At 44.7% G+C, this 60,948-nt stretch overlaps 3 protein-coding genes and 1 pseudogene across 3 annotated transcripts; all 4 read right to left on the minus strand.

Moving 5' to 3' along the window:
- Positions 1 to 19,772: 19,772 nt before the first annotated feature.
- LOC126542621 (U2 spliceosomal RNA) lies at positions 19,773 to 19,952 on the minus strand (annotated as a pseudogene).
- Positions 19,953 to 20,880: 928 nt separating this feature from the next.
- Positions 20,881 to 24,572, minus strand: LOC140216520 (uncharacterized). Its single transcript, XM_072286862.1, has 3 exons — positions 24,552 to 24,572; positions 21,396 to 22,209; positions 20,881 to 20,991 (listed from the first exon to the last, which is right to left on the minus strand). Coding segments are annotated over exons 1-3 (837 nt in total). The 3' UTR covers positions 20,881 to 20,989.
- A 13,627-nt stretch (positions 24,573 to 38,199) lies between these two features.
- On the minus strand, positions 38,200 to 55,163 carry LOC126541174 (uncharacterized). Its single transcript, XM_055075743.2, has 2 exons — positions 54,996 to 55,163; positions 38,200 to 38,913 (listed from the first exon to the last, which is right to left on the minus strand). Exons 1-2 carry the CDS (start codon positions 55,161 to 55,163, stop codon positions 38,200 to 38,202), a joined length of 882 nt encoding a protein of 293 aa, XP_054931718.2.
- A 964-nt stretch (positions 55,164 to 56,127) lies between these two features.
- Positions 56,128 to 57,819, minus strand: LOC129387049 (uncharacterized). The gene is made up of 3 exons (XM_055075734.1): positions 57,814 to 57,819; positions 56,685 to 57,363; positions 56,128 to 56,252 (listed from the first exon to the last, which is right to left on the minus strand). Coding segments are annotated over exons 1-3 (687 nt in total). The 3' UTR covers positions 56,128 to 56,250.
- Between the last annotated feature and the right edge of the window lie 3,129 nt (positions 57,820 to 60,948).

Below are 60,948 nucleotides of genomic sequence, written 5' to 3' on the forward strand. Positions count from 1 at the left end.
TCGAAATTGAAGGAACATGACGTGCTTATTTAGACTACTCCTTTTTGTGTGTATTATCAGAAGTAGAACACCACAAACGATAAAGTTCTACTTTCTAATGAACAGTCAGCACGATTGTTGCACTAAGTAACAGCTTGAAAGGCAATTTATTTATTTCTTTATTTATTTCAAGATTACTGCCAGCCTCTGATTAGAGACCTTAAGCAGGAGTGGTCATATACATGACGAACAATACATTGAGTACAAGGTGCGAAGCGTGGACAAAATGAAATAGCACTGAATTTGAAAATGTGAACAGCGTGTCATTTTCGAAAACGCAGCATTTAGCGCTAACAATGTAATACCATCCGAGAAGAAGAAAATGCAAACTGCTCCTAGCGCTAAGTTTACGAACACTTAAGAGAGAGAAAAACAAAACTAGAAGAATATCTGTATACAAAGCGTGGCAAACGATTTCATTACATACATCCTATCAGACAAACATAATGCAGCAGTGTGTATAAAAATATTTAGCAACGGCAGACGCATCAGAAAGCACGTGCGTTCAATCACGTGAAAGCACAGGCCGAAAGAAAATGAAAATCAACTTAAATAAACCTAATGTAAACTGAAACACCTTCGTGCGCCCGCGTCACAAAATGTAAGCAGTGACGCAAGCGCCTGCATGAAATCACTCGATGATGCATGCAACGTTACTGGCCACAAAAGCAAAACCGGAAAGCAAGCCTTGGCTTCCGAGAGTTGGCCGCGGGCGTCAGCCATCTCGAAGGTGGCTGTTTCACCGGGTCCGGCAGATGCGCTGAGAGCCAAAGTAGGCCGCAGGTGACTACGGGAGCGTCCACTCCTAATTGTTTACTATTGGGGCGAGCTCCACCTCTGAAAAAGGTGACGCTGCCGCGGGCGTGACGTGATATGAGGGATCGCGTGGACACAGCGGCCTCGTCGGCTGCGTTAGAAGCGCAGAAGCAAGCTGAAAACGAAAGTTTAAAAGTACCAGCTGCGCTAGGGTTCTGATGAAGTGGGGATGTTTTCACCCTTCGGGTGTCTGCTTGAGAACGCTTCAAAGTACTATAATATGTAGTAGCTGCCTTTGAAGGCGTCCAACGTGGCAGGCTACTGCTCGGTGCCGCAGCACAGGAACGGAGTTCGATGTCAGCCTTCCCACGTACCCGTAGGACAAGAAGCTGCGTGAAGCTTGGATCGCGAAACTTAGAAGCATCAAGCAGCCATCCCCCACAACTCGGGTGTGCAGTAAGCACTTCCACGAATAGGATTTCTGCTACGGCGTCGGGCTGCGATGTTCAGTGAGTATAGCAGAAAGCTCGCATTCAGACACTCGCCCGCGCGCGCTGCCCGGCTAATGCCATGAAGCACTGGTGATAACGGGGGGTCTTGCATGTATTTCGGGTGTCACAGGAGGCAACCCTGCAGTGCACAACGATGACGTTGGGCGTAATCTAGAAAATATGTTGCAAAGAGGAGAGCGCTTGCTCCGAGATCCTCCTGCCTGTCAACGGAAGTAACTTCCGTGTCACCGGAATCGCTGTCCTTTGGTAAGTTTCGTGATTGGATTCTTGCTTTTAAATAATGACCCGCGCGCCTCGCGATGAAGTTTTTCTCTAGACCACAGTGAGGAACATATTGAAACAAAAAATATACGGGAAGCAAACTTATTCTGTAATACAACGGCCGAAGGGGTTTGTTATAAAAGAACAGCGGCTCTCCTAACCAAAGACACTTTCTTATCAACCACAACGTCCTGGCTTCGAACGGGCGTGAGATAGAAAATGTACTGCGTTTTCTTTGTTTCTATTATTTTTACAGACCGTACATTTTTTTTGTTTATCAGCCGACTATAAGTGCAGCGAACGCTGGTATTTTCAGAATAGTTGTAAAGCAATTAAGGCGGACACGCTTTGACGCTAATAGCACGATCGGAGGAGTACTAAAAAAAAACTAAATAAAGCTTCGTACAACGATTTTGAGAGCAGTTGCTTATGTAGCAAATTAGGAGACAATCATATTTTAATTCACGGTCATTAAAGAAAAGAACGTTTCGACAGTAGCACCTAATTAGAGATGGTTATCAACGAATTTGAAGACTCAATTTAGGCAATAGCAAATTGGAGCGCGCCGCGAGCGAAGGCGGTCCCGTTCTTTTAAGTCAGACGAAAACGCTGCTTGATGAAGCGGGTAACGAAGTATTATGGGAAGCCGCGCTAAACCGGGATTTGGAAAGTCGCGACTTAAGCGTCCTAGACAAAATGGGCCGTATTATTATCTCTGGTGACATTTAGTTTCAAGCGACGTAAAATTTTTCGTAGTGGATCGTGTCTGCCTGACGTGATAACGGGGCTGTCGGTTCTGCGCTCTCGGCACGTTCGCTTCCCATAATTTCTAGAATGAGCGCAGAAATACCGTGATAAATGTGAATCGAATTAGGTTGCGATATTCGAGATAAAAAATCGCACTTCCGCATGAAAGTAGAGGCATCCATTGTGATATAAATTTAATAGATAGCTATACGAAGTAAAGATAGTAGTTTTATAGGCCGTATAAACTTAGAAACACTCGGTTACTCACTGAACTAACAAACATAGTGTCCCCTCGCACAAGAAAACGCGAATGCATCACACTTGATGAGCGCGGACACTTGCTGCCAAAACGCTGGTGTTAGCAAACGCGGCATCAGCAGCGAGCGAATTGACCTCCGTGCGGTCTATCGGTACAACGAAACAGCGGCGAGAACACAGCGCGAACAAAGGTATCAACCGTCGGCAGATCGCTTTCAAGATGCGGCTCGCTCGACTGGCTCAACCGAGCGCGGCCGTGCAAGTACTCACTGATTGGCGTAGTTGAAGACGGCGCACTTGCTCTCCGCTGTCTTCCTTCGCGCATACCAGATTGAGCCGCGATCATCGGCTTCCTTCGCGTGCTTTCGCTTGGACATAAGACATATGGAAAAATTGCTTTATGCGAAAATGAGCACCCACACCTTACAATGCTCTTTTTCGCATAAAGCAATTTTTTCATATAGTTTTCCTAAAATGATCAAGCACTTGCTATGAACATGGGTGTGATAGCGTAATTGAGACCAAAATTTCGATGTTTGATATCTGGATTATTGCTTGTCCCCAAGAAATGGTACTATATTAGGTTGAGTGCATTGGGCACGCGTAGATTAGCTGTGCACTCGAGAAAGCAAGGGTGCTAAGTATGTCCGTTGGCCTGAGTAATAATAAGGATGATTCTCTACAACGTCTCTCAAACTTATGCCTACGCAGCAAGAACTTACATTGGCAAGTACAGATTACAAGTGTTGCTCTTCTATGTGTCTCCTTTGCTCTTGACTCGGCTCGACTTGTTTGTTCCTTGTGCTCGTACATATGAGTTTTATCACGATGATGGATAATGGTGCACAGAAAATGAATACGACATAAAGTTAAGCTTTGTGACTGTTCTAGTTGAATAAGTTAGCCTGAATACTCATCTCGCTAACTTACTGAAACAAATTACACATATTCCATTTCGATCACTTTTATTTTTCGCAAGCTGTCATTTCTTGACAAAACAGCCAAATGACGTAACACTTCGAATTAGATGCTAATAAAAAAGTAAAAAGGCTACGTGGAGCAAGTCAGGCAGCGACACAAAAATCACATTTAGGTAAGACAAGAAAGGGGAGGCTGTTTCTCTTGAAGTGGGTATGCCGTATCATCACGCATGCAAGTCTAAGGCCCAAACAATGAAACGCTCCTTTCCTTCGAGCGCTTCCTAACATTACGTGAGGCCTCCTTACAGCGAAGGACCGATGGAGGAAGCAAGCGGACTCTGAAAGCTCCCTTCACCCGTCCTCACGTAAGGAGCGGTTGCCGCATGCCTGGGTTCGAGATTATTCATAAAAGCTTTACGCGAACACCATTATTCTATAAAAGATGTTGTCTCGTCGCACAATGTTTAAATTGAAGAGCTAATATAGAGAAGACTGGACGCTTTCTTCTAGTTTTGTTTACTAAAGTGCAAAAAAGTAGCGCATTACAGTGCAAAACTCGATGTGCTCCATCAACGCTGGCACGCCGGCGTCGTGCAACGCCTAGCAACGCCTAGCAACGCCTAGCGACGCTTTCATGCCGCACGCGTGACTGAAACGAACACGCCTGGTAAGACGTACCGTACTCGCGCTTCTCCGCAGGTGGGCGACAGCGCGCATGCGCAACCAAACGTCACGTGGTTAAGCAGTGAGGTGAAGCGCTCGTTGAGGGCCAGGAGCGGCGTAAGGACGCATGAAGGTAGCTTTGGAGCTACCTTATGCTGAGAAAGCACCAAGGAAGCCTTCACCGAGGGCCCCTCAGTAAGGAAGCTTTCAGAGTGACATGAGGTAGCCTCACCGCAATGAAGGCTTCCTTACTGCGGTAGGGAAGATTTTATTGTTTGGCCCTAAAAACACCACCATCCAGAATGACCTTTCATAACCCAGAACCTCTAGCTTTTCTGAGGTATGAATCGGAGCTAGTTGATAAAGCAACCATTTTTAAGGGAACAGTGCAGAAAGCGTGGCAAGCGAGTGGCCAAAAACTCCCCTATGTGTGTAAATCTAAAGTCTAAATATTTTTTTAATTATTGGGTTTTACGTGCCAAAACCACTTTGTGATTATGAGGCACGCCGTAGTGGAGGACTCCGGAAATTTTGACCCCCTGGGGTTCTTTAACGTGCACCTAAATCTAAGTACACGGGTGTTTTCGCATTTCGCCCCCATCGAAATGCGGCCGCCGTGGCCGGGACTTGATCCCGCGACCTCGTGCTCAGCAGCCTAACACCATAGCCACTGAGCAACCACGGCGGGTAAAGTCTAAAATTGACAGTCCCTTAGGTGTCGTTACGTGACTTCACTAAGTTGTCACCAATAGACACTTCCGATGTACTCCAACGTGTTTGCGTCGCGATCTTCGCTTTCCTTTCCCTACGTTCATTCACCACCATACCGCAACCATACAGAACTCATCCCCTAGTAGCTACGAGTTCATGTTGTGCTTGCTCCATTGTATGCTTCATAACGGGAGACGCGACGTGATGTGATACAATCACCATCTCGGAACCAATTTCCCTTTCAGTTATCACGGGGCCATTATACGTGACGTTACCCATTGTCGCGTGTCCTTAACTATTTCCTTAAACCACCTTAAACACACTCGCCCTAAATTGTACGAACCTTAATCCACTTTAATCCATCTTATTCTTCATTGATCCGCTTTACTTCACCTTCAATCACGTTACTCCCACCTTAGGTTACGTTGCTGTAACTAAAGTCACCTTACTCTAACGTGGAAGCGATGTGACGTGCGCAATAACGCGCGCACTGTGGGCACCGCTTTAGTCAGCCAGAACCATGGTGCCGACGTGGCGCCAGGGAAGCCTGCTCGTCTCGCAACCTGGAGGCACGGGCTCGATTCCCACCATGACCCGGATGTACCAAATTTTCTTTTCAAAGCCACTATTTGATCTATCTACATCAACATCCGTGGTATATTTAACGTGAATCCGACAATTTTGACGTTTTTTTTTTTACTCTTTGCGCCGTCGGCTATTTTTGGTACCATCGCATGATCATGCCGGACTCCCGGCCTCTCGGGAAATGTAACGCTTTCGCATTAGTACTGGGGCCGAAAGGTGGACAGACAGTGTGGGCTAAACGTTGTATGAACCGGGGTCTCTTCCTCAGCCTCTCATTGTCATTCGCCACCCGCTTTTCCAATATTTCGGAGTCTCCTTCGTCAGTCCAGCTTCAGAGACCATTCTCCGAGAGCTCATATAGCTTTCTCGTTCAGTAAGATGAAGGTATTTTAAGGTAAAAATAGCATTGCCAACAAAATAGGAAAATGTTTAATTTTATTTCAGCCAATAGTATCTTACAAGTGCGCTGTATAAGCGATAGGTAAACGTGTATTTGTTGGTGAAATCAACGGTAGAAGTTTCGGAGACGCCAGGGGATTCTGCAACAGAAAGAAATAGGCCTTCTATAAAGACAAGGAGATGACCGCCATGTAATTTGTCGTTCCCACGAACAGCAAAACGAGGAAAGAAGACAGTGGTTACGATAACAGAGTCAACAAGCAAGAGCATGATTCAGCAAATTTCCACATAAGAAAGAGAGAGCACCACGGACTACAGGATTGACAGTCGATGCTTGTAAAAATCACATATCGTTTAATCTTCAGGAAATCAAGTAATTCTCAATTTGGACAGTTTTACGTTCTTGGCGTACCACTTATCTTCAGTTTTCAAGAACATATATTAAATTATCCTGATGTATAATGTTTTTCCTCAGTACGCTTATAGTAGTGGACGGAGGAAGTTTGAAAAATACGAGTGCGAGTGCGCAGAAAATTATTTGAGCAGCTGCAAAAAATTCCAGAACTCACACTTCTTCCTGCGGAGGAGGGTGGTGTAGTCGAAGGGAGAGCCAAGGCCGTAGCCGTAGTTCAGGCCATAGCCGAGGAGTCCGTGGCCGTAACCGTAGTGGCCAACGCCGTAACCGAGGGTTCCGACGCCGTAGCCGTAGACTGGAGCGGCGGGGTAAGCACCGACCACAGGGGCAGCGTGGGCAACGGTGGCGACAGCTGGGGCGTGGTGGACGGTGGTGGTGGCAACAGCTGGGGCAGCGTGGACAGTAGCGACGGCTGGAGCAGCGGCGTAGGCGGCGACGGGGGCGGCCACAGCGGTGGCGACTGGGGCGTGAGCCACAGTAGTGACAGCGGGGGCAGCAGCGTAGGTGGCGACTGGTGCAGCGTGGGCAACGGTGGCGGCACGGGTCACGGCTGGAGCAACAGCGTAGGAGGCCACGGCTGGGGCAGCGACAGCGGTGGCGACTGGAGCGTGGGCCACGGTGGCGAAAGCTGGGGCAGCGGCAACAACTGGAGCAGCGGCATAGGTGGCGACAGGAGCACTAGCAAAGGTGGCAACTGGAGCAGTGTGAGAAACAGTTTGGACGACTGGGGCGGCAGTCAGACCAACGCTGTATCCAGCGTTGCCGACGAAGCCAGCGAAGGCGGTGGTGGCCAGGGCGAGGAAGATGGAGATGCGGATCTACATGAAAATAAAATAGCTTAGGGCAAGGCGCACTGGTCTATAGAAAGTCAGTTTGGGCATTAGCACACACAAACTTGTGAGGTGTAGAAAAAGCTTAATTTCGGGGTTGAGATCCGGGTGAGCACCAAATTAAAGAAAGCTGTTGCCATAAATGGTTAGTTTGTCTAATTTTGCTATATCCTGAAGCATTCTTTTCATTGTTGTACACTAGTGTGCTCGTTTACGTATGTTCCCAAATTCATAGTCTGAGTGAATGTCATTTCACATTGTAAACAAGGACTCCGTTTGGAAAGTACCCTTGGCTAGAGAGTTAGCTTTCACTTGCCGCGATGAAATGCATAGCCTGTGAATTTTATCGAGATTCAATTGACGCTCGAACATGTACTACCTAAATATCATATATGTAGAGTACCGTTATTCCACCAGAACTGTAGAACGCACCCATGTAAACCTATGTAGTCATGCTCTCGCCCTTCCCTCTTTGACGATCATGAGTTTGTCCTTTATGCTCTAGTGCAATACGAATCCTCAAATGTGGTGGGAATTGAATTGCCGTTTAGCATAAGATACGCCGATGATTGATTACTGAGAATCAGTTCCTTTGCGAGAAGCTTACCATTTTGGCTTCGGAGCTGCGGTTCAGCAAACTGCTGTCTGTGGTCAGCCTCGGCGCTCTTTATATAGGGCGTCTCTCGTGCCCTAATATCATGCGTAGCGAGAAAAAGAAAGGCAACTGGACGAGAAACACGAGCCTCCTCGCCAGTGCGCTGTATTTCGGACCTTTGAACCGGAGCCAAGACAATACGCGTGCCGGAAAATAATGAAGCTCCACCCTAAAACAATGATAGGTGGTGAGGTATGCTTGAGAAAATGCAGTCCAGAGCCTTCGCTGATTGTCAGCGTACCGGTTACATGCGACAAATGCTAAGAGCAGGTTATTTTCTTGTTTTTTCCTACATTTTACCGGCAAGCATATGAGAACGTGAACCTGAAATGAATCTCCGCTTTCGCCAATCTCCTTATGGCGTAATAACCCGCAATCGATGCGAATAATAAATCATGCTGGTGTCGTACGATCAGCCTGCGCCATTTGCTTGGGAGATCGTTCGATTGAAATAGAGAACTGCTTTATCATAACAGACCATTCTTCATTTCAATAGTGCCTGATATAGGGCGCCTCACGTGCCCTATTATCATGCGTAGCGAGAAAAATAAATGCTACAGGAGGGGAGACAAGCACCTCCTCGCCAGTGCACTGTATAGAGGACCTTCGAACCGGAGCCAAGGCAATACGCGTGCCGGAAGATAATGAAGCTCCCGCCTGAAACAATTATAGGCGGCGAGTCTAAATCCCGGTAAGAATCAATTTATAAAGTGGTGCCGGAGATTTTATGGCACCTCCGGTATTTTTGAACTTTTTTGATAGAAGATGATCTTAATAACGAAAGGAACTTTCGTAACTATCCACAAAAAATGTCAGGTTTTTGAAAGTTAACAGTTGATATTTAATGTCTGTGACACAACATCCCCAGCATAACAGGCGCAGTCACTGGCCGTGTCTGTTGTTCGATTAATGTAGCGTACCTGTCTTTATTGTTTGCTTATTCCTCGGTATAGCTACCTGAAACATCTCAATATGCTCGTGTAAACTTGTAGGACTTGTTAGATCAGAGGTAAGCTCAGGAATATACAGTCCTGGGCTAGTATTATAGAGATTCCTTGAAATTCTTAACTTTTGCCTTTTGTCGTTTGCTTACGCAAAGCCAAGTCCCTGATATAGCTGAGATTGCTCGTTTGTTAGGGAGGTATTTTAGTAAATGAACACAACGGCACGTGAAGAATCCTTGCCCAGTACGGGCTCTACTCTCCTTATCAGTCTCCTAAACCCTGAAATTTTCAAGTTTTTTCCCAGAGAAACTGCACGAATTTCCCCATTTCCCTAAGAGATAATATACGCCCAAACATGAGAGGTAGAGTCACCAGGGGATGGTGGAACTCGGCCCTACGACGATTGTCTCTGGACAGCAAGTGCTGAGACTCAGCACGGATCTACTCAAACGCAATGTCAAGGCTGGTTTTATTATCGCGGAAGGCACATGGCACACCTGGTATTTCGATTGCTTATATCTGAAAACCTGCAACATATGCGGGAAAACTTAACCAGATGTGAGCGTCAGATATCTTTCCACTAATGAATAGGCCTTTTCTGTTGTGCTTGCCAAGGAAATCACCTTATCCTTCTTAAGTATCTCATCGACATGAGCGCGCACGTCTTATGTATTCGACAGAAACTTGAAAACACACACGATGTACGCAGCAAGTATTTCCGTAAAAACAGTGAAGAAGAAACTAGGTATTGGCAAGAATCAGATGTATGCGTTAAGAGACAAAGCCGGCAATACCATTACTAATATGGATGAGATAGTTCAAGTGGCTGAGGAGTTCTATAGAGATTTATACAGTACCAGTGGCACCCACGACGATCATGGAAGAGAGAAAAGTCTAGAGGAATTCGAAATCCCACAGGTAACACCGGAAGAAGTAAAGAAAGCCTTGGGAGCTATGCAAAGGGGGAAGGCAGCTGGGGAGGATCAGGTAACAGCAGATTTGTTGAAGGATGGTGGGCAGATTGTTCTAGAGAAACTGGCTACCCTGTATACGCAATGCCTCAGGACTTCGAGCGTACCGGAATCTTGGAAAAACGCTAACATAATCCTAATCCATAAGAAAGGGGACGCCAAAGACTTGAAAAATTATAGACCGATAAGTTTACTGTCCGTTGCCTACAAAGTATTTACTAAGGTAATTGCAAATAGAATCAGGAACACCTTAGACTTCCGTCAACCAAAGGACCAGGCAGGATTTCGTAAAGGCTACTCGACAATAGACCATATTCACACTATCAATCAGGTGATAGAAATATGTGCTGAATATAACCAACCTTTATATATAGCTTTCATTGATTACGGGAAAGCGTTTGATTCAGTCGAAACCTCAGCAGTCATGGAGGCATTGCGGAATCAGGGTGTAGACGAGCCGTACGTGAAAATACTGAAATATATCTATAGCGGCTCCACAGCCACCGTAGTCCGTCATAAAGAAAGCAACAAAATCCCAATAAAGAAAGGCGTCAGGCAGGGAGATACGATCTCTCCGATGCTATTCACAGCGTGTTTACAGGAGGTATTCAGAGACCTGGATTGGGAAGAATTGGGGATAAGAGTTAATGGAGAATACCCTAGTAACTTGCGATTCGCTGACGATATTGCCTTGCTTAGTAACTCAGGGGACCAACTGCAATGCATGCTCACTGACCTGGAGAGGCAAAGCCGAAGGGTGGGTCTAAAAATTAATCTGCAGAAAACTAAAGTAATGTTTAACAGCCTCGGAAGGGAGCAGCAGTTTACAATAGGTAGTGAGGCACTGGAAGTGGTAAGGGAATACATCTACTTAGGACAGGTAGTGACTGCGGATCCGGATCATGAGCCTGAGATAATCAGAAGAATAAGAATGGGCTGGGGTGCGTTTGGCAGGCATTCTCAGATCATGAACAGCAGGTTGCCATTATCCCTCAAGAGAAAAGTTTATAACCGCTGTGTCTTACCAGTACTCACGTACGGGGCAGAAGCCTGGAGGCTTACGAAAAGGGTTCTACTTAAATTGAGGACGACGCAACGAGCTATGGAAAGAAGAATGATAGGTGTAACGTTAAGGGATAAGAAATGAGCAGATTGGGTGAGGGAACAAACGCGAGTTAATGATATCTTAGTTGAAATCAAGAGAAAGAAATGGGCATGGGCAGGACACGTAATGCGGAGGGAAGATAACCGATGGTCACTAAGAGCTACGGAATGGATTCCAAGGGAAGGAAAGCGTAGTAGAGGGCGGCCGAAAGTTAGGTGGGCGGATGAGATTAAGAAGTTTGCAGGGACAACATGGCCACAATTAGTACATGACCGGGGTAGTTGGAGAAGTATGGGAGAGGCCTCTGCCCTGCAGTGGGCATAACCAGGCTGATGATGATGATGATGATGATGATGATGATGATGATGATGATGATGATCGCATGTGTCTTGAGAACCTCTAGCAATCTTTAACAGATCTATAGGACTTATCTTGAGCAGTGTTGCCAGTTTCTTGGCTTTCTGGCTAAATGTAGCACATTTTTGCTCTGCCTAAAGCGGAAGTATTCCAGCCTGCGGGTGGCGAACTTTTCACCGGTTTTCCTGTACTGTTGGCTTCCTATTTGGCGGTACAAGAACGTATGACTTTTTTTTTAGAATGAGTGGTGCTTCCCTTGTGGCAGACCTGCAGCTTACCACGCCCTTTTGTAAGATGGGAAACATGAACATCATCCACACACATTGTGGTTCGCATCTCTTCCGCCATGTCTCCGTGCCTCCTCAGAACTACAGCTATAGCCGTTTCGCCAGTTCGTAGCAGTTTCACTTTACGTCGTTTTCGCAGAGATGCTTTTCGGGATTTCACTCGTGAAATGACTCTGGTTAAACACGTTTAGAAAAAATCTGTCGGGTAATTTCACATTATCAGTAGTGCTCCTGCCATGGTCCGACGTGGATGTTGAACCTGTTTTCAGCGAACTCAATGTAATTAAACCTCAGTTAGACAACAATGTGCTCTGAGATGACACATGTCATACTTACCTGTGTAGGCTGGTATCCGTGGAAATGACAAAATCTGCTTCAGCTTCATGCTGGCCCTGCACGTTGTCATCAAGGTCGGCACAATGTCAGTCGGCTGGTCAGCAGTGACACCGACCCTAAAAACTCAGTCACGCCAGCGAACAAGTGCACATAGGGGAAGCACGACCATACCAAGATGAAACAAGATGACATTTTTTTCTGTAATATTTGTGACCAACAGGTAGTTCAACCTGATTTCTGGCCAGTGATCGCAGTTAACGGGAGAATCTCTTTTGTTCAGTTTCGTGGTGGCAATACTATTGCGCACCTCACTCTTGCACAGGAAAGCGCTTAATAATATGGATCACGTATATCCTTTATGCCTTAATGAAAAAAAAGTCTTTTCTGTCCAGTGCAACCATTTTCTACAGTGTTTTATTAAAGGAAATAAAACATGTTTCGAACGTGATTCTGAATGCTATTGGCCTTTAGCGAGTTTTTTACGGATTTTATGTGCTCGTATCGCGGTTTTTGTAGTTTCTTGAGGGTCTGCACGAGCGGCTTTTCTTATATTTGGTTCGTAACACTGAACTTTACCGAAGCCTAAGGAAAATACCTGTAAATGCTACATGCATTGAACGAAATTCTGAGCACTTTCTGAAAAAGATTGTTGCACACATGGTGAACTTATAATGCGCTCCACGAGTGTTACGATCATTTTCAAAAGAAAAATATTTGTCGTAATGCCTTACTTTCTGTTTGCGCTTCGAGAGAGATTAAAACGCGGTCTGGACGTTATTTTGCTTTTCTTTTTCTCATTCATTTATTTAATTCATTACATAGCACGGACTCAAAGTATAAGCAGCGTTGGCAGCACATTGAAATAGATAATAAAACAATGCGAGTAAACAGTGTACGGTAATGATAAAATGTTCTCAGTAATCAACTCCTCCCTGTAGTGTACGTGGGAAAGAAAGAAACCTTGACCAGTCTGTTCATGCAAAGTAAGGTTTAAGTGAAATATTCATGTCAGGTATGTCTGGCTTTTAAGGGTTACTGGAATAGGGAGGAAGCGATTACTTGGTTCTTCATACTTCAGCGTACGAATGGGCTGTAATCTTTATTAATACTTTTATTCGTGCTTTGAGTAGCTGTAATACGTTGCTCTGCATTTGTTCACTGTAAGTGTCGGATAATGAACTTCTGAAAAACATAAGCATCACAGCCTTTCACTGGATTCGATTTAATTTGTTAATGTTTATTTTGGTGTTGTTACATAGATGTGCTGGTTTTTCTGAATATCGTGATCGGTACCTTACATGTTTAACGTTAGTGTTGGTGTATTTCAGCCTATGCCGTAAAAGAAGATTGTAACGGCAGGGAGATGAATATGTGAGATTTGTGAAGGTCACAAAAGAACTTGTTCGTCATTGTCACTTAAAATATTTGCATTCAGTAGCTTGTTCAATTGGACAAGGACAAAGCTTACACGCACATGCAAAAGGCAGATTTTTTAGATTGCTCAAAAGTAACGCCCTTTTCTCCGTGGTAACCATAGTACCAACCTGATCAAACGATTTCGAAATATTATTGACACTAATGCCTACATTATATGCATAACGCGAATAAGGTTGCATATTATGGAAGGCGGAAGCAGTATTTATTCGCATATCCCAAAACACAGACAAACAAATGCGTGTTGAACCTGTAGCGAAAGGCTAGTTGAAGGTCCAATAAACCAAATGGCGTAAAATTCTAGCATGGCAGCACGAAAACAGGTAACACAAGCAATAAAACAAATTCACAAAAGAAAGCTAAATAATACAAATTACAAGCAACGTCCATGAAGTTAAGAATGAATAAGATAAGAATGCTATACAGAATACTAGCTATTGTGAATAAATGACTACGGCTCCTATACATTTTACACAGCATGCGAGAGAAGAGATACAAGCTATTATGCTGTACACAGTAGAATATGTAATATATAGTTTGAGTAATTATTGTCCTTAAACAGCGTACCATAATACAAAATTTATTATTCATCCATTACCCCTATACACCAGTTTATGACTAATTGGCTACGAAAACCACCATGCAAACATAAAATTTGATGTTTGGCTCTGTGTATTCAAAACCAATCATAGCATCTCGATGTTTATTGTGACGTTAAAGAGGCTAAGTAGTATTGTTTGAGAGCACTTCGGCAGTTCGAGCAATCAATGATTCCCGCTGGCTGTTTATTCAAAATTTTGTTACTTGTGCACAGTAGAAGACGTTCTGCGTATACGTTACTACATCGTGCAAGAATAAATTGTCGCGCTGTAACACTACTGGTTTCGCGTGAAGTACAGTAGAATATGGAAGCGTCAAATGAGTGTATGTATCTCACGACCCTACAAACGCATATTGATATGCTCTACTCACGTGGTAGACAAAATGGTATTGTGTGGTACTGGTTCAACACTGGGCCGTGTGATCTCAATGTTTAGAGTGAGACATAATTCGAATCACTCTTTTCTTTTTTTATAGTTTTGTAATTGAATTTGTTATGGTTTGATATGAAAAGCTCCAAGAATCGGAACAGTGCAGTACAAAAGCAAAATACATAAGACCTTGAAGAGCGTCAAGCATGAGAACGCGTGGCGCAAGGAAGTAAAATGAAAGTTATCCAATCGGGAGTACCCACAGAGCTCCCAGGGTCCAATCGCCGGCTAAGACAGGGTTCCCATAACTAGTCGGTAACCAGTCTAGAAGAGACGAATGAACCAGAACGGCACAAAAAGCCAGGCACACTGGCAGAAGAGGGAGAGGGTTCCAGAAAGCGACTCAGGGCGAAGGTCGCCCCCCGGACCGGGAGATGAAGACGGGCTGTCGGGTTGTGGACCGGAGCCTCCAGGACTTCACCTGACCGGAGCCTCCTGCCTGCCTGTTCCTAGGCGTGGCGACTCCACCTGTTCACGAACTGTTGCCGGGAGGCCGGAGCAATACTTTGCCCGTAGGCAGAGCGGGAGCAATCGCGCTACGATTTCGAGTTGAATGCCCAGATTGCTGGCGGGCAGCTAACATCTGCACGTTCTTCCATCTGCACGTAGTGCCAAGCCACGCGCGTCCCCTTTGCAAGCCGAAGCTGCTGAGCTCTGGCCGCCCATTCGTCGGTCAACCCCGTCGACATTTTGGTGACATGAACGCCGCTTCTTTCACTGCTTCCCCGCCGCCCATCCACGTCCAACTGCTGCGCGCGTTTACACTCGTGGTCTGCCCTAACTCGCGTGGTGTTGTATTATTGTACTTCCAAGTGTATTTGTGTCTTGCAGCGAATTATTTCAGTGAGTGTTTATCTTATGTTTCTTCGAAACTAATTATATGAAAAGTGTTGTGTGCGTTTTGGAACGAACCGCGTTGTCCTTAATTCGTTTTTAAGAGGCTTTGCCTCAGGGAGCCGTTTGAAACAATAAAAAGAGAAACGTCACCACATTGAGTTGGTCCGCGCCCTCAGACGGCCATTTAAGGTGTGACTTCTCTGGCCAACATAACACAGGCGGCATCACAGCGAATAGTGTAAGCAAATTTGCGATGGCATTCGACACAATCAATTCACAGTGGTTTGTGTCGCCCTTCTTGGTCTAATCTTTGCTCTTATTACCTTTTTTGGACAGATTCTATAGCTTGTGTAGAGCGCTGAAGACGTGTTACTTCCGCCTTAGAAATAATCTTTTTGCAGCGAAGCTGTATACGCCCAGGCTTCCGTGCGCTTTTCTTCTGTAGGTCAGCAGCAGTGAACTCCTCAGCCACATTTCAATATTGCATCTGCTTTTGCAGCGCGCAACCGCACTCGACCGGCGTGCTATCGTGCATTTTGACGCCCGCAGTACTGCGTGTGTCTGCACTACAACACTCATCAGACGTCACGTGACCGGAGCTACTCTTCTGCGACTGCGCAAGGACCGGACGAGTGACAAACCACAGCACAAAACGGTCCACGGAGCAAGAACATGTTACCGTTCCGTAACAGTGCGCTACGGCGCCACATCTAAATATTGCCTCTGCTTTTGCAGGTGAGCGGTTTAACTTTATTAAGCCGTAAAATCATAGAATCTGTGCACTGCTGCCGAACCTACCAGCTTTCTTGTGCCTGTTTGATTCCTGTTGCTCGTGTTTTTAAGTGCATTGACGTAACGTTTTGTTGCGCAATGTCGAAAGAGTATAAAGGTATTGATGATATGAGGCTGGAGCTCAGAGAAGACTTGAGGAGTATAAAGGACAAGTTTCCAGAAGTCACTGAGCTGAAAGGAGAATTACAGCAGGTTCTAAAGCTAAACCACGATCTTCGCGCTTCGAATGCCAAGCTATCATGGAGAATTGAGGAACTGTAACAATGCCAACGCTCAAATAACATAACATTCAGATAAAGGGAATCCAACTTGAAAGCGAACCACCAAGCATTGTGTCGCAGATTGGCGATCTGGTTCAGGAAGAGGACTCAGAAGCTGTCATCGACACCTGCCACCGAGTGCGTACTGCTCGACAAGGTGAAGCAAATATTATTGTTCGGTTTTTCCGCAGAACCAAAAGGGATTGCCTTTCTTAGCAAAACCAAAAAATCCACAATGGATACAAAGGCATTGGGCTTGCAATCATCCTCAAAGGTGTTCGTAAACGAACAGCTCACATGGTATGGTAAGCGACTTCTTGGTGCCGCATAAGAAAGGAAGAAGGAATTGCGGTGGCGGTTCGTGTGGACGTCTAGCGGCAAGATGTTCGTTCGCAAGGTTAAAAACGCGCCCGCTGTTCGAATCGCCAGTATCGGATATCTTGATAAGATTACAGCGTGAGCGCCATGGTTTTCTCCTCTCTCATTAAAATTACAGTTAGTTTCATTTCATGAACTGCACTTATTATGATATTCAGTCGTTGAATAAATTATTCCTTCATACCAGTGAACTGCTAATTTTTTTCCTTAGACGTTAGGAGCATAATAAACAAATATGGTGAACTGAATTGCTTGTTAGCCTTAAGCGCTCACAATTTTGATATTTTATTGTACTGTGAAACATGGCTTACTGCGAACGATATCCTCCCATACTGTCAAAATTACACATACCGCGGGTTAGTAGTGCAGAGGAGGTGGCGCGGCTATCTATGTTAAATAATTCGTTGTACTTCAGGTAATTCCAGGATTTTCCCTTCTAACGAATAATGTGCAATGTGTAATAGTACCCTTAGAATATGTCACAGTTGTGGTTATGTATCACCCACCGTTGGGAAACAAACTGACATTCTTCGATTTCCCAGAACAGGTTCTCCTTTTCCGGAGCCATTCGTCCACCTCCTTTTGTTATAATGGATGGTGTAAATATAAACATGTTGTGGGATGACATATCAGCAAGACAGCTTGCTGGTCTAATCAAGTCATTCATGTGCACAAACGTAATCTCGGAACCCACCAGACTCGCGGCGCAAACGGCGACTTTACTTGAAATATGCATAACAGATTGCGCTGCGGCTGGCTGGCTGTATCGTCTGGCTGTATTTTGTTTAATTCATTACGCGCATAAACGAGGAGAAGGAGAGAAAATAGCTATGATTTGTTGTTTTCACCCAAGATCATTAAAAGTTTGCGTTCCCTGATTCTATCAACAGATTGACCATGTGTATTTGAAAAACAAGACAGAAATGCGGCATGCGAGGTGTTTCTTGAAAAAAATTATTAAATGCTACGACCAAGCGTTTCTGTTGAAATTGTACAATCAGAGGAGTAGGAAAATAAGAAAACCTTGGATAAATGCTGCTTTCTTAAAAATGAGAACACGAAAAAACAAAATGCATCACTTCTTTGTAAAATGGTTTGAGTGCGCAACTGTTGACTGGTTTCAAAAATACAGAAATAAGGTCACCGCTCAAATAAGGCAAGGAAACATTAAGTACTATGAGCGTTTATTTACTAAAATAAAAAATTACCCTAAAAGAGTTAGAAATGAAGTTGGAGACCTAATTTCAATGAAAAGACAGAACACCGAGATAAACATAAAGACATCCACTGGTGTGTTGAGAAGCACAGAAGCAGGAGCTGCTTTGAATGAATATTTGGTTTCCAGTACCGAGCATCCCGACGGGGGCGGGGGGAGGGGGCACCCATAGGCACACCTGTAGGGAGCAAATTCAGTCTGACTATCTGAGCGATACATGCACCTGTTACATCTGGTGAGGTTGTGCAACTACTACTTAAAGTAAAAAAAAAAAAAAAAAAAAAAACGTCTCTGCTGGGTATGACAATGTTAAACCAATACCACTGAAATATATTTCCAATGTAATTGCACGTGTCATAGTTCGCATCATTAGCAGAATGTTTGGAAGCGGTATCTTTCCAGATCTTCTAAAAGTAGCCCGAGTATGGCCAATTAACAAAAGAGGTGATAAACACTTATTGACAAACTACCAGCCGATATCTCTTTTCCCTGTTCTATCGAAGGTGTTCGCGAGTGCCCTGATTGTTAGATTACGAAACTCTTTAAGTAAGTATAACGTAATCAGTGACGCGTGCAATATGGTTTCCAAAAAATAAATCTGGTGGAGCAGCTCTCCTTAATATCAAACGCAAAATAATAACAAATATTGAAAATACTATGTACAAATTTGCTTTATTTATAGATCCCAGGAAAAGCTTCGATTCAGTATGCCACAATTTATAATTACCAAGTTCGAACAGTATGATGTACGAGGTATCGTCCCGGACCTTTTATTACATTACTTAACAAATCGTTATCAAAATGTCAGCCTAAATAATGATGTGTCATCGTACGCGGGTGGTCCACAAGAATCAATGCTTGGACCTCTTTTTAATTTATATAATGACCTTTGCGACATCCCCGAGTCTTCTCATTTAGTTATGTATGCAGACGATACTAACATATAACGCCATATATAATTAGACATATAACGTATATGACATAAACCTGTTATTATGTGTGCTTGAACTCAAAGTTAATTAGCTGATGCAACTCTCTTGCTGGATACAACAGAATAAGTTAGAAATGAATTCTTCTAAAACAAAATATATCACGCTTGCCCCTGCTAATCAACCCCGTAATTGCAATATAGGTATTCGTTTCGAAGATAGGACGATATAACCGGTAAAATGTAAGAAAATTCTCGAAGTGCGCTTCCAGGAAGATTTGGCCTGGAAACGCACGTCGATAAAATTGCTAAGGAATGAAGTAGAACTGTCGGTTGCTTATATAGACCGAGCACCCTGTAGCCTCCGTGGTTCCAACGCTCCTTGTAATGCGCTCTTTTATTCGTAATTAACCAATTGCCTAATTATTTGGAGATTACTTCGCAACTAAATTATAATAAATTGACATTACTGCAAAAGAAGAGTTTTTCGTGCATTCGAGGGACATCGTGGCCCTGTACAGAACTTTAAAATCAAGCCATGTTCTGTAAACATTCTATGTTAAAGGCAAACCAGGTCTATTACTGCAAGGAAATGCAAGATATTAAACCAAACAAGGCACCGTAGGTCCTGAATGTACCCACGAATCTACATTACAGTTTACGGCAACATAATATGAGAACACCTGAAATAAGAACAAATTACGCAAAACAACTAGTCAATTACCCGGCACCTACACTGCTAAATCACCTAAATTTTGATAATGAAATTAGGGAAGGTTCGAATAAATCATGCACAATTCATCTCATTCCAAGCAATGTTGGGCTTGATTAGAACCGTAGTATAAATTGTCAATATTCTCTTTCATTTCCTTTCATGTTATACTTGTACTTTGAAACAAAATGTACCTTAAGTGCATTTCTTGAAGACATGTTATTTTCTTTTCCTTTTCTTTTTTTACAAAAATGATATTTTCTATCCCGACACTCCAGTTGATTTCGGTGTGTGTATAGGATTTGTATGCTGCGTACGGCCAGCGCGCCGAATTGTTTTAGGAGGAGATGTCTTTGTCAGGCCGCACGGCCTTTACCTTGAGCTACCTTCCTGTTGTAAACAGGAGAAATAATTCCATCCATCCATCCATCCAAAACCATTGGCCGATCACGAAGATTGTGCAATACCTGGCCGACCCACGGGGGAGGTTAAGCAGGCTTCAAGCACTCCGCTAACATGCAAAAATAAGTTTAATATTTTGCGTACACACAGAACACCTATCAAATATTAAGCTAATAACAACAGATAGTACACTTTGAACCACGTCGTCCATGTCTACGTTCGCACCACCTTCTCTTTGTCCGCGTTCCAAGGGCTTGCGCGTCTGCTTTCCTTTCCTTCCGCTCTCCCTTTGTGGCGGTCCCGTCCAAACCACACGCGTGTCTAGTTTCGCCTGGCCTCTCGGGGTTGTAGCCCCATCGTCCACGCGAGTGTCTATAAAACCAAGGCAAATATGTTCGTACCTTTGTTCAAAATTATGGGTCGCCTCTGTATCGTGTGCTAAGAAGATGTGGTGGTCATCCACTTTAACCGAGCGAAAAGGCTAATGAATTTCCAGGTTATGTGGCACCTGATCCACATATGGAATCAATGCAGTGAATAAATGGTATAAACTTTCCAAATGCTTCTCGTTTTGTTTGTTTTCTTTTAGCGTCTTCAATTCACACAATAATCTGTGCACGACACTGTATATGTGCTGTTACGAAATGGTAAAACACCGAAGTCCTGTTTATTTTTCGTATAAAACGCTTCGTTCTTGCACATTTCTTTACGAATAGTATAGTAGGTGCAATGAACCAGTAATATATTTTTGATGTTAATTTCGCAATATATCGCTTAAAGAGGGTAACCTTCCACCATAATACACCATCTAGGCCTACGTATATAAGTGGTCGCCCAGCGTAAGGCTTCGGCGTTGTGATTTTTCACATACTGGCTTGCAATGCAGTGCCACGAATGCGAATGGGGTGGGTCGGGGTCACGAAAAACTTCGAGCACGCTTAAGCTTCCGACAGGCGCGCCGGTGTTCTGATTCGTGGGCCAACCTTTGTCATTTGCCACCCACCTATCCTGTTCATCACAGTGTTCGCTTCGCGCGTCAAGCTTCTCAGGCTGTTGTCCGAGGGCTCAGGTAATTTGTTGTTGCGTAAGATGAAGATGTTGTAAATAAAAACACCATTGTCCACAGGATAGGAAAATAATTTAGTTTTATTTCAGCGAATAGACTCTTCCAAGCACGCTGCAAAAGCGATATGTACACATAGTTTTGTCTGTGAAAACAACTGTAGTACTTTCGGGTACACCAGGGATTTCTGAAAGAGAAATAGATAAACATGCTATAAAGCCATGGAAATGTCCATCGTGCATCGTGCACGAAGACCTAATCGAAAAGAAAGCAGTTACGATAACATAATGTACAACTCAGCTAACATGCCTGAAGAAAGAGAGATCCGCACTTACTACCGTGTGAAATTTCAACCTAGAAAATTCAGACATACCTTCTAACCTGCTAGAATAAGCTTATTCCAAATTTCGTGTTTTATATTTTTCCCGTACCGCTGAAACTAGGTTTTTAAGATAAATGCTTGAAACTTATAACAAAGATTATCATTTTTTCTGCTGTACGCTATAGTAGGGAACGGAGGAAGTTTAACAAATACGACTATGAGTGGGCATAAAAATTATTCGGCCGGTTGAGAGAGATTACAGAACTCACACTTCTTCCTGCGGAGGAGGGTGGTGTAGTCGAATGGAGAGCCAAGACCGTAGCCGTAGTTCAGGCCATAGCCGAGGAGACCATGGCCGTAGCCGTAGTGGCCAACGCCGTATCCGAGGGTGCCGACGCCGTAGCCGTAGACTGGAGCGGCGTGGTAAGCACCAAGAACAGGGGCAGCGTGGGCGACGGTGGCGACAGCTGGGGCGTGGTGAACGGTGGTGGTGGCAACAGCTGGGGCAGCGTGGACAGCAGCGACGGCTGGAGCAGCGGCGTAGGTGGCGACGGGGGCGGCCACAGCGGTGGCGACTGGGGCGTGGGCCACAGCAGTGACCGCTGGGGCAGCGGCGTAGGTGGCGACTGGAGCAGCGTGGGCGACGGTGGCGACACGGGTCACGGCTGGAGCAACAGCGTAGGAGGCGACGGCTGGGGCAGCAAAAGCAGTGGCGACTGGAGCGTGGGCAACAGTGGCGACAGCTGGGGCAGCGGCGTAAGTGGTGGCAACCTTGGTCACAGCTGGAGCAGCGGCCAGGACTGGAGCAGTGGCGTAGGAGGCGACGGCTGGGGCAGCAAAAGCAGTGGCGACTGGAGCGTGGGCAACAGTGGCGACAGCTGGGGCAGCGGCGTAAGTGGTGGCAACCCTGGTGACAGCTGGAGCAGCGGCAACAACTGGAGCAGCGGCATAGGTAGCAACTGGAGCAGCGTGGGCAACGGTGGCGACGGCTGGGGCGGCAGCCAGGCCGACGCTGTATCCGGTAGTGCCGACGAAGCCAGCGAAGGCGCCGGTGGCCAGGGCGAGGAAGATGCAGGCGCGGATCTACGTTAAAATAAAGGAGCATAGAGCAAGGTTACATATAAGGTCAGTTGGGTGGTTTGCTCACAAAAACTTATGACATAAAGAATAGGCTTAATTTTCGCTGTGAGGTGACAGTGAGCACGAAATTAACCAAAGCTGTTGCCAAAATTGGTCGCCTTGTGCTAATTTCACCATATCACGAACCTTTGTTCATTATCGTTATGCGCCAGAGTACTCGAGACATATTGTTCTCAGATATATACAGTCAGTGAAGAGAAACTGGATTTTCTTAACAAGCACGCCGTTTGGAAAGTCTGCTTGGCTATTTGTTTTGCGCGTGCGCTTTTATTTGCCCCCTGGGAAATGGATAGCCAGTGCATGTTATCCAGATCCATTTAACGCTTAAACATAAGGTACATAGGAATCACACACACACACACACACACACAAACACACACACACACACACACACACACACACGCACACGCACACGCACACGCACACGCACACACACGCACACACACACACACACACACGCGCACACACACACGCGCGCACACACACACACACATACACACACACACGCACACACACACGCACGCGCACACACACACACACACACACACACGCACGCACGCACGCACGCACGCACGCGCGCACACACACGCACACACACACACACACACACACACACACACACACACGCACACGCACACGCACGCACGCACAATTATGACGATTCAAGAAGAATAGCGGTAGGCATTCATGTGAATTTATCTGGTAATCTCCTCGTCCTAAGCTTTTAGACAATCGCGATTTTGTGCTTTATATTCTGGTGCAATACGCACCATCAGAGTTGCTGCTATACCAAATGCAATTTAGCATAAGAGATGCTGATGATATATTGCGGAGAATCAATAGCTTTCCCAAAAGCTTACCATTTTGACTTCAGAGCTGCTGCTGAGCCAACTGCTGACGGTTGTAGGTCTCGGAGCTCCTTATATAGGCCGTCTCTCGTGCCCTAATATCATGCACAGCGAGGAACAGAAATATTACTGGAGAGGAGACAAGCGCCTCCTCTCCAGTGCTCTCTATACCGGACTTTCGAACCGGAGCCAACGTGATACGCGTGCCGGAAAATAATGAAGCTCCACCCTGGAACAATGATAGGTGGCGAGGTGAGGTGTAGAAAAGGCCGCCCAGAAACTTCGATGATCGTCACAGCACTGGTTATACAAGCGGCAAATGCTAGAAGCCGGTATTTTTTTTTTTCGTTCTCTTGTAGGACTAACATAGCAGAAGGTGAACCTGAAATGAATCCTTGCGACGCCCTATGGCGACATAGCGTATACTGTATGAGAATAATAAATTATTGAATTGTTGTACGATTAGTCACCGCCATTGACTTTAAAATTTAGTCGCTTGAAATAGATAACTGCTTTCTTAAAAGTGATCGTTCCCTTTCTGAAGCCGTGTCATCTCTTAGTGGCGGTAGTGATTATGGTATACTGTAGTTCTGCAGACTATATGGCTCTTCGCGGAATATTTATCTTCCTTGGCAGAAGCTGACCTCAATTACCCAAATAATTTTTGTTCTTGTTCCCACGAGTGCTACGTTCGTGAAAATTACGAACTAAAAGTTTACCTTTGGACACCCCACCCTAACTCTGATGGCCAGAAACCATGACTCTTGTTCAATAAATTCAGCTTGACAATCTCTATTTCCCTTGAACATTCCTCGGTGCAGGAACCTGGAAAGATGGAATATGCCTTTTTTAGAATTCTAGGATTTCTTTATAAGAGGTACACTTGAGATATTATAAACTCCTGTACCCATATTACGGAATGATTCTTTCCATTTTATGTTCTTTGAACCTTTTGCCATTGGTTACACGAAGCTATGTCCCAGCTATAGGAGATGTTGGTCACTCAGCAGGACGTATTTAAGGCTCGACACGGACAATTTGTCTCATGTAGCACATTGCAAACGCAGTGAAGTGTAGCGCGACTGCCTCGCTAATCGGGAGCTCGCGAGATGCAGCGCCTGCACTCTTAGCACGGTAACGTTTAATAAAAAGAAAAGTATATTCTTACAATTTTGTACGCCTATAATTAAAAGTTACACAGTAATCTTTATTCAAGTAATTTTTATTAGAGGGTCATACATTCACAAAAATTGGTCTACCATAAATTCGAAAAGAAATCTTAACCTTGGCTCAAGTAACGTTTAATACAGGGAATATTCGCACAATTTCGTGCACGTATAAATTTAAAGGTACACAGTGACCTTTAGTATAGCTACACGCAGCTTTTCTGTATTGTAATCTTCCATATAGGGTACAATCTTGCAACTCTTCACCCACGCGCGCTGACTCTTCGGCCATCTATCAAACTTCACCCCAAGGCCCTTACATAACTCACTGATCAGCACTTTATAAAAAAATCTATTTGAAAACATCGAGGGAATCCAAAAAGTTTTAGTTGCCAACATCAGCAGGATACTCTCTTCCGAAAATATACGCATTTAAATTCTGAAATAACCATATTTTACAGCGTTTTTCAAGGAGTTATGCCAATGCAGTGCTGTGGAGTTCAATGGATTACCGAAGGAGCCATGTACAAAGTTCACGGGCATGCCCAGAAATACGCGCGGGTGAATACGCGCAAGGCTCTATGCCTATACCAAAGATTACAAAACAAAGTTCGCAAAAATAGCCAGGGGGGCTATGTGCAACATTCGTGGACATGAAATTTCATCTAAAATTAACAAATATGCTGGTCCTAAAATAAAATTACATTTCATTGCTGTGAAAGCTTCACAGCGACGACAGAAATCAGAATTTGCGTGATATTTGATACAATTATTTAGGGAGAAAATTTTACTAATTAATTTTTTTATTTCTTTAGGGTGCATGTCACCGCATCTTGAAGGCAGTCAGTAGTGAAAGCACCCGATTTTGCCATAAATTGCACCTGGCAAGCTTTTCAAGACATTGGAAGTCAGAATAGCCAATGAAGTGCGTCTCTGTTTCAGTTATTGTTTCCGCAAGCCCTGCAGCAGCATTCTGTACATACATATCTCAAATGTAAAACAATAAATTTTATGACATGTCTGCAGTATGTGGGTTTCAGTCTACTCTGCGGCAGAATGCCTCCAGCTGCTGGACATGCAGTGCTGATTGAGCAGCTCTGCAGTAAACCACAATTGTTTATGTACATGATAATCAGTCATCATCATCATTATCATCATCATCAGCTTATCTTATGTCCACTGCAGGACGAAGGCCTCTTCCTGTAATCTCCGATTACCGCTGTCCTGCGCCAACCGATTCCAACTAGCACCCGCAAATTTTCTAATTTCATCGCATCACCTAGTCTTTTGCCTTCCACTACTGCGCTTCCCTTCTCTTGGTACCCATTCTGTAGCCCTAATGGTCCAACGGTTATCTATCCTGCGCATAACATTACCTTCCCAGTGCCATTCTTTTCTCTTAATGTCAATTAGAATATCTGCTATACCCGTTTGCTCTCTGATTGAAACCGCTCTTTTTTGTCTCACAAGGTTATGCCTAGCATTCTTCGCCATATCACTCCCTGTGCGGTCCTTAACTTGTTCTCAAGCTTCTTTGTCAGTTTCCACGTTTCAGCACCATATGTCAGCACCGGTAAAATGCACTGATGATACATCCTTTACAATGATAATGGTAGGCTTCCAGTCAGGAGCTGACAATGTCTCCCGTATGCGATTCAACCCATTTTTATGCTTCTATAAATTTCCTTCTCATGATCAGGGTTCCCTGTGGATAATGGATTTAGGTAAACGCCTCCTTCACAGACTATAGTGGCTGATTGGCGACCCTAAACTCTTGTTCCTTTGCCCGGTTATTCATCAATATCTTTGTCTTCTGCACATTAATCTTCAACAGCAATATTACACACGCTCTGTTAAGGTCCTCAATCATTTGTTGTCACTCGTTTGCAGTGTTGCTGAATAGAGCAATGTCATCGGCACACCGAAGGTTGCTAAGGTATTCGCCGTCGATCCTTAATTCTAAGCCTTCCCAGTTTAGTAGCATGAATACTTCTTCCGAACACGCAGTGAATAGCACTGGAGAGATTGTGTCTCCCTGTCTGATCCCTTTCTTTATAGGTGTCTTACTACTTTTCTTGTGTATAATTAAACTAGCTGCATAATCTCCGTAGATGTTTTCCAAGGTATTTACTTAAGGGGTGTGTGCTGTTGATTGCGTAATGCATGTATGGATGCTGGTATATGTACTGAATCAAATGCCTTTTCGTAATCAATGCAAGCCCCATATAGAGAGGCTTACAGTACTCGGCGGATTTCTCGATTTCCTGATTAATGAAGTGGATGTGATCCATTGTAGAGTATCCCTTCCTGAAACCAGCCTGTTACCTTGGTTGACTAAAGTTCCGTGTTTCCCTTATTCTATTGGAGAATATTTTGGCAAATATTTTATATAATACTGGGACCAAGCTAAGGGGCCAAATATTTTTCAATTTAACGTCTCCCTTTCTGTTGCTTAGTATAATGCTTGCATTCTTCCAGTTTTCTGGGACCCTTGCAGTCAGTAGACACTTCATATAAAGAACAGACAGTTTTCTAAGCATTATGCCTCCTCCATCTTTGATTATATCGACTGTTATTCCATCTTCTCCGGCCGCTCTTCCTCGTTTCATGTCTTTCAAGGCCCTTCTGACCTCATCGCTAGCTATAAGAGGAGTTTCTGTATCCTGTTCCTTACTCTTTCTCATGCAGCATTCCTGACTCTTCTGCGAACTGTACATGCCAGTATAGAATTCTTCCGCTTCTTCTACTATATGTTGGAGATTGCTGATAATATTACCCTGCTTATCTTTCAGTGCACATATCTTGGTTTGTCCTATGCCAAGTTTATTTCTCGCTGTTTTCGGGCTGCATCCATTTTTTTACGACTGCTTCATTTTTTATCACGTTATAGTTTCAAATATCACTTATTTTCACTTTGTTGATCAGTTTTGACAGTTCCGCCAATTCTACCTCATCTCTTGAGTTGGACACCTTCATTCTTTGTCGTTTCTTTATGAAGTCCTTTGATACTTGGGAGAGTTTACCTACTGGTTGCCTTGGTGCCTTACCTCCCACTTCAATTGCTGCTTCTGAAACCAGCCTAGTTACGGTTTCACTCAGTGCCTCTCTGTAATCTTCATCTCTCTGTTCTAACGCTGCATATATGTTTTCAGGTGCCAACCTAAATTGGTCTGCTTTTACCCTTAATGCGTCTAGGTTGGTATGTTCCTTCTTAACAAATTTTAGTCTTTCTCTCTTCAAAGTGTAGTGAATCCTAGCCCTCACTAATGCATGATCACTGCACTTTACCCTGCCTATCACTTCTACATCCTGCACTATGCTGGGATTGGCAGAAAGTGTGAAATCAATTTCAATTCTTGTTTCACCATTAGGGCTTTTCCAGGTACACATTCTGTTGCTACGCTTCTTCAATAAGTGTTCATTATTTTCAGCTTATTCCTTTCCGCGAATTCTACCAGCATTTCTTTTCTAGCGTTACTAGAATAGACGTCCTAGTGATCAATTGCTTGTTCACCAGCCTGCTTTTTCCGAACATTGCATTGAATCGCCTATTACGTACAGTATACTGAGTTTGCACTTCTCTCCTCGCTCATTCAACATCCTCATAATACTGATCTACTTTACCTTCACCGTGAGTGGATGTTGGAGCGTAGGCTTGTACTACATTTAATCTGTACCTCTTATTCAATTTGATTATGACTACTGCTGCCCTCTCATTAATGTTGTAGAATCCGTTAACGTTGCCCGCCATGTCCTTATAGAATAGGAATCCTACCCCGTATTGCTTCTTATCCGGGACGCCTCTATAGCAGAATACATGGACGTTAGTCAGCACTGTATAAGCCTCACCAGTTATAATCTCGCTAAGGCCTATGATATCCCAAACAATATCTGATAGTTCCTCAAAGAGTCCTGCTCTTGACCGGGTTTGGCTGTTAAGGGAGCGCCAGGGTCAGTTTATATATGCAGGCATAACGCACTTGTTGCAATACATGTGAAGCGGGTAAGGATATACTATAAATTTTCATATTTCATTGCTGCGTCTTTGGCATAAACGAACGCGGCGCTCGGATACACTAGCTCGTATATCCGTGGTACACCATGTGACAAATCGTGTATGCGCTCGTATGACGTTATTTCTTCGTATTTATTTTAAACGAACCGCAGGTCGCTTCTTTGCCAGTCCGTCGTTGTGCGTGTGCGTCCCACTGTGTGCCTATAACTCATTGTCACTATCATTGTCACTATGACCAAACATCGCCAGTACCAGCATCGCCAAGGATCGTCCAGGACGTCCTGGCCGATACCCTGCTGTGTGTTGTGTCACAGTATGGAAATCGTCATCATCATCATCAACACGCGCACGCACTTCTTGATCAATCCACCGTTGTGCGTCCGGGGCATGATATGCAAATCACAATTATCAACATGCGGTCATCATTCAATGAGCTGGCATTGGCACAATATGTACTCCGCGCTTCATAGCCAGTTTCCAGATTTGGGTATGTACCATTGTACGGAAATCGTAATAATAATCAGTAAGTGGCGGCACTCTCAAACTGCTAGTTGATGTTGGCACGAGAAAAGTGATCATGCGATTATGGCTCAGTGGTTAGAGCCTCGGCCTGCTGCGCTAGGGGGCCGAGGTAGGAATTCCGCCGCCGTAATTGGAATTCGACAGTGAATGCGAAATTAATCGGCAAGTACGCGACCAGCGATTGATTGACGCAGTCGAAACCGTGGAAGGGGAATTGAATAAAGCTTCGGTTTAAAATAAATAAAAAAAGTGCTTGGCCTTACACGAGTTAATACGGCATACGAGCCTCCAGGATGGGATTGTCAGGAACTTGATCGATTGTTATGAACTTAAGACTAGAAAAATTGCGGAGAAATCATCGCCAGTGAGTGTGAAGGTCACCAAAAATTCGAACGCTTCAGGAACGTTATTCGCGCTATTAAAGCAACGATGCACTTGAAGGAGTACATTAATTGAAGTGCGAATATTCAAGTAGCGTTTATTTTTTTATTTGGTAAGGCCTCAGAGAACGGAGCCGCTAGTCAGTGGTACATCTGTGGCGGTACTTGAGACCATTTCCCGCAGACGCTACAGCGGAGGAAGAGGACTGCTATTCTTTCGGATTCAGCACTTCCTATCAAATAGAAAAGAAAAAAAAAAGCAACCTGCCTTCGAGGTGACCGCAAGTGCCGCAGCTTTAAGAAGCGGTAACGACCGCCAGGGCCTGTCAACTTAAGTCGCTTCAAGCTGATCATCAAAAAAAGACCCTAAATCGACGACATGCAAAAGTGATGTTGCATATGGGCGAAGGCCGCCGTAACGAGCGCCTTCTTCATGGTTAGATACCAGAAGCAGACTAACAAACAACGCGTGCGTAGGGCGCCTCCATACGCAAAAAATAGCGCTACTTCCATAACTGTAAACGCGTTATATATGGAACGCTTTCTGGTTCCAGCTTCATGCTTCTTTATATGTGCATACAATATAATTACATGGTTTATCTTTACGGCGAGTTAGAAACCATAAGTTCGTGACATGTTTTTTTTTTTAAATCTGAATTGTTAATGCTTCAAATAATATGGTCACCACGAAACAGTCGGCCGGATTAATTACGGCAGAAGGCGGAAATGATATTCATTATCCAGCTGTCGAAGACTTATACCACAGTGAGAATGTATAGTCATCTGCAGTCTCTAGGAGTTACGTTCTGAATTAGTTCTCTCGAGTTTAGATATATTCATATGAAAAATGTGAGCAGGGCGTTCATTATTTGTTTCGTCTTATGAAAGCAATGAGCCTAACTAAGATATTTCGTCAAGAAGAAACCTTATCTAAAATTTCACGAAAAAAAAACAGACAAAAAATGAGGCACTCATTGAACAACAGCATGCTGTCGAAAAAAACCAACAATAATCGTCCCCCTGCATCCCGCCCACTCCAACATATACTCCGTCCTTTCTTACTTTCTTAAAGAAATACTGTTCCTAGATTTCAAATAGGGCCCGTAAGCATACGAGAACAGAAATAATACTACGATTACCTAGGTGGCTGAAACATGACCGGGTCTTCCAAAAGAGCAGGTGCTTCAAAATATGTCGGCGCATTATGTTCAGCAAAAACGCAAGAAATTCTAAAATTTCGAAGACGCATACTCTCTGAATAATATAAAACGATGGCTGCAGAATAGTTTTGCAACTACAGAGGTTGTCTTCCGAGTGAGGAAACAGAAAGACTTTCTGACATACTTATACTTTCAAATTAGTTGAAATCATTGCTGGCTGAGTCCATCTGCCTGCAAAACAAACTTAAAAAATGCGAAGCACCAATATTGTAGCGAAATGTAATAGTTAATGAAAACAGCTATCACATGTTTCTGTCAGACGTAGAGAAAGTCGAATTATTGTGTAGAATGTTGAAATTGAATCAAGGCGCACAGTGTCTTCCTTATAAGGCTACAGAGACGTACTTTAACTTCTTATGATGCTTTCGAAATTAAAACAAAAGAACTAAATGTAGCCGCCTATTGATATTGCGTGATAAAGTAATTCTCTTAATGCTGTTTTCTTTAGATGTACCAGAACTTGCCATGGCAGTGGTTGCGAAACATCCAAAGACTGACTTTTGGATGTTTATCCCTATGAAAGAGGGATATATTCTTGTGAGTGTATTAGATGCGAAAGTCGGCTGTGCACCCGAGAAAGCATGTGCGCTAAATATCGCTTTGGCTGCAGTACAAAAATTACTGCCTACTAAGTCTTGGATGCAAATAGGTACGTGGTAAAAGCTTAGCTTGGCCCCTGGAGATTGCTAAAAGTTTTCGCATGAACTGTGTCCAATGCCCACGGGCGTTCTTGCATTTCGCCGCGGCCGCGATATGATCCCACGATATCGTGCTTAGCAGCGCAATGCCAGAGCCCCTAAGCAACAAGGGCAGCTGGCTTCACCGGGGCCCGCAAATGCAAGTTTGACCATAACGCTCGGTGAATCTACGCAATAAAACGAAGTCAGCTTAAAGAAGCACAGGCACCCAATTCTCCAATAATTTTTTTTACTCTTTTTTTGCACAGCCTCAACGGCACCCAAATAGCAGTTGGCATACACTCCAAAACAAGAAGGCAGCGAGAAAGGAGGCATTAGCCGTTTTCTTCCTTCAGGCCAGTGGGTCCCTCTTTCACAAGCACTTCGCATGTCGCGCCCTCTTGTGGCAATCGAAAGGGGAGAAAGCTTACTCTCTTGCGTGCGTATCTTGCGTTGTCGCCGCCGGTGACCCGAACATCGGCTACAATAATTTCTTTTTGACGGCAAATAATGTTCATTAGCATAACCTGAGCTATATACCTTTCATGACAATCGACCAACAGTGTCAAACCTCTAGCTCGAACGGGAGCTGCGATACGAGAATAGTTCAACTCAAAGCTCAACTCTCCTACGATATTCTTACAAATCGCACGCAGCGGGTGAGCATGTAGTAGCGGACGACGTCCTCCACGTAGCAGGATACGTTTAGTCTGTGGGCAGGAAGGCAAAACATGATTTCTAAGGCTTGCTCAAAAGCGGTGGCTTCAGCGTCCCGGTCAGAATCACTTTCACTCTATGTGCCCCGCCTCATGTCCGCCCGGCGGCCGCCGCCGGTACACCGCGCGCTGGATCGCACGTACCCCATTCAGGGCGGCGTAGGGACGCCGCGGATAGCAAATTGTTTGCTATTTCTGTATGAAATTAGGCAATAAACGTTGAAGCAATCTCAACAGAATGTATTTTATAACCATCAGCGGTTCTCGAATCGCCATCTGCTACGGCTTCGAAGTGAGAGGCTTGATGATCTCCGTCCCCAACGTGTTGGTAATTGATGTCGCTAGTCAAAAGCATTTATTATAGCGCGGTTTTCATCATCATCATCATCATCATCAGCCTGATTACGCCCACTGCAGGGCAAAGGCCTCTCCCATACTTCTCCAACTACCCCGGTCATGTGCTAATTGTGGCCATGTTGACCCTCCAAACTTCCTAATCTCATCTGCCCACCTAACTTTCTGTCGCCCCCTGCTACGCTTCCCTTCCCTCGGAATCCAGTCTGTAACCCTTAATGACCATCGGTTATCTTCCCTCCTCATTACATGTCCTGCCCATGCCCATTTCTTTTTCTTGATTTCAACTAAGATGTCATTAACGCGCGTTTGTTCCCTCACCCAATCTGCTCTTTTCTTATCCCTTAATGTTACACCTATCATTCTTCTTTCCATAGCTCGTTGCGTCGTCCTCAATTTAAGTAGAACCCTTTTCGTAAGCCTCCAGGTTTCTGCTCCGTACGTAAGTACTGGTAAGACACAGCTGTTATACACTTTTCTCTTGAGGGATAATGGCAACCTGCTGTTCATGATCTGCGAATGCCTGCCAAACGCACCCCAGCCCATTCTTATTCTTCTGATTATTTCACTCTCATGATCTGGATCAGCAGTCACTACCTGTCCTAAGTAGATATATTCTCTTACCATTTCCAGTGCCTCGCTACCTATCGTAAACTGCTGTTCCCTTCCGAGACTGTTAAACATTACTTTAGTTTTCTGCAGATTCATTTTTAGTCCCACCCTTCTGCTCTGCCTCTCCAGATCAGTGAGCATGCATTGCAGTTGGTCCCCTGAGTTACTAAGCAAGGCAATATCATCAGCGAAGCGCAAGTTACTAAGGTATTCTCCATTTACTCTTATCCCCAATTCTTCCCAATCCAGGTCTCTGAATACCTCCTGTAAACACGCTGTGAATAGCATTGGAGAGATCGTATCTCCCTGCCTGACGCCTTTCTTTATTGGGATTTTGTTGCTTTCTTTATGGAGGAGTACAGTGGCTGTGGAGCCGCTATAGATATCTTTCAGTATTTTTACATACGGCTCGTCTACACCCTGATTCCGCAATGCCTCCATGACTGCCGAGGTTTCGACTGAATCAAACGCTTTATCGTAATCAATGAAAGCTATATATAATGGTTGGTTATATTCCGCACATTTCTCTATCACCTGATTGATAGTGTGAATGTGATCTATTGTTGAGTAGCCTTTACGGAATCCTGCCTGGTCCTTTGGTTGACGGAAGTCTAAGGTGTTCCGGATTCTATTTGCAATTACCTTAGTAAATACTTTGTAGGCAACGGACAGTAAGCTGATCGGTCTATAATTTTTCAAGTCTTTGGCGTCGCCTTTCTTATGAATTAGGATTATGTTAGCGTTCTTCCAAGATTCCGGTACGGTCGAGGTCTTGAGGCATTGTGTATACAGGGTGGCCAGTTTTTCTAGAACAATCTGCCCACCATCCTTCAGCAAATCTGCTGTTACCTGATCCTCCCCAGCTGCCTTCCCCCTTTGCATAGCTCCCAAGGCTTTCTTTACTTCTTCCGGCGTTACTTCTGGGATATCGAATTCTTCTAGATTATTCTCTCTTCCATTATCATCGTGGGTGCCACTCGTACTGTACAAATCTCTATAGAACTCCTCAGCCACTTGAACTATCTCATCCATATTAGTAATGATATTGCCGGCTTTGTCTCTTAACGCATACATCTGATTCTTGCCAATTCCTAGTTTCTTCTTCACTGCTTTTAGGCTTCCTCCGTTCCTGAGTGCTTGCTCAATTCTGTCCATGTTATACTTCCTTATGTCCGCTGTCTTACGCTTGTTGATTAACTTCGAAAGTTCTGCCAGTTCTATTCTAGCTGTAGGGTTAGAGGCTTTCATACATTGGCGTTTCTTGATCAGATCTTTCGTCTCCTGCGATAGCTTACTGGTATCCTGTCTAACGGAGTTACCACCGACTTCTATTGCACACTCCTTAATGATGCCCACAATATTGTCGTTCATTGCTTCAACACTAAGGTCCTCTTCGTGACTTAAAGCCGAATACCTGTTCGATAGCTTGATCTGGAATTCCTCTATTTTCCCTCTTAGCGCTAACTCATTGATGGGCTTCTTATGTACCAGTTTCCTCCGTTCCCTCCTCAGGTCTAGGCTAATTCGAGTTCTTACCATCCTGTGGTCACTGCAGCGCACTTTACCGAGCACGTCCACATCTTGTATGATGCCAGGGTTAGCGCAGAGTATGAAATCTATTTCATTTCTAGTCTCGCCGTTCGGGCTCCTCCATGTCCACTTTCGGTTATTCCGCTTGCGGAAGAAGGTATTCATTATCCTCATATTATTCTGTTCTGCAAACTCCACTAATAACTCGCCCCTGCTATTCCTAGTGCCTATGCCATATTCCCCCACTGCCTTGTCTCCAGCATGCTTCTTGCCTACCTTGGCATTGAAATCGCCCATCAGTATAGTGTATTTTGTTTTCACTCTACCCATCGCCGATTCCACGTCTTCATAGAAGCTTTCGACTTCCTGGTCATCATGACTGGACGTAGGGGCGTAGACCTGTACAACCTTCATTTTGTACCTCTTATTAAGTTTCACAACAAGACATGCCACCCTCTCGTTAATGCTATAGAATTCCTGTATGTTACCAGCTATATTCTTATTAATCAGGAATCCGACTCCTAGTTCTCGGTTTTATAATTTATCAAATTCCTGTATTCTACCGAAATTTATTGAATCACGCATAACGGAGAGTCGCTCACTGGCACTATAATGCAGGTCGAAACATCATGGCTATATAAGAAAGTTCCATGGCGTATGGATGGCGGCAGCTCGAGCAGTGTTTGTGTATGTACCCTGTGTTGTCTGCTGTGGCTGCTCTGCTCTGCGCAGTATGTGGGAAAGTGCTCCGTGTTGCTCTGTTGTGCATAGTATGCCTGTGAAAGATTGTGTTGCTCCGCATGACTTTGCCGAGCGGAAAGTGCAAAATGAAACTGTGGCCGTGTTTTTGCCAGCTTTAGCGCCAGCTATCGGGCCGCGTATATGGTTTCATGATTTGAAGCCTCCCCAGGTGCCGCTAAGCGCGTTGTTTACGTAAGCGTGTACATGTGTGTGTGTGTGTGTGTGTGTGCGTGTGCGTGTGTGTGTGCGTGTGTGTGTGTGTGTGTGTGTGCGTGTGCGTGCGTGCGTGCGTGTGCTTGTGTGTGTGTGTGTGCTTGTGTGTGTGTGTGTGCTTGTGTGTGTGTGTGTGTGTGTGCTTGTGTGTGTGTGTGTGTGTGTGTGTGTGTGTGCGTGTGCGCGTGCGCGTGCGCGTGCGCGTGCGTGCGTGCGCGCGCGCATGACGGATTGATGTATGGCTATCCCTAAGTTTACGTAAGTTCAACACCGCGATGGTTTAGCGATGCCATTCCTTTTCGCGCTTCGACAGTTGTTAGAGGGATGCTCCTGCCGCATTAGTAACGTGATCAGCCGGACGTCAACGGTGCCTGATGAGCGTGGCAGTCGAGCGGAAGGCCTCGCTACAAAATCGTGTCGTACTTGCACCTTGCACCTTGTATTCGCCAAAAAAAAGCTAAGCGAGATTGTTTTTTTTTTTGCAAATATCTGAAACGTACAATATGCTTATGACGCGTACGTTGTTTTCCAGATGCGAACTAGCAGAGTTGGTAGGCCTAGTTGCATCCATTGCTTCGCGTGCCTGGAGTTGGTTTTGAAGAGGGAGAAGCCGTTGCCTCCAGGCATGAGGGAGGTAATTTGCTCCATTTAAGACGAACATAGGGGACATCGCCCTTTTTCCCTTAATGGAGCAAGGGTCATTCCTTTTTTTCTTAGCGTGTAGGCACAATCATATCGCCCAATGAAAATGCGAAGCATTTGTTGGCGATGACTTGCCACTTTGAGAGCACATATCTTCCCGCCTACGTCTTGGTATTCTTCTTGTCGTTTCGTTAACAGCGTATGTACCAAAATTGGTATAGTATGACAAGAATGTATGAAGAATGTAAATGATCTGTCAGGACGTGAGTATCGTGACATTTGCGTCATGTAGGTCATAAAAGAGCAACCTACGTCTTTTTGCTCTCATGGTCGTTTCGTTAACTTGGTATGCACCATAATTGGCATAGTGTGACAGAGTGTACGACGAACAGAAATGAGAATCATGACATGAATGCCATGACATGCGTGTCATGTAGGTCATGAAACAGCCACCTACGTCTTCGTGTTTCCATGGTCGTTTCTTAATGGGGTAGGCTCCCCCCACACTGCTTCAGATAATATCGATTCCCCCGGGGGGTGGGATCTGCTGTTTTTTTTTTTAAATTTAAAGCGATTTCTATCTCAAATTTCCGGATTTCAAGTTCCCGTCCGTAAGGGTGGATACCCTTTGATTGACGAAAATCATGGCTACCCGACGTCGCAAATGAGCCACCAAGCGCTGACAACCTCGATCTCACCCGTCGTCTGCTCAATTTCGTATGTGAGGCCACTTTCGTCGACAACGGAGCTTGGTGGGAGACGCGCACTTGCGAGTCCACGGCCGTGTTTCCTCAAAGGAATATGCAGCCGCTCTCCATATGCGTCGCCACCAGCGTCGTTAACACCCCACTCTATTGCCCTCAACAATGACGCTTTTATTACGGCTATCGCTTCGAGTCTGGAGAAAGGACCCATGTTTCATTTGTAGAATTAAAGAGCGAAATAAATTACGTTTACCGTTTGCAGTCAGTCCTTTTTCGGCAAGGTGTTCCTTATGAACGTGCAAACCTCATGCTCAATTCCGATTCCTAATTTGATATCTATGCTGCTTTAATGTTCGGCTCTGGTAATGTTCTCGTTGAATAAGTTAACCTGAAAGCAGAAGTCTCGAGAGCTTACTAAGAAAACAAAACATATACATTCAAAAGCGTTTTCTCATATTTTGTGAATTGTCGTTTCTCGATAAAATATCCAAGTGACATAACACTTAAACTTCTGTGCTTATCAGGGAGCAAAAATGTTACTTGACCGGTGTCAGGCGTCCAACGAAACAAAACTTACACATAATTAAGACAAGAAAGTCGCAACCGTGTTATTCCTGTATATATACATAGTTGCATGCCATTTCATCACACACGCAAATCTGCAACGCCTCCTGATGAACCTCACGCAACCCAGAACGACTAGATTCTCCAAAAGTCTGAATCTTAGATTTAGTTGGTGAAGGAACGCTATTACTTGAACAGTACAAAAAAAAAAAAAGAACAGGCAAACTAGTGGCAAACGAGCCATTGTGTGTGTAAATCAAAATGTCAAGACTAAGGCGTACAGATGGAAACGCTGGTTAAAAGTTGTCTGAACCGGAATAAAATGCATGGGTCAGGTGGCCGATGTTTCGGTTTGTGGGCCAATTTTTGTCATTTTCTACCCAAAGCTCCGTGTTTCGCTGTATTCTCTACAAAAGTCCAACTTTGGAAACCGCCCTGTGAGAGCGCATGCAGTTTGCCGTTGTGTAAGGCAAAGATACAGGTAAAAACACAGCTGTACATAAAATAGGAAAATAAGTTACTTTTATTTCAACCAATAGAATCTTCCAAGTACACTGCAGAAGCGATACGTACACATATTTTTGTCTGTGAAAGCAACTGTAGTAATCTTGGGATGTCCAGAGATTTCTGAAACGGAAAGAAATAAACGCGCTATCAAGCCATGGAAATGTCCCTAGTGCATTTTGTCGTTCCCACGAACATCAAAGCAAAACACAGGAAAGCATAGCATCTTCGATAACATAGTATCTTCAAGCAAAACTAGAACTCCGCTACCCTGCTTGAAGAAAATACCAATTTCCACTGACTTCCCCGTTGATAGTCGCAACCTACAAATTTCCGGCATAACTTCTAACCTTCTAGAAAAAACTAGTTCCTAAATTGGTGTTTTGCATTATTGCTATATCACTGAAGCTGGGTTTTCAAGAGAAATGTGTGAAACGTATTACCCGAATTAACAGTTTTTCGGCAGTACTCTATAGCAGTGGCCGGAAAAAGTTTAAAGAATACGAGATTGAATTAACATAACAATTATTTTACCGGTTCAAAGAGATTACGGAACTCACACTTCTTCCTGCGGAGGAGGGTGGTGTAGTCGAAGGGAGAGCCAAGACCGTAGCCGTAGTTCAGGCCATAGCCGAGGAGACCGTGGCCGTAACCGTAGTGGCCAACGCCGTAACCAAGAGTGCCGACGCCGTAACCGTAGACGGGAGCGGCGTGGTAAGCACCGACAACAGGGGCAGCGTGGGCAACGGTGGCGACAGCTGGGGCGTGGTGTACGGTGGTGGTGGCAACAGCTGGGGCAGCGTGGACAGCCGCGACGGCTGGAGCAGCGGCGTAGGTGGCGACGGGGGCGGCCACAGCGGTGGCGACTGGGGCGTGGGCAACAGTGGCGACAGCTGGGGTAGCGGCGTAGGTGGCGACTGGGGCAGCGTGGGCAACGGTGGCGACGCGAGTCACGGCTGGAGCAACAGCGTAGGAGGCGACGGCTGGCGCAACAACAGCGGTGGCGACTGGGGCGTGGGCCACAGTGGCGAAAGCTGGGGCAGCTGCGTAAGTGGTGGCAACCTTGGTGACAGCTGGAGCGGTGGCAACGACTGGAGCAGCGGCATAGGTGGCAACTGGAGCAGCGTGGGCAACGGTGGTGACGGCTGGGGCAGCAGCCAGGCCGACGCTGTATCCGGTAGTGCCGACGAATCCAGCGATAGCGCTGGTGGCCAGGGCGAGGACGATGCAGGCGCGGATCTACGTTCAAATAAAGACCATAGAGCAAGGTTTCATATAAGGTCACTTGGGATGTACGTTTGCTCATAAATGCTTGGGTGGTATACAAATAGGCCTAATTTTCACTTGGAGGTGACGGTGAGATGAAATTAACAAAAGCGGTTGCCATAAAGTGCAGGTTCGCCCGAATTTAGCGGCATCACAGATCTTTGTTTATTATTGTCAAACGCGAGAGTACTCGATAGCTATTGTTCTCAAAATTATATAATTAGTGAATAGAAACATTGCATCTTGTAGACAAGCATGCCGAGTGCAAAGTCTGTTGGCTATTTTCTTTTTTGAGCGTTAACTTTCCCTTGCGCCCTGTGAAATGGATAATCTCTTCATGTTATCTAGATCCATTTGATGCTTGACCTCTAGCTACCTCCCTCTACCAGAACAGTGGTAGGCACCCATGTAAGCCTACGTAGCCATCCCCTCGTCTTAACCTGTTTCACAATCGGGATTTTGTGCTTGTGTGTCGCTCCATGCCATTTTGGCGAGCGGACAGTGCAAAGTGAAACTGCGGCCTTTTTTCATGCATGTACGCATGGATGGATGTTATGAGCGTTCTCTTTGGAACCGGTCGGTGGGTTGCGCCACCAAGCTCAACCTATTAAACTGCCTTATGTCCTACCTAGGTTAAAAAAGGAAAAAAAATGAAAAAGAAGAAAAAAATGCCATGATGAACCCTCACAACCAAATCTCCTGACCCCTTTTGTGAATCCCACAACCAACTTTCTGAATCCCTAAGTTGCTGCTACATCCAACGCCATTTAGTATAGGAGGTGCTCATTATATGACACAGAGAATCAATAGATTTCCGAAAAGCTCACCATTTTGACTTCAGAGCTGCTGCTGGGCCAAATGCTGACTGTTTTAAGTCTCGGAGGTCCTTATATAGATCGTCTGTCGTGCCCTAATATCATGCGTAGCGAGAAACAGAAATGCTAGTGCAAACGAAGTACACGCCCCCTCGCCAGTTCGCTGCATACCGGACTATCGAACCGGAGCCAAGGTGATACGTGGGCAGGAATATAATGAAACTCCACCCCAAAACAATGATAGCAGGCGAGGTGAGGTGTACAAAAGATTCCCCGAAGCCTTGGATTTTAGTCGGAGCACCGGTTATGCAAGGGGTAAATGCTAAAAGTAGGTCATTTTCATTTTTCCTTGCCTCGACGGACCAACTCAAGAGATGGTGAACCTGCAATGCATCCTTATGATGCCTCATGGCAGTAATAACGGGGAATCAATACTAACAATAAATCATTCCATGTCGCACGAATAGTCTCCTCCATTCAATTTAGAATTCGTTCGATGGTAATAGATAACTGCATTTCTATAACTGATCATATCTCTTTCTGAATTGGTGTCATGTATAAATGGCGGTAGCAAATGGGGTATACCGTGGAGCTCCAGACTATATGGATCCGGGCAGATTTTTAAACCTTAGTTACAGAAGCTGACCCTAATGACCAAATCATTTTCGTTCCTATTAAAGCAAATCGTACGTATCTGAAAGTTACGAATTGATGGGTTGCGTTAGACAACCCCACCATATCGGTGATGTTCAGAAGCCTTTCCTATATTTCAATAAATGCGGCGTGATTGTACATTGTTCTCAATGACTCCTCGGCATACCTACCTAAAAATTTCCGATATGCTCTATAAGAATTTTATCACTTCCTAGATAAGAGGTAGGTTTGATAATATACACTCCTGGACCGGTTATATGTAATTAATGTTTTCACTTTTTGTGATTAGAGCTTTTCGCCATTTGCTTACAGGAAGGCGAGCCACCGCTACATCAGATGTTGGCCGCTCAGCAGGACGTATTTTGGAAGGTGACTAGAATTGGACGACAATAATGTGTGCATATTACGGACTCTACTCTTACCACTCTCATATATACCTGAATTATAATTTTTCACAAAACAAGACAGGTAGTGAACAGCTACCGTTCCAACCCTAGTCGTTCGTGGAATAAATGTATGCCGGGTTTTGCTAGAAACTGTCATCAGCACGCGTTAGGTGCGTACCTTGAGACAATGACGTGTGCAGATTAACATTTCATTTCGGCGCCATGTTACCAAGCATTAAAACATCAGGATCCTTTTTTTTTTCAGGTGCATGAAGCATATGTCGAGAGAGCGAGCGAGCGAACCCGCCCTGTTGCGGCTTTCGCAGCAACGCGCTAGTTCGAGAGATCGCTGGTGTCGTTAGGGTGAGTCGATGGTGGTCAGCAGCATGACAGCTAGAAGCCGCTCAATTCCACATTAGAAAGTGCAGGTGCAGGCATCATAGTTGGGTTTTCGATTGCGTTGCAAGGAGCGCAGATACGATTAGTCAATTTACCAGGCTGAAAAGTTATATCTCGCTGACGCTACCTATCACTGTTATATTAGCGGACAAAAAGGCGGCACCAGTGTGCTGTTTAAATGGAGCAATAGCGGCGTATTGACTCGTGTTGGTGCTTGCACCCGCTAGATTATTCTAAGGAGGAACAATATGAAATGCTTTGAGAAGCTACTATGTTCTAGACAAAGCCTTGAATAAAAAGCAAGTTGTTTTAAGCCGAGTTCCAGCATAAAAGTATGTGAACTGATCTTTGTGAGGAACAACGGTGCGCCCGTACTAAGGCGCCGTTGCCTGCAATGGCAGAATGAAGTGGTGTACTGTGTGTTAAACACTACCGAAAGATTTTTTTGTCGCTGAGCATGTTAGCCTTCTTGCAGAATTCATGATGTATGGCACGCAGGCTTAAGATACTATGACAAAGACGTAAACACCTCCTCAATTGAAGTTCATGAACACAGACAAGAAATGAAAACACGCCTAACTAAACAAAGCTATGCATTCTATTTCCTCTCTGGGATTATATTAATGGCCACGAACGTAAGGCAACCAGCCGGGGTTGCTCAGTGGCTATGGTGTTGGGCTGCTGAGCACGAGGTCGCGGGATCGAGTCCCGGCCACGGCGGCCGCATTACTATGGGGGCGAAATGCGAAAATACCCGTGGTACTTAGATTTAGGTGCACGTTAAAGAACCCCAGGTGGTCGAAATTTCCGGAGTCCTCCAATGCGGCGTTCCTCATAATCAGAAATTGGTTTTGGCACGTAAAACCGCATAATTTTTTTTTAACGTAAGGCAGTGTACAGCTTTTAATTTGACTTTTTTAGTAACGAGTGTAACCTCAGTAAAGGTACACCAACCTACAAAAACGGAGCGCTCAACCGCTGCTACCATGACACTAGGACATACAATAACGAATGTTTATGACTTGGAAAGCATAATTACCGCCAGCGAACAAGGACGGAAGGGCTCCCCACAAACTTTAACAAAGCTTGGCATATAGAAATGATAGCACTGATTGAAATTATACGAGAATATACAAAATAGATATCGTAAGTAGTCTGTTAATGCCGGGTGCAATGTAAGAGTTGAGAAGCTGGATTAAACATTTGAAGTAATTTTTTCACTTTATTGTGTCCTTCAATGAAGGACGTTCCACAACTCGACTTCTACTTTATGATAGTGTATAAGATTCCAAAGTGGCAATATGTCCGAATGTTCGTTTTCGCATTGTGTGCTAGAGTATCGTGTTAGTAGAAGAATTTGGTCGTACCGACCCTATATTATGGGTATGTGATAATGCGGAAACAGGTCCTGAGTATGGAGGTATTTGGGACGTTTGCTTTTATTGGAGTTATCTTTTTTTACTAATAAAGAAGGCTATCTCATAATTGGTATGTCAGGCGAACGGATTATGATAAATGTTTATTCTCACACTCGTTGCTAAAACATATCTATTTCTGTTTATAATTCATTTAATACTCCCTAATTGTCTCAGCAACACAAGCTACATGTTTACTCATCGTAAACTGTTTCAAAACTGTACGTAGAGGACCTTACAAGAGGGGAAAATTTTGTGTAATATTAAACACAAATTTATTGGAATATCTCTATCTTGTGTGTGGAAAACAACTCTTTATTTTTGTTGTTCTTGGGAATCAAGATTAAGAAGATGATTACAACGGCGTGTGTAAGGACTGGACACGGATACAATGCACGGAGGACAATCGCCGACAATTGCCGAGGAATCACTACTGTCCTCCGTGCATGCTTTCTGTGCCTCGTCCTCGCACGCGCCGTTATAACTATGTTCTGTCAAGCCAGCAACCATCTAGTCATTTAATTCTCTGTTACAAGAAGTATCTGGAAATGGCGCCGCCATTCCTTACGTACAGTGTAACACACTGAACAAGCGCCCTTTCTGAAACCTCCGCTCCCTCCATCGTGGCATCTCTCCTCCTCCTCTTCAAACTTGGAGCAGAGAAAGTATCAACTTGTGTCTGGCCCCCTGCTACTCTCCTCCTACTTGGTCCCGCCGTCTTTGAATAATCGAATCTCTGTACTTCCATGTTACCAGGCCAATTTCTTTTCACTCCATGCTTAATAAACCCAGATAACCCTCGTTAACAAAAGTCTAGTGTTCTATCGTCCACTATACGAGAGATAACGAAGAATGGCGTCAGAAATGAACTAGTTCTAACGTCAGTGCATCAGCAATGGCGGAGATTCCTGTACCAGTGAAATTCTACTCCAGAGTAAGCGCTATGGAAGAATGGCGAGATTTCAAGCGGAGCTTCACGCTGTACATTAAAGCAACTAACACAGCGAGAACACCTTTTGACCGGCAAGCAGCAGTTGTTTTGACCGTTGGTAGCTCTTCACTGCTTGATACCTACAACTCGATCGGCTCCGGAAAACCGACTTAGGAACCACCAGATCCACAGTTTAACTATGCTTATGTCATCGGCCTTTTCGACGCGCATTTTTTACTGAAGCACAACGAGCTGTAGTCACGATACGTCTTCCTAACTCGCATGCAACGCGAGGAACAGCTTGTCACAGCTTTGTTCGACAGCTTTGTCACAGATTTCCTGCTCAAAGTGTGGAACTGTGGATTCAGAAACTAAAGAGAAAAAATTATCCTTGACCTGATTGTCTGTGGCATCTATGAAGAAAATACCCGTGTGGACATTCTCAAGCTAGACGATTCATCGCTTGAGAAGGTTGAAATGGTGTGTCAAGCACGCGAAGCAACGAACATTTAAATGAAATCATTTAATGAGGGTACTCCATCAAGCAGCGAGACCTTGCACGGAGCGATGAAATACGTTCATCGCACCAACGCGAACTCGAAAAGCGCAAAACGAAAGCAACAAAAATCTAACATACACAATGCGGGTATTGCGGATTTAGCCATGAGCGCAAAAAAGAAGCATACCTAGCATAAAAACCTACATGCACCAAGTACAACAGAGTGAATCACTTCGCTGTATTTTGTAAAAGCTCAAGGTAGTTGCTGGCCTGGCAGTCTACAGCGAGGATTAACTGTATTGGCAATTCAAAGGCACAAACTATGCTAAGTCTGTACGTTTCTTAGAACGATCGGCACGCAAGTAAAATTTCAAGTGGAGAGCGGCACAGTTGTTCACGTCATCCCAGCTAGACCCGTCAATATATTTCAAGTATAACCGTGGACAACAACACTGCGAATATGGAATGAAAGCAAAGTTCACTCTTCAGGCAATGTGCAACTAAAAGTTACCACCGCAAACGCACAGAGGCATATTGTAGAATTTGTAGGTGTTAAAGATGTCCTCGCACCTCTGATCGGAAGAACGACACCAGAGAAAATGGGTCTGATAACGATATACTACAGCCTTGTAGATAGAAAAATACCCAGATTTTTTTGGAGACAGTCAAGGAACACTCGTGGGGAAAGTACACTTCGTGTCTAAGGCCCTCTTCTGAAAGCAATAAAATTTTCAGAGTGCCTGTCAGCACAAAACTGCAACTAGAACAAACGTTGGCGATCCTGCAATGAAATAGTGTCGTTAGAAGCGTAACAGAACCAAAGCAGTGGGAGAGTAGAGTGATAGCTGCAAGGAACAAAAATGGCGAAATGCGAATATTCGTTTACCCACAAGCGTTCAACGAGGGTACCCGATGAGAACGACACATTGGTCATTCTTGATGATGTGTTTTATGATCTTCACAAAGCAAAACTCTTCTTAGAGCTAGACTTGCGAGAAGGGAACTGGCAATGTATTCTGGATGATGAGTCAAGCTCCAACTGTCGTTTGGACTTGCGGAAAGACTTCCAGAAAGACTTTAAGTAGTACTTGAATAACTGAACGGAGTTCTCTGTGTTGTAGACGATATTCTTGTCCTTGGAGTGGGCGCAAATGTAAAAAAAAATGCAAAAGAAAATGAAAATGGCAATAACTTAGACATTCGACTTCAGAGATGCAGACAGAAATGACAACCATTTCACTCTGTGATGATGGAAAGGCAGCGAAAGCATTTTGGTTTTCATTTGGGAACTTTGACTGTCGTCAGCTTTCGCTGCCATTCCATCGTTGCCATTTCGCCGCCATTTTTTGTGCTGCCTGTCTTGCGTCGTTTCACGATCGGAGGTGCCCGGGCTCGCGAGTGTTGTTTTTGTTCAGCATCGCGGAAACGTTCTTCATCGTGGGCTGTTGCCTACCGGCGCCATTTACATTCATCTTGCTGTTGCCTCCAGCGCTCCTCGTGCGCATGTTTTTCTTCGGGTGTACGAACTAGACGTGTCCGCCCCATCGATAACGCAGATGTCTTTAACGTCTATACCTTTCTAGCTTATATATACAGCGACAACTCTGACGTCACGCTATTGTTCACAGCGAGCGTTTTAATCTGTTCCGCTTTTTAACCTCTGCGCGCCGCACTGCGCCCGTATGGGTTAGTTAAAAATCGCTAAGTCTGTTTCTGTTGCCAGATGCTGAAAAACTACGGAAGCTTAGTCATACACAGCTTTCGCTCTCATTATGAACCGTCAACAAAGCAAAAACGAACCTTACAGACTAATCGAATGTCTTCCTAGGATACTTGCTGAAAAAACAACTAAAATTTGATACAAGTAAGTCAAGGCAATTTAACTAATGACAAAACCAATCGATGTCCAAGGAATACAATGCATCTGTGAAGTGATGAACTATCTCTCCAGCTTCATGGTGAAAATTTTGCGTGTAATAAATCCATAGAGAAAACTCACTGTCAATGATACGCCATAGCATTGGGGAAAGCCGGAAGAAAAAATGGCCAGGCTTAGCTTGGTTAAGCCAAGAATGCGTTGCATATTGCGCGCGAGTTGGGGCCCAGCTTTTCCTCCGGCTGTAGTGACGTCACGTCACGTGGTTGCGCTAAAGGTCAATGGTGGCTGCCCGGCCGCGCCCAAGGGCTGAACTGAGTGATTGCAATATGCAACGCATAAAAGCATTTCAGAAGGCAATAGGCGCTGTGACAAAAGCTGCAGTTCTGGCCTACTTCGGCTCACAAGAACAATTAGAAATTCAGTGTGATGCAAGCCATTTTAGACTCACAGGAGCCTTCATTCAAAGTGGGCAGCCAGTCTAGATCACCAGAAGAGCACCTATACCGACAGAAATCCGCTACGCGCAGATTGAAAAGGAAATGTCAGCTATCACCTCTGCAATGAACAAGTTCCGCCCGTACACATTCGTAAGAGAAAGGAAGGTCATCAGCAATCACGAGTCCTTTGAAGCGATCCTTGAGAAACGATTGGATCAAGTTACAAGGTGACTACAAGGCATGATTCATCAGACGCAAAGATACAACATTGTTATCGAGCACAGAGGAGGCAAATAATTGATTTTGACTGATACAATGTCTCGGGCGTTGCTTCCCAACGAAAACAACGAACAAGAAGTTGAAAGCATTGACTCCTGACTACCTGACTACGAGAAAAGAAGCCACGGAGGAGATTTGGTCTGCGACAGAGAGCGGTCAATCACTGTAAAGTTTGAAAGCAATCACCTTGTCAGGTTGGCCACAAGATAAGCGCGCGCTACTCCAAGGCATGCCTATGTACTTCACATAGAGCAATGAACTTACAGATATAGACATGCTCAGTTTTAAGGAAATACGCCTAATCGTCCCAATGTCTGTGTGAGTGAAGATGAAAGCAACTATGCACTCATCCCATTTAAGTATTCAGAGCTGTCTATGACGCTTTTGTGAATGTGTGTTTTGGCCAAGAATGAACGCAGAATTTAAAGTCCTCATCCCAGCGTGCGAAGTATGTCAAAAGCAAGCACACTCCCAGCAACTAGAAACTCTATATCCTCATCCAGAACCAAGCTACCCATGGGCGACTGTTAGGTGTGACATTTCAGAGTGAAAAGGAAAGAACTCATTGATCCCAGTGGAGTGCTACAGTAACTTTTAGGAAGTGAACTAATTGAGTTTGGTGGCCTCCCATTAATAATACTCTAACTAAAATCTCACTTGTCAAAGCACCGATGCTGGTTACCACCAACGGACCACAATTCAGCAGAGAACAATTTGACATTTCAAAAAGCTGGAATGTTGAACATAAGACGTTAAGCCCCGTATACCCACCCTCTAATGGAATGGCTGAATAAGCCACAAAGACGGTAAAAATTCTGCTGAAGTTAGCAGACGTCTGTCACTGAGACCCACAAATGTCGTTTCTCGATTACAGAAGCCATCCGCTGCAGGAACGGAAGGCATCAAGTAATCCTCTTAATCCTGCTTTCTTTAAATATTTCAGAACTTTCCATCACCATGGTTGCGATAGCGTATCAAAGAGTGATTTTTCAATGCTTATCCGTATGAAAGAGCAATATACTTTTGTGTGTGAATTAGGACCGCGAAAGTCTGCTGTGCACTCGAGAAAGCATATGTGTTAAATGTCACGTTGGCCGCAGTACTAAAATAAATGCCGGCTACGTCGTGGAATGAAGTGGGTACGCTGTGAAAGCTTACCTTGGCACCAGACGATTTCTGAATATTTTCCCATAAACTGTGTTCAATGCTCCTCTGCTCTGCCGGTTCGTAATAGTAATTGCGAGGGTTTTACGTGCGAAACCACACACAAACATTTTGAGGCACGCTTTAGGTGGGGACTGAGGGTTAGTTTTGGCCACCTAGATTTCAATAACTTGCACCCTATATATGGACATTTTTGCATTTGTCGGCGGCAGGGATTTGGTCCCTCGACGTCGTGCTTAGCATGGTAACGTAATGTCACGCCGTTGACGAAAACATTCTTGTTGTTTGTACAGGTTTCTCTATTTCTGCCCGCTGCATTGACAATCGATGCACAAAGTTGTCCAGCAGCAAACAAAGGTGATGGCGATCACGGCACTTGCTGTCGGCCAATCCCAGGTTTGTCCTTGGTTATGGAGCTGCGCAGGCTTGAGGAGGACGATGCGACTCACCGATCCACGGTGATACAACAAGGCCGGACCTTAAAAGGCACTTCGCAAGACTTCTTCGGCAGGGAGCACGGCGGAATTGCAGGGATAATGTCGTTGGCCAACAAACGATCGTTGTTTGCACAGGTTGGTTATATTGTTACGTACAGTAGTGACGACCCTATGTTGTTGATTCTGCCGTACCCAGAAGTGCGCCTTTTTACTGCTTATATTTGTTTCTGTGGTTTTATATTGCTGATTTGCGGGGACGTGGAGTAATAGCCTTGGCCCTTGGTTGAGGAGATGTTCACAAATCTGCAGAAAGGCCAATCGCAAATATTAAAGGAACTTAACTGCATTCGTGAGAGAATGGCAACGACAGAGGTAACAGTAAATACCTTAGGAAGTCAGCGGCGCGAAGTAGACCAATCGCTCAAAGACGTACATAAAAAAATGTTCGCGAATCCAGGTGCTCGAGAACAGAATAATTTTATCGGAGAATGTGGTTCAGCAACAAGCCGGAAAAATAACGGATATTGAAGATCGTAACCAAAAGTGCAACTTTGTTATTCATGGAATTATGAAAAATAGTAATTGATGAAATGTTTGAGAAGACAGTTAACATATGGTGCAGCTCGGTTGCTCAAATTCACTGGATTGGAAGGATATCCAATTCACGACCTGTCATTTTATATCTTCAAGACTTCTTAGAAAGAGAAAATGTTCTTCGGAATGCGACAAAGCTTAAGGGCACCCATCTGTTTATCCAAAATCATATCAGCAAATCCACACAGCGCAAGCTTAAAGTTCTCTGGCACTCTGCTCAAGCCGAAGCAGCAAACGGCAATCGCGTTTCTTTGATATATGATAAACTTAAAAACGATAACGTTATTTTTGTTTGGGATGATCTTACAAATAAGGTTGTTCCTATCTTTGAAATGACGTACCACATTTTTCTACTTGACAGAGAGCGCGAGGTGGATTTAGGCAACTATGCGTGCTCAATTTAAATGATCGAAGCGTACTGAATAAAATTGATAAGCTGGAGCACTTTCTCTACAGCTACGATCCCGACAGCACAATTATAACCGAAATATGGTTTCATGATAGTGTAAGTGATGACATGATGGTGACGTCATCCCATAGAATATTTAGGCGTGATCTGTCGTGCCGGGAAGGCTGCGTTGTAGTTATTGCAGAACGCACGCTCTGCGTAGTAGTCCAGACACGAATAGAAGACCACGAAAGCCCTTTCTTGACTGTAAACTGCTGGGATCACGTTCACAGTCTGCGCAGTGTATAGGGCTCCTTGTGCCCTTCAATAGTTTTTACTTAAGCTGAACGGCCACTTGTCATCGATTGTACGCGGTCAAATAATTATGGCTGAACACTATAATTTGCCACCAATCAGCTGATCTTGTAAAAACATAATCGGTCTATTGGACAATCCGCCGCTTGACGTAATGCTGACATGTGACTTGGAACATCTTCTACATGACGTGACCCGTGAATGCAGTCAAGGTGGTAATATATTAGATTTGGTGTTTGTTAGAAGAAGCCTAAATGACCATGACATCACAATAGAAGGAATATCTGACCACAGGCTAGTATTACTCATATGCCGGCTTCCACATCGTTTAAAGGTCGCAGGCCAGCTGCAAAGACAGTGAAATATTTCCTTAAGCCAGACGACCAGCCAATACAGGATGAGCTTTGGAACTTTGTTCATTGTCTACCAAAAGTCTAGCAAAAGTGTGGCCGCGTCTACCAAAAGTAGACGCGGCCACATTATGGTGCAAATTCAAGGAAGTTCTTATGAGGTGAATCAAATACTTAGTCCCTACTCGATGCATCCGTCATAGCCGCCTAAACCCTTGAGTTGCCCGAAATATAATACACATAAAACCAAGGCTAAAAATACTAACTATAAAGAAGATGAAGAAATGCAGTGCTATTTCAGAGCCTTCAGTCCAGCTTTCCTAGCCCGCTATTATCTGCCAAAGGTATTTGTCTGTTACTTTACCCACCTTTATGAAATAAAGCCTGACAGATTTTGGCGTTACATGAAAGACACCAGGATTCACATCGATAAGTTAAATAGCAAATACAATTTAATTACTTATCCAACGATTATTGGCCAAAAGTAGAATGAATAATGTTATTCTATTTTTTCGCCCTGTGATGCTGAGCCTCAACGGCATTCTTCCTCGTCTTGCGACGAACACAATTTAATATCGTACGAAGCGTTTCGTCTTGGATATTAAGCATTAAAAAATAGTCTGGGGGTCCGGACAGTATTCTTAATGCCTTCCTGCATTGATATGCTGTACCGATCTCATATATCTTGACAACTATCTTCAGTGTCTGACTTCTGCTATATTGCCTGATGATTGGCGTGTGGAGCGGGTGATCTCCATTCACAAGAAGGGCGATCGTCTTCATCCAGAAAACTGCAGATCCATTTGCCTAACCTCCGCCTGCTCCACAACACTAGAGCACGTTATCGCTCACTTTATTAAGAAATTTCATGAAGCTAACGACTTAATTTCCGAATACTAGCATGGTTTCTGTAAGGGGTTATCAAGTAATAAACAGCTTGTAACCATTATTCCCGAACTGACACTGGCTTTGGATCCTTGGGGACACGTTGATATATTACTGCTTGATTTTAGTAAGGCGTTCGACCGTGTACCGCACGGAAAACTTGTCAGAAAACTTCAAAAGTTCCGTTTTCCATAATTTTTAGTCAACTGCATAGGATCATATCTGGCCAACAGCACTCAGTTCGTCTATATCAATGGTTACTCCTCTACAGTCTTACCTGTTACCTCTGGTGTACCTCAGGGCAGCATACTCGGCCCCATTCTGTTTTTAATGTATATAAATGACATTACTTCGGCTATAGATCCCAGTGCTCTCGTGGTTATTCGCAGATGACTGCGTAATATTTCGTAGGGTGGTGTGCCACGAAGATCAATGCAGTATAAGTAGCAGTTTGCAGGTAATACCGAATGGTGTTCAGAATGGTCGACAAAGTTAAATTAAGAGAAAGCTGTGCCACTACGCATAACGAAAAAAAAATAATATCCACTTTACTTACACTACAAACGCTTCTTCGATAAGAGAAGTCAGCGACTACAAATATGTGGGAGTTACCGTAAGCAATACCCTTTCCTGGTTCAGGCATGTTGATGACGCATGCTCGTCTGCACTCGCAAGCTTAGTTTCGTCAGACACATGTTCAATTCGGCGCCTCTTGAGCTCAAACTTCTAGGTTTCAACACTTTAATTTTACCAAAACTTAAATACGGAAGCATTGCAGGGGATTCATTTTACAATAAACATAAACATAAATTGGAAATGGTGCAAAGGCGGGCCAATAAATTTAGGTCAACTGTTTCGCCATCATTACTTATGCGCGAGAACAGCACTCTCAGCCTGGAGCATCGAAGAAAAGTCGCAAGGTCAAAATTCTTCTACAGCCTGTGTGAAAGGTCATTTAGCCTTAACACATGAAAGTATATTCAGCCGTTTGAAGCACGCGCGTCTCTTCATCGTCATTCTGGCAAATTACTTCTTCGTCTAGCACAAACATTTTCAAACATTCATTTTTTTCCACGAACAGTCCAGTAGTGGAATGCCTTGCCTGCCAGTGTCTTTTTATCATATACGTTGACGACATTTCAGCACGCTGTGTCCACCCTTTAAATATGGTGCGGCGTCTGCTCTACCCTGTTATTATGATTTGCTACCTTCTAATTGTAATGTGTTTATTCATTCTTGTTCTATAGGAGTGTCATTTTATTGATACGTTTCCACAGTGAAAACGTGATATTGTATGGTCTGTGAAGAGTCCCACCTGTATGGTCTAATTTAGGACTGCGGTATACTGTAAATAAACCAAATAAAGTAACGCCAGATCCAGCAAGCAACAATGGCGACTGGCTCCACCCGTGCTCGTTAATGCAAGTTTTATAGTAATGATGGTTGAATGTACGCAATAGAACGAAGTGAACATAAAGGAGCACAGACACCAAATTCTCCGATGACTTTTTTTTCTCTTTCTTTACACAGCCTCAAGGGCGCCATAAATGCGGCCAGCATAGGCACGATCATGTCGCCAATTTAATATGCGAAGCATTTCTGGACATTTCTTTGAGAGCATCTATTGAGCCGGCTACGTCTTGCTGCTCCCCTGGCCGTTTCGTTAACTCGTTATGTACCAAAATTGCTATAGCACGACAAGCTTACCACTATCATTGAAGAAGAAGGCGTAAAATCAGTGCATTTTACCAGTGCTGACATATGGGGCAGAGCCTTGGAGGCTGAGAAGGTAGCTTGAGAACAAGTTAAGGCCCACGCAACGAGCGATGGAACGAAGATGGCTAGGCATAACGTTAAGGGACAGAAAGAGAACGGTTTGGATCACAGAGTGAACGGGTATACATGATATTCTAATCGACATCAAGAGAAAGAAATAGAGCTGGGCAGGTCACGTAGTGCGCAAGTTAGATAACCGTTGGACCATTAGGGTTACAGAATGGGTACCAAGAGAAGGGCAACGGAATGGAGGACGACAGAAGACTAGGTGGAGCAATCAAATTCGGAAATTCGCGGGCGCTGGTTGAATCGGTTGGCGCAGGACAGGGGCAATTGGGGATCGCAGAGAGAGGCCTTCGTCCTGCAGTGAACATAAAACAGGCTGATGATGATGATGGCAAGAGTGTATCAAAAACATGTCATCGGTTATGACATGAATATCACCACATGTGCGTCATGCAGGTCATGAAACAGCCGCCTAAGTCTTTATACTCTCATGGCCCTTCCGTGAACTTGGTATGTAACAAAATTGGCATAAAATGATAGGAATGTACACCGAACACAAATAGGTCATGACTATCATGTGATAACATGCGTGTCATCTAGGACATGAGCCAGCCGCTTACGTCTTTGTGTTCTCATGGTCGTTTCCTAACTTGGTAGGCTTCCCGCGTACTGCTTCACATAACATCGATTTCCACAGGGCGTAGGATCTGCCAGTTTCTTTTATATAAAGCGATTTCTATCGCATGCGGAAATGGGAGATGGAAATCGTGACTTCCCGACGTCAGAAATGGGCCACCAAAGCGCAGGCAACTACGAACTCACCCGTTCACACGTGCGCCCACGTTCGTTGATGACGGAACTTGCTGGGAGACGCTCACTTCGGTGTCCACGGCTGTGTTTCCGTACACTAACGTACAGGTGCTTTCAAAGTACGTCGCCACCAGCGTTTTTAACGTTCCACTTTTTTGCCCTCAGAAATGACGCTTTCGTGATGGCTGTCGCTTGGAGTCCCGAGAAGGTAGCCATGTTTCATTTAGAGAATTCAAGGAGGAGGAGGAGGAACAAGCTTTTATTGAAACCCGCAGTTTAGTTGGCTGGGCGTAGACCTACCACGTGGGGACATCCAGGTCTTGCCTCTTTGCCGGGTCGCAGGCGCTCTACGCAGCCCCGAGTTGGTCATCGAGGTGGGAGCTGCGCAGAGTGGCGTAGCATTTCGATGAGAGGGTAAACACCAATATGCTGCAATTGGTACTGTGAATTATCGAATATTGGTGTTTACATTCCCTTAGCATGCGGGGAAGCGATGCTGCCTGAGTCTTACAGACCTTGCATGTGGTACTAGAGTAGATGTCGGGGTAGGTTCTGTGGTAACGCGTGATAGGTACATGTTTGTCTGTAACAGGCGAAGGTTAGTTGCCTGTGCTCTGTTTAGTTTGTGATGAGGGATGGGGAAGGTTCTTTTGTCGAGATAGAAGGATTTCTTTACGTCGTTGTAGCTGGTGAGGCGATCGTGTTCCGCGGGTGCAGCTGCGCTGTCTCCGGCACGGTTAACAAGGCCTCGTGCTTCGGAGTGAGCGACCTCTTTGAGGTTGGTGAGGTGCGCATGTACGTCGCCGGCGTTCGCTGGGAACCAGACGAGAGTCATTTGGTTTTCGGGTGAGTGAGGGTCTTGGTGTAAGATGCGTACTGCCTGTTGTGAAATACGACCTTCGGTGTAATTGCTGATTGTCGTGCGGGAATCGCTCATGATGGTGTGGCAGTCCGGCAAGACCCCACGTACTTTCCTTGAGGATTTGCGGGCGCAGAGGGGATATACTTTTGGCATACGGTATTGGTGACGTGGCACTGGCTGTGCCCCTTAGTTTCTGTGAATATGGGTTTGGTGAGATGATCCTGCTGTTCTGAACGGGTGCTGGCATTGTCTATATGGTGTTTAAGGATTTTCCACGAGCGGGAGCGGTGGAGTCTCCCGCTTGGAGAATTACAAAGCTCCACCCTTTGCTGTTGAATAAGGTCTCGGCAGTGTTCTTGGATATTCTTGTTAAGTAGTGCGACCCTTTTCCTGAGTCGTTTTTCAATCGTTGACCCTTCCAGCGGGAGAGGATGGACGTTTTGGCTTCAATGACGTGGGCAAGCCACTCTCCATGCTTTCAGTCGGGGCGCCAGTTTTGATGGTGCGAGTAGCCAATTGGGTAACTGATTGAAGGTCGTGCGACCAAGATTCTATATCGGTTATTGGGGTGTGTATCGCTTCTGCTGTGCGATGTTTCCGGATGGCGTCCCATTCCGCCCATGCGAATTCCCTCGTTCTCGTTGAGAGAGCAGTGAGTAAGTAGTGAGTAATTTCAATGATCAAAGGGTCGCTACCGAGCTCGTATTGAGTATTGCGCCATTGAGCATTCACTACATTATTGATGATCGTAAGGTGGGGCGTCATGTGTCGCACAGCGGAGGTGCCGAGGCGCGTGGTGAAAGTGATGAGAATGAAGCCGAGGTCGTGAGAGTCCTGCCAAAGGTTGCAACCGGCATCAGAGCAGTGTTTGTAGCCCCATCCGGTATGGAGGATGTTGAAGTCACCGACGATGACGAGGAAGCTGCTGCCTGCGGCGTTCATTGCTTTTTTAAAGAGCATTAGAAAGCGACTGTGGCGTACGGACGGCGCGTTATAAATATTGAGGATGAAGATGCCATCCGGGCGCTTCTTGTGTGGGATAAGTTAAATTAAAAGGTGCTCGCTGCGACGGTCGTGGAGATCGTGTTCCATTGCGGTGATTTTGCTTCGGACGAGCGTGGAGACTCCGTGGGGGGCGTTGGCGGCGATGAAGGGTTGATATCAGGGCAGGGTGATCGGAGTGCCGTGCGTTTCCTGGAGTATGAGTACATCCAGCTGACATGAAGATGTGCGAAGGTGTGGACGAAAAACAGCTTGCTTGTAGAGGTTGCCTCGACAGTTTCACTGCCATAACTCTCTATCGGTGTTAGTGTGTACCATGATGAGGGATCTAAGAGGTCGCCGGTGGTGGGGCGGTAGTGTCAAGAGGTATTGCACTTATGCCAATAATTATAGCCGGGGTGATGGCACGCATAGGTCAAAATCACGCATAGGTCCGACAAGAAAGTAGCGACATCGTTTTGGCTGAAATGGCATGCAATATCATCACCCAAGCAAGTGTATAATGCCTCAAGAGCAACCTTTCACAACCCAGAACGTTCAGTTTCTCCAAAGTCTGAATCCGAGATTTTGTTGGTAAAGCAACTCCTGCAAAGGGTACAGCGCAAAAAAAGCGAGCAAGCAAATGGCAAGCGAGCCATTTTGTGCGAAATCACAATTTGAAGAGTGGTGAGACAGATGGAAACAAACTGCGGGTTGAAAGTTGTGTAAACCGGGATAAAATGCCTGAGACACGCTGGCAGGTTTTTCGGTTTGTGGGTCTATCTTTCTCATTTGCCTCCCACCACTTCTGTCTTTCAAAGTATGTTCCACACGGGTCTAGCTTTGGAAGCAGTCCTACGAGTGCTCATACAGTGTGTCGTTGTTTGAGATAAAGACACTGCAAGTAAAAGCACAGTTGGCCATAAAATGGGACAATAATTTACTTTTATTTCAGGCAATATCATCTTCCAATCACGCTGCAGAAGCGATATGTACACATAGTTTCGTCTGTGAAAGCAACTGTAGTAATTTCCGGTACGGCGGATATTTCTGAAAGAGAAATAGATAAACACACTATAAAGCCATGGAAATGACCCTCGTGCATTAAGTTGCTTCCGGGAACACCAAAACCAGAATACATGAAAGCAGTTACGATAACATAGTACGGTCAAACTAAAGCAGAACTCAGCAAACTGGCCTTAAAAAAGGAGCAATCTCCATTGACATCTATGTTAACAGCCTCGATCTACAAAATTCGGAAATAGGATCTAACGGTCTAGAATAACATCCTGCCTAATTTGGTTTTACCATTTTTGCTTTATCAAAGAATAATTTCTTTTCAAGAGAAATGTGTGAAACTCAATATTCTAATTACCCGTTTTCTACTGTACTCTAAAGTAGTGGGCGGAGGAAGTTTAAAAGATACGAGTGGGAGTGAGCATAACAATTATTTTGCCGGTTGAGAGAGATTACAGAACTCACACTTCTTCCTGCGGAGGAGGTTGGTGTAGTCGAAGGGAGAGCCAAGACCGTAGCCGTAGTTCAGGCCATAGCCGAGAAGACCGTGGCCGTAGCCGTAGTGGCCAACGCCGTAACCAAGGGTACCGACGCCGTAGCCGTAGACTGGTGCGGCGTGGTAAGCACCGACAACAGGGGCAGCGTGGGCAACGGTGGCGACAGCTGGGGCGTGGTGGACGGTGGTGGTGGCAACAGCTGGGGCAGCGTGGACAGCGGCGACGGCTGGAGCAGCGGCGTAGGTGGCGACGGGGGCGGCCACAGCGGTGGCGACTGGGGCGTGGGCAACAGTGGCGACAGCTGGGGCAGCGGCGTAGGTGGTGACTGGGGCAGCGTGAGCAACGGTGGCGACACGAGTCACGGCTGGAGCAACAGCGTAGGAGGCGACGGCTGGGGCAGCAACAGCGGTGGCGACTGGGGCGTGGGCCACGGTGGCGAAAGCTGGGGCAGCTGCGTAAGTTGTAGCAACCCTGGTCACAGCTGGAGCAGCAGCAACGACTGGAGCGGCGGCATAGGTGACAACTGGAGCAGCGTGGGCAACGGTGGCAACGGCTGGGGCGGCAGCCAGACCGACGCCGTATCCGGTAGTGCCGACGATGCCGGCGAAGGCGCTGGTGGCCAGGGCGAGGACGATGTAGACGCGGATCTGCGTTAAAATGAAAGAGCATAGAGTAAGGTTCCATACAAAGTAACTTCGGGCGTTCGCTCACAAAAAATTGTGTGCTTTAGAAATAGGCTTATTTTTTTCGTTTTGAGGGTCACGGTGAGCACGAAATTAACAAAAGCTTTTGCCACAAATTGCTGGCGTGCCCGTATTTAACAATACCACAACCTTTATTTATTATTGTCATACGCCAGAGTACTCGAGACCTATTGTTTCCCAATTCATATAATTAGTGAACAGAAACGCTACATCTTAGACAAGCACGCCATTTCTAAGGTCTGTTGGCTTTTTGTTTTGAGCGTGAACTTTTACTGGCGCCCTGTGCAATGTGTAACCTGTTTATGTTATCTAGATCCACTCGACGCTTGACCATAAGCTACCTCCCTCAATGAGAACAGTGGTTGGCACCCATGTAAACCTACCTAGTCATACACTCATCTTAACCTGCTTAACAATCGGAATTTTATGCTTGATACACTGGTACCATTTGCGGCTAACGAAAATGCTATTTAGTATAGGAGATGATCATTACATATCATTGAGAATCAATATATCTACGAAAAGCTTACCATTTTCACTTCAGAGCTGCTGTTGGGCCAACTGCTGACTGTTGTAGGTCTCGGAGTTCCTTATATAGGTCGTCTGTCGTGCCCTAATATCATGCGTAGCGAGAAACAGAAATGCTAGTGCCGAGGAAGTACGCGCCCCCTCGCCAGTTCGCTGTATACCGGACTTTCGAACCGGAGCCAAGGTGATACGTGTGCAGGAATACAATGAAACTCCACCCCAAAACAATGATAGCTGGCGAGGTGAGTTGTACAAAAGATTCCCCGAAGTCTTGGATTATGGTCGGAGCACCGGTTATGCAAGTGGTAAAGGCTAAGTGCAAGTCATTTTCATTTTTTCCTTGCCTCGACTGACCAGCACAAGACATGGTGAACCTGCAATGCATCCTTATGATGCCTCTTTGCAGTAATAACGGGGAATCAATACGAACAATAAATCATTCCATGTCGCACGAATAGGCTCCTTCATTCAATTTAGAATTCGTTCGATGGTAATAAATAACTGCATTTTCATAACTTATCATAAGTCTTTCTGAATTGGTGTCTTGTATAAATGGCGGTAGAAAATGCGGTATTCCGCTGAGCTCCAGACTGTATGGATCCTGGCAGATTTTTTAACATTATTTACAAGAGCTGACCCTAATCACCAAAATCATTTTCGTTCCTAATAATGCAAATAGTACGTTTCTGAAAATTACGAATTGATAACCTGCCTCTTCTTAAATAAACAAGGCGTGATAGTGCATTTCCTTCAATGATTACTCGGCATAGCTACCTAAAAATTTCCAATATGCTCTGTTAAAATTCTGTGACTTCCTAGACAAGACGTACGTTTGATAACATACACTCCTGGACTCTTTATATGCAACGATTATTTTCGCTTTTTGTTATTTCAGCTTTTGGCCATTTGCTTACACGAAGGCGAGCCACCGCTACATCAGATGTTGGTCGCTCAGCAGGACGTATTTTAGTAGGTGACTAGAACTGGAGGACAACAATGTGTTCATATTACGGACGCTACTCTTAGCACTCTCACATATATCTGAACGTTATTTTTTCACAACAGAGGTAGTGAAGAGCAACCGTTCCGACACTAGTTGTTCGTTGAATAATCCTTGTAGTTTTTTGCTACAAACCGTCACGAGCACGCATTAGGCGCGTACCTTCAGACAATGACGGGTCTAGATTAACATTTCATTTCGGCGTCATGTTACCAAGCAGTAAAACTTCCAGCCGCATGAAGCATATTTAGAGGGAGCGAGCGAGCAAGCGAGCCCGCCCTGTTGCGGTTTTCGCAGAAACGCGCTTGTTCGAAAGATCGCTGGTGTCGTTCGGTTGAGTCCCTGGTAGTCACTAGCATTACTGCAAGAAGCCGCCCAATTCGACATTAAAACGCGCAGGTTCAGGCATCATAGCTATGTTTTCGATTGCGTTGCAACGATCAGAGATTTGATCAGTCAATTTGCCAGACTCAAAAGTTATATCTCGCCGACGTTATCTATCACTGTTTTATTAGCCGACATAAAGGCGACAACAGTCTGCTGTTTAAACGGAGCAATAGCGGCGTATTGACTCGTGTTGGTGCTTGCGGGCACTAGACTAGTCTACGGTGGAAATAATATGAAATGCTTTGTGTTCCCTGCGGTGCTAGTCAGCTATTATATTTAAGGCCAAGTCTTCAATAAAAATTAACTTCTTTCAAACAGAGTTGCAGCATAAATGTATGTGAACATTCGTGAACTTCATGAGGAAGAACACTCTGCCCGTACTAAGGTACCACTGCCGCCAATGGCAGAATGAAGTGGTGTACTGTGTGTTCAACACTCTTGAAAGATTTTATTGTTGCTGGGCATATAAGCCTTATTGCAGAATTCATGATGTATGGCAGGCAGGCTTAAGAGACTAGCGCTAAGACGAAAATTGAAGTTCATGAACACAGACAAGAAATGAAAACACGCCCAACTGAGCAAAGCTATGCATTATATTTCCTCTCAGCGATTATATTAATGGTCATGAACGTTAGGCTATGTAGAGCTCTTAATTTCACTTTTTATTAACTAGCTTAACCTCAGTAAAGGTACATCAACCTGCAAAATCGGACGACTCAACCGCTACTACCATGACACTAGCACATACAAGAACAATCGTTTATGAATTGGAAAGCATATTTAATGCCAGAGAGCAGGGACAGAAGGGCTGCCCCACAAAACTAACAATACTTTGCGTATGTCAAAGATAGTGCTGATTGAAATAAGAGAATTTACAAAATAGATATGCAAAACAAAAGATCGTAAGTAGTCTGTAAATGCCGGGTGTATTGTAAGAGTTGGAAGCTGAAGGCATTTCTTCACATTATTGCGTCCTTCAATGAAGGACGTTCCATAACTCGGCTTTTACTTTATGATGGTGTATTCAATGTCAAAGTGGCAATATGGCCGAATGTACGCTTTCGCATTGTTTGCTAGAGTATCGTGTAAGTAGAAGAGTTTGGTCATACAGACCGTACATTATAGGTATGTGATAACGCGGAAACAGGTCCTGAGTGTGGTGATATTTGGGACGTTTGCTTATTTATTTATATTTATATTTATATTTAAAACATATTTATTTCTGTTTAGCATTCCTTTAATACACTCTAATTGTCTCAGCAACACAAGCTACATGTTTACCTCATCGTAAACTGTTTCAATGCACGGAGGACAATCGCCGACAATTGCCGAGGAATAACTTTTGTCCTCCGTGCATGCTTTCTGTGTCTCGTCCTCACACGCCCCCTTATAACCATGTTCTATCAAGCCAGCAACCAACTAGCCACTTAATTCTCTGTTACAATAAGTACCTAGAAATGGCGCCGCCATTCCATACGTACAGTGTCACACACTGGCTAGGCGCCCTTTCTCAAACCTCTGCTCCCTCCGTCGCGGCATCTCTTCTTTTCCTCTTGGAACTTGGGGTAGAGGAAGTAACAAGTTGCGTCTGGCCCTCCTGCTGCTCTCCTGCT

This window comes from Dermacentor andersoni, chromosome 3 (genome assembly GCF_023375885.2).
Source record: "Dermacentor andersoni chromosome 3, qqDerAnde1_hic_scaffold, whole genome shotgun sequence".
In the NCBI taxonomy this organism is placed as follows: domain Eukaryota; kingdom Metazoa; phylum Arthropoda; class Arachnida; order Ixodida; family Ixodidae; genus Dermacentor; species Dermacentor andersoni.

Bases quoted from the DNA above. Each gene is read 5' to 3' on its own strand.
- LOC140216520 (XM_072286862.1), bottom strand. From the start codon at position 24,572: ATGGCCGAAGAGTCAGCGCGC. The intron at 22,210-24,551 runs GTGGGTGAAGAG...ATTTTAACGTAG, and splicing joins TGGCCGAAGAGTCAGCGCGC to ATCCGCGCCTGCATCTTCCT.
- LOC126541174 (XM_055075743.2), bottom strand. From the start codon at position 55,163: ATGAACGCCGCAGGCAGCAGCTTCCTCGTCATCGTCGGTGACTTCAAC. The intron at 38,914-54,995 runs GTGCGACACATG...ATTTGAACGTAG, and splicing joins CGCGCCTCGGCACCTCCGCT to ATCCGCGCCTGCATCGTCCT.